This window comes from Mustela nigripes, chromosome 14 (assembly GCF_022355385.1).
Source record: "Mustela nigripes isolate SB6536 chromosome 14, MUSNIG.SB6536, whole genome shotgun sequence".
Taxonomy (NCBI): domain Eukaryota; kingdom Metazoa; phylum Chordata; class Mammalia; order Carnivora; family Mustelidae; genus Mustela; species Mustela nigripes.
The window spans coordinates 108,098,627-108,155,729 of NC_081570.1; the positions used below are offsets into that span (position 1 = coordinate 108,098,627).

Below are 57,103 nucleotides of genomic sequence, written 5' to 3' on the forward strand. Positions count from 1 at the left end.
AGAAAAGAAAAGAAAACAACCTGTAAACAGTTCATCAAGACTTATGGCTGGAAGAGTAGAGCACTTGTACAGAGAGAAATGAAGGTGGGTTGATGGGAGGGATGAGACTAGAAGCCTTCCCCAGGGTCCAGAGTGTGAAGCCCCTTTGAAATCATGTCAACAACTGTATACTTTCTCCTGAGGTCTGTGGGAAATCACCAAAGGGTTTGGGCACGGAGTGGCTTAATTACTATGGATGTGAAGTATTGTCCCACCACTTCCCTCTACTGAGGATGTGGAAGGTGAACCACAGCTCAGGCTGGCAGCTCAGAGCTCTGTGAGCCCTGGTCCTAGCTTGGAATGTCAGGCATCACCGGCACTGTCTGAGCTGAGGCCGGCAGCCCTTGTTTGCTGCCTTCTGCGGCCATTTCCTCAAGGGCATCAACGGATAAACTGGCCAACTTGTGGTATCTGCTAATTTGTCTGTTTGGTTTGGTTCTCTATCTCAGCCACCATCACAGAGGTCCTTTCTCTGGCCCGAGGAATAATTTGAGCCCCAGCTCCTTGCTCCCAGGGACCAAGTCTCAGGGAAAAATCAGGTTCCTCAGTGGGCAGTGCCATAAATGGAAATGTCTTTTTGCCCCAACCACCTCCTGCGAGGAAGAGAGCTACTGTTCCACCATGGTTGCCTCTCTCTGGGTTTTGCTTGAGGTTGTGTCCAGTAAGCTCAGCTGACCAGGAATGTAAAGCACAGTGAACGCCTCAGTGATACAAAGCAAACAAATTAAGAGATGACTGTCCAACTCATATGTTACATTCCTTAGGAACTCCTATCTAAAGCATGATTTTTGTTCTATACCATTAGCCTATGTCCCAAAGGGAAACCCCCTTTGTTATACTATACCAAGATTTGTCTTTCAGATTAGCCATCAGACAACCCATCAGCCAAATGATCAGGAAATCAACTAGTCAAATACTCAACCAGACAACTAGTCAATTGTTTAGTGAACTAGGCGGGCAGTCAGCTAGTTTGTCAGATCATTATTCACCTTCCTTCTTTCACTCACTTCCCAACTCACTCAGCATCCTTTAGTAATTGGACCACCCACTCACCAACTATATAGTGTACCCACTGGCCAACACCAGTTCTTACCAGAGTAGAAGTGATACACACACACACACACACACACACACACACATACATGCACCCATAGGTACCTGGACCTCTTACAGGTGTGGGTGATGTCAGCACAGGTCTTCAAAGATAATTCATATGCTTGGATAAACAGAAAGAGCTACTTAGAGAAGGCAGGCATCAACCTGACCTTGAAAAGAAGGACTAGTTCATAAAGCATCTTGAGACTTCATTGACTCTGACTGTTAAGCCAAAATGTCTAACAGTGGGTTTATCATTCAGTTGAACTCATTCATTGATAAAACATTCATTTTTCCACATTCATAGAGTGGGTATAACATGCATTTGGCTAGTACAGGGGATAGATGATAAACACATGGATATATGATGAGAGTGAAACAGCTCTTTCCATCAGAGAATGTACATGTGATGCTGAGATTAGTATATAATTTAGTATATAATTTACATATTCAAGTTGAAATATTACATAAAAAGTGATCATGGTACATATAAATAAAAAGATGTGAGTGCCGAGCAGAAGAGGAAAGATTTAGGAAAGCAGTCACAGAGAAAGTAATATTTAAAATCCTGCCTAAAGATTACCTTGAGTTTCATTAGGAGACTTGAAAATGGTGTGTCATTACAGATCAAATGATTTGAGGCAAGAAAGCATGAGGTGAGTTTTGGCAACAGCAATAGCCTTGTCTGGGGCTGAGTTAAGGGAAGCTGGGAGCCAAGGTAGGAATTATACGTGGTGTCAGCTTGTACAGGATTTTTGAACAGTTCATACCCTCTCTCCTTCCTCAAGTCTATTAGCCATTCTTACACATAAGTGTTAACATCTCTCCCCCTGCTTCAGGCTAACTAGGATTACCTGCCTGTATCCCTTGGTCACTTATCCCTCCCCCAGTAGATGCCTCTGATCAAGACAGCACTCTTCATCTGAGTCCAAATGCAGCATCAGTGTACTCCATTCATGATTAGTCCCCCAAGGAGGAACTCAGCTGCCTTCCCAGACTTTCCCAAACCCATACACTTATAGAATGGAGGCTCCCTGGGGCCCTTGAGGGAGTTGTAGCCAAACTCCTTATATTGGAAAACAGGAAAATCGAATCTGGGAAACATTAAGGGCCATGTCTAAGACCTCACAGCCAGTAAGGGGTAAGTATCAATAGAGCAGTTTCTTAACCCTCTTGGCTCCTTCTCTTGCCTCTAACCACACCATGTCATGTCCAAGGACAGGGTGACCAGTGCTTCAGCTCCACTCAACTTCCAAGAGGCTAACCCTGGCCATCTTTCCAGAGGTGTGCACTTTTCCCACACACCTCTCCTCTTCCACAGACAGTCTTCAGCTTCTTCAGGTGACAGTGTGCAGATGTTGTGTCAGAACCAGACTCTCACCATCCAGGACTACTTTTACACCTTTATCAAACTCCTAGAACTGTTGGGGATCTTAGAGAAATAAAGCAAGGAGGGGTGGAAGGGGAGATAACTGGATCACGTATTTCTGGAGCCTTATCCTTTCCTTCTTCTCTCTCCATAGGACTGATTTCAATATTACTTCACGCAATACCCAACACCAGTAACTGAGCATCTTATCTGCAAATAGAAAAATTAGAGGCTGAACTAATCCATGCTGCAAATGGATTTCCCACATTTATAAAGGTCACAAAGTCTCTCTAAGAAGCATGTTCTGAAATTTTTGTTGACAGATCATCAACTAATTAATGGAGAAAGGAATTCCAAACAGAAATGTCCTGAACAGTGACTGCTGGTTAAGTATGTACCAGAACTCTAGACAAAACACGTATGACATGATTATAATTTTCTTTAATGAAATGTAATTTGCTCAGTTTTAAATGTTCATTTCACTGAACAGGCAGCTGAAATACAGGAATGCTGGCAGGCCCAAACTCCGCTGTCCTCCCTGCCAAGCACAGTCCTCCCATTATAAAGTCCTCTCATGAGTAAACTAGAGCTCTTCTTTTTTTTTTTTTTCCTTTTCTTGCTTCCTCCTTACAGATAGCATAATAAATATGTTCTATTTTTGTCCAGATGGAGCCATCAACAATCCTTCTTTCCCCAAAAGTACCCTGGTAGAAATGTGTTTGGATTGATAGCTAAGTGATTAGCAGTGTCTCTGAGAGGGTCCTCTCCCAGGATCAGGTCTCTCTGTCCCAGTCATCTCACTGTTTGTCCACAGGGTGGGTTTGGGTTTTCTCAAGCCTTGACTCACCTTCAGAAATGAGTCTTGCCTGTGCCTTCCCCTCCCTGATGGAGTCATGGCACACACCTATTCTCAGGTGTCTGCTCCCTGGGGAGGCAAGTTGCAGAACCTGGCTTCCTGGTTTGAGTCCAACATGGCCTTTGAGGATGAAAGAGCAGATGCAGGACTCAGAACTTGCCAGGTGACAGAGCCAAGGCCAGACTGGATGGCGGGAGAGGAGTCCCTGGTCCACTGAGTTTCTCAGGGCACACCTTCCCTAGACAGTTGCTTGTATAGGCTGGTTTGAGGGTGCCAGCAAGCCTCCCTCCTCCTTTGAAAGAATGATCCACTCCCTAGCCAGCCAGGGTGTCTGGAAATCAACCATTTTAGATGTAAGAGACTTGGGACAACCCTATTTTCTAGATTTAAGATTCATCCACCATTGGAGCCAGCTTTCTTATTTATAAATCTATTATACAATTAGCTTTCTTCATAGACTATTGTGAAAACTTTTATATGGAAGTGTCTCTAAGTTGAGCAGCTAATCAAACTGCACCCGGGCCTAGCAGTGTGGTGGCAAGGGACTGGTTGGGGTCTGTTAGAGGAGAGAGGAAACAGGCTCATGGGAAGGATGACACTGAGAGCCAGGGAGGAAAGAAAAGAGGTCGGACAGGAGGAGGGAGAGAACCAGCTTCCTAGTTCTGTCTTTAACAGAGCCTTTGCCAGAAGCCGCCTCGTAGTTCAGGCACTTCAGCTGACTGACAAGATCTGTAAGTCAGGAGCTCTGTGATCTAGCCCTGCATTCCGCATGAGCCACTGTGTGACCCTGGACCAAGACTCAGTTTCCCTCTCTGTAAAATGGAGATAACATGGCTAATGGAAAAGTTGAGTTCCAGGGTTTCAGGAAACTTGTTTTGGACGCTATGAGGTTGACTGCTCACATACATAAACAGGACCTAGAGCTCACAGCTTTTTTAAGGCCAGCTATGTCTGGCTGTCTATCCCAGCCACTCGTGGAGCATCCTCAGAGATGACAGTGTGATACACATACACTGTGATACAATGATAGTTGTTCTATACACTCAGTTGCATAACTAGAGAGAGCTCCCAGAACTAAGCAGGAGTTGGTTATGAACCAAGCAGGAGGCCAGAGAGCAGATTGGGGAAAATGAGGAGTCCACGGAGAAGCTATGTGTGTGCCTGATGAAAGGAGGGCGTCATTGCTCCATTTATAGGTAGCACACATACACTGATGCCTTCCAGGTGCAGGCACATGAGAATGCCATGCCAAATCTGTTTTACTGTCTCTTTCCTCCTCTCTCACGTTGAGGTTTTTTATCCATTTTGAGTTTATCTTGTCTAGGTCTTTCACCTAGACAAGCAGAGTGGAGTGGGAGCCAGGAAGAGAGGCGTGGAGGTGGCAAAAGTGGAAGGCAAAACGTGGAATCTAGAACCCAGAATGTTACTTTACTTCTTTAGAATGTTATATTCTTTTTTATTATTAATTAATTTTTTTCAGCATAACAGTATTCACTATTTTTTCACCACACCCAGTGCTCCTTGCAATCCGTGCCCTCTATAATACCCATCACCTGGTACCCCAACCTCCCACACCCCCGCCCCTTCAAACCACTCAGATTGTTTTTCAGAGTTCATAGTCTCTCATGATTCACCTCCCCTTCCAATTTACCCCAACTTCCTTCTCCTCTCTAACACCACTTGTCCTCCATGCTATTTGTTACGCTCCACAAATAAGTGAAACCATATGACAATTGACTCTCTCTGCTTGAGTTATTTCACTCAACATCATCTCTTCCAGTCCCGTCCATGTTGCTACAAAAGTTGGGTATTCATCCTTTCTGGTGGAGGCATAATACTCCATAGTATATATGGACCACATCTTCCTTATCCATTCGTCCGTTGAAGGACATCTTGGTTCTTTCCACAGTTTGGCGACTGTGGCCATTGCTGCTATAAACATTGGGGTACAGATGGCCTTTCTTTTCACGACATCTATATTTTGGGGGTAAATACCCAGGAGTGCAATGGAGGGGCATAGGGAAGTTCTATTTTTAATTTCTTGAGGAATCTCCACACTGTTCTCCAAAGAGGCTGCACCAACCTGCATTCCCACCAACAGTGTAAGAGGGTTCCCCTTTCTCCACATCCCCTCCAACACATGTTATTTCCTGTCTTGTTAATTTTGGCCATTCTAACTGGTGTAAGGTGATATCTCTATGTGGTTTTAATATAAATCTCCCTGAGGGCTAGTGATGATAAACAGTTTTTCATGTGTCTGATAACCATTTGTATGTCTTCATCGGAGAAGTTTCTGTTCATATCTTCTGCCCATTTTTTTTTTTATATGATCGCCAGTTTTGTGTGTGTTGAGTTTGAGGAGTTCATTATAGATCCTGGATATCAACCTTTTGTCTTTACTGTCATTTGCAAATATCTTCTCCCATTCCGTGGGTTGCCTCTTTGTTTTCTTGACTGTTTCCTTTTCTATGCAGAAGCTTTTGATTTCGATGAAGTCCCAAAAGTTTATTTTCACTTTTGTTTCCTTTGCCTTTGGAGACATATCTTGAAAGAAGTTGTTGTGGCTGATATCGAAGAGATTACTGCTTATGTTCTCCTCTAGGATTCTGATCGATTCCTCTCTCAAGTTGAGGTCTTCATCCATTTTGAGTTTATCTTTGTGTACAGTGTAAGAGAATGGTCGAATTTCATTCTTCTACATATAGCTGTCCAGTTTTCCCAGCACCATTTATTGAAGAGACTGTCTTTTTTCCACTGTTTTGTCGAAGATTAATTGACCATAGAGTTGAGGGTCCATATCTGGGCACTCTACTCTGTTCCCCTGGTCTATGTGTCTATTTTTATGCCAATACCATGCTGTCTTGGTGACCACAGCTTTGTAATAAAGCTTGAAATCAGGAAACGTGATGCCCCCAGTTTTATTTTTGTTTTTCAAAATTTCCTTAGCAATTCGGGGTCTCTTCTGATTCCATACAAATTTCTGAATTGTTTGCTCCAGCTCCTTGAAGAATACTGGTGGGATTTTTATCAAAATGGCATTAAAAGTATAGATTGCTCTAGGCAGTATAGACATTTTTTTTCAATTTTTTTCCCTTTATTTCCTATATTCTTCAGATGTAAAATATTCTATAACATATATTTTTATCCCCAGGGGTACAGGTCTGTGAATCACCAGGTTTACACACTTCACAGCACTCACCAAAGCACATACCCTCCCCAATGTCCATAATCCCAACCCCTTCTCCCAAACCCCCTCCCCCCAGCAACCCTCAGTTTGTTTTGTGAGATTAAGAGTCACTTATGGTTTGTCTCCCTCCCAATCCCATCTTGTTTCATTGATTGGTGGGAAACTTAAGCCCCCATGTTGCATCACCACTTCCTCATATCAGGGAGATCATATGATAGTTGTCTTTCTCTGCTTGACTTATTTCGCTAAGCATGATACGCTCTAGTTCAATCCATGTTGTCGCAAATGGCAAGATTTCATTTCTTTTGATGGCTGCATAGTATTCCATTGTGTATATATACCACATCTTCTTGATCCATTCATCTGTTGATGGACATCTAGGTTCTTTCCATAGTTTGGCTATTGTGGACATTGCTGCTATAAACATTCGAGTACACATGCCTTTTTGGATCACTACGTTTGTATCTTTAGGGTAAATACCCAATAGTGCAAATGCTGGGTCATAGGGCAGTTCTATTTTCAACATTTTGAGGAACCTCCATGCTGTTTTCCAGAGTGGCTACACCAGCTTGCATTCCCACCAACAGTGTAGGAGGGTTCCCCTTTCTCCGCATCCTCGCCAGCATCTGTCATTTCCTGACTTGTTAATTTTAGCCATTCTGACTGGTGTGATGTGATATCGCATTGTGGTTTTGATTTGTATTTCCCTGATGCCGAGTGATATGGAGCACTTTTTCATGTGTCTGTTGGCCATCTGGATATCTTCTTTGCAGAAATGTCTGTTCATGTCCTCTGCCCATTTCTTGATTGGATTATTTGTTCTTTGGGTGTTGAGTTTGCTAAGTTCTTTATAGATTCTGGACACTAGTCCTTTATCTGATATGTCGTTTGCAAATATCTTCTCCCATTCTGTCAGTTGTCTTTTGATTTTGTTAACTGTTTCCTTTGCTGTGCAAAAGCTTTTGATCTTGATGAAATCCCAATAGTTCATTTTTGCCCTTGCTTCCCTTGCCTTTGGCATTGTTCCTAGGAAGATGTTGCTGCGGCTGAGGTCGAAGAGGTTGCAGCCTGTGTTCTCCTCAAGGATTTTGATGGATTCCTTTCGCACATTGAGGTCCTTCATCCATTTTGAGTCTATTTTTGTGTGTGGTGTAAGGAAATGGTCCAATTTCATTTTTCTGCATGTGGCTGTCCAATTTTCACAGCACCATTTATTGAAGAGGCTGTCTTTTTTCCAATGGACATTCTTTCCTGCTTTGTCGAAGATTAGTTGACCATAGAGTTGAAGGTCTATTTCTGGGCTCTCTATTCTGTTCCATTGATCTATGGGTCTGTTTTTGTGCCAGTACCATGCTGTCTTGATGATGACAGCTTTGTAATAGAGCTTGAAGTCCGGAATTGTGATGCCACCAACGTTGGCTTTCTTTTTCAATATCCCTTTGGCTATTCGAGGTCTTTTCTGGTTCCATACAAATTTTGGAATTATTTGTTCCATTTCTTTGAAAAAGATGGATGGTACTTTGATAGGAATTGCATTAAATGTGTAGATTGCTTTAGGTAGCATAGACATTTTCACAGTATTTATTCTTCCAATCCAGGAGCATGGAACATTTTTCCATTTCTTTTTGTCTTCCTCAATTTCTTTCATGAGTACTTTATAGTTTTCTGAGTATAGATTCTGTGTCTCTTTGGTTAGGTTTATTCCTAGGTATCTTATGGTTTTGGGTGCAATTGTAAATGGGATTGACTCCTTAATTTCCCTTTCTTCTGTCTTGCTGTTGGTGTAGAGAAATGCAACTGATTTCTGTGCATTGATTTTATATCCTGACACTTTACTGAATTCCTGTATAAGTTCTAGCAGTTTTGGAGTGGAGTCTTTTGGGTTTTCCACATATAGTATCATATCATCTGCGAAGAGTGATAATTTGACTTCTTCTTTGCCGATTTGGATGCCTTTAATTTCCTTTTGTTGTCTGATTGCTGAGGCTAGGACCTCTAGTACGATGTTGAATAGCAGTGGAGATAATGGACATCCCTGCCGTGTTCCTGACCTTAGCGGAAAAGCTTTCAGTTTTTCTCCATTGAGAATGATATTTGCGGTGGGTTTTTCATAGATGGCTTTGATGATATTGAGGTATGTGCCCTCTATCCCTATACTTTGAAGAGTTTTGATCAGGAAGGGATGCTGTGCTTTGTCAAATGCTTTTTCAGCATCTATTGAGAGTATCATATGGTTCTTGTTCTTTCTTTTATTGATGTGTTGTATCACATTGACTGATTTGCAGATGTTGAACCAACCTTGCAGCCCTGGAATAAATCCCACTTGGTCATGGTGAATTATCTTTTTAATGTACTGTTGAATCCTATTGGCTAGTATTTTGTTGAGTATTTTCGCATCTCTGTTCATCAAGGATATTGGTCTATAGCTCTCTTTTTTGGTGGGATACTTGTCTGGTTTTGGAATCAAGGTGATACTGGCCTCATAAAATGAGTTTGGAAGTTTTCCTTCCATTTCTATTTTTTGGAACAGTTTCAGGAGAATAGGAATTAGTTCTTCTTTAAATGTTTGGTAGAATTCCCCCGGGAAGCCGTCTGGCCCTGGGCTTTTGTTTGTTTGGAGATTTTTAATGACTGTTTCAATCTCCTTACTGGTTATGGGTCGGTTCAGGCTTCCTATTTCTTTCTGGTTCAGTTGTGGTAGTTTATATGTTTCTAGGAATGCATCCATTTCTTCCAGATTGTCAAATTTATTGCCGTAGAGTTGCTCATAGTATGTTCTTATAATAGTTTGTATTTCTTTGGTGTTAGTTGTGATCTCTCCTCTTTCATTCATGATTTTATTTATTTGGGTCCTTTCCTTTTTCTTTTTGATAAGTCTGCCCAGGGGTTTATCAATTTTATTAATTCTTTCAAAGAACCAGCTCCTAGTTTCGTTGATTTGTTCTATTGTTTTTTGGTTTCTATTTCATTGATTTCTGCTCTGATCTTTATGATTTCTCTTCTCCTGCTGGGCTTAGGGTTTCTTTCTTGTTCTTTCTCCAGCTCCTTTAGGTGTAGGGTTAGGTTGTGTACCTGAGACCTTTCTTGTTTCTTGAGAAAGGCTTGTACCGCTATATATTTTCCTCTCAGGACTGCCTTTGTTGTGTCCCACAGATTTTGAACCGTTGTATTTTCATTATCATTTGTTTCCATGATTTTTTTCAATTCTTCTTTAATTTCCCGGTTGACCCATTCATTCTTTAGAAGTATGCTGCTTAGTCTCCATGTATTTTGGTTCTTTTCAAACTTCCTTTTGTGGTTGAGTTCTAGCTTTAGAGCATTGTGGTCTGAAAATATGCAGGCAATGATCCCAATCTTTTGATACCGGTTGAGTCCTGATTTAGGACCGAGGATGTGATCTATTCTGGAGAATATTCCATGTGCACTAGAGAAGAATGTGTATTTTGTTCCTTTCGGATGAAATGTTCTGAATATATCTGTGATGTCCATCTGGTCCAGTGTGTCGTTTAAGGCCTTTATTTTCTTGCTGATCTTTTGCTTGGATGACCTGTCCATTTCAGTGAGGGGAGTGTTAAAGACCCCTACTATTATTGTATTATTGTTGATGTGTTTCTTTGATTTTGTTATTAATTGGTTTATATAGTTGGCTGCTCCCACGTTGGGGGCATAGATATTTAAAATTGTTAAATCTTCTTGTTGGACAGACCCTTTGAGTATGATATAGTGTCCTTCCTCATCTCTTATTATAGTCTTTGGCTTAAAATCTAATTGATCTGATATAAGGATTGCCACTCCTGCTTTCTTCTGATGTCCATTAGCATGGTAAATTCTTTTCCACCCCCTCACTTTAAATCTGGAGGTGTCTTCGGGCTTAAAATGAGTTTCTTGGAGGCAACATATAGATGGGTTTTGTTTTTTTTTATCCATTCTGATACTCTGTGTCTTTTGACAGGGGCATTTAGCCCATTAACATTCAGGGTAACTATTGAGTGATATGAATTTAGGGCCATTGTATTGCTTGTAAGATGACTGTTACTGTATATGGTCTCTGTTCCTTTCTGATCTACCACTTGTAGGCTCTCTCTTTGCTTAGAGGACCCCTTTCAAGATTTCCTGTAGAGCTGGTTTGGTGTTTGCAAATTCTTTCAGTTTTTGTTTGTCCTGGAAGCTTTTAATCTCTCCTTCTATTTTCAATGATAGCCTCGCTGGATATAGTATTCTTGGCTGCATGTTTTTCTCGTTTAGTGCTCTGAAATATCATGCCAGCTTTTCTGGCCTGCCAGGTCTCTGTGGATAAGTCAGCTGTCAATCTAATATTTTTACCATTGTATGTTACAGACTTCTTTTCCCGGGCTGCTTTCAGGATTTTCTCTTTGTCACTGAGACTTGTAAATTTTACTATTAGGTGACGGGGTGTGAGCCTATTCTTATTGATTTTGAGGGGCATTCTCTGAACCTCCTGAATTTTGATGCTCGTTCCCTTTGCCATATTGGGGAAATTCTCCCCAATAATTCTCTCCAGTATACCTTCTGCTCCCCTCTCTCTTTCTTCTTCTTCTGGAATCCCAATTATTCTAATGTTGTTTCGTCTTATGGTGTCACTTATCTCTCGAATTCTCCCCTCGTGGTCCAGTAGCTGTTTGTCCCTCTTTTGCTCAGCTTCTTTATTCTCTGTTATTTGGTCTTCTATATCACTAATTCTTTCTTCTGCCTCATTTATCCTAGCAGTGAGAGCCTCCATTTTTGATTGCACCTCATTAATAGCTTTTTTTATTTCAACTTGGTTAGATTTTAGTTCTTTTATTTCTCCAGAAAGGGCTTTTATATCTCTCGAGAGGGTTTCTCTCATATCTTCCATGCCTTTTTCGAGCCCGGCTAGAACCTTGAGAATTCTCCTTCTGAACTCTAGATCTGACATATTACCAATGTCTGTATTGATTAGGTCCCTAGCCTTCAGTACTGCCTCTTGTTCTTTTTTTTTTTTGTGTTGAATTTTTCCGTCTTGTCATTTTGTCCAGATAAGAGTTTATGAAGGGGCAAGTAAAATACTAAAAGGGTGGCAACAACCCCAGGATAATATGCTTTAACCAAATTAGAAGAGATCCAAAATCGTGAGGGGGGAGAAAGGGGATAAAAAAAGGTTCAAAAAGGAAGAAAGAAAGAAAAAAAAAAGAAAAAAAAATTTTAAAAAAGAAAACACCTTTCAGAAAGTGGTTGTTTTTCTGTTTCCAGAATTGCTGTTCTTCTTCTCTTCGATCTGCCGATGGATTTTCAGTTGTTTGAAATCTTTAGATAAGCTATCTAGCTGATCTCCGGCTAGCTGAGTAGTCTCAGCCTGCTACTTCTCCGCCATCTTGACTCCTCCTCCGGCAGTATAGACATTTTAACAAAGTTTATTCTTCCAGTCCAAGAGCATGGAATGCTCTTCCATCTTTTTGTGTCTTCTTCAATTTACTTCATGAGTTTTCTGTAGTTCCTCAAGTACCGATCCTTTACCTCTTTGGTTAGTGTTTTCCTAGGTATCTTATGGTTCTTGGTGCTATAGTAAATGGAATCGATTCTCTAATTTCCCTTTCTGCATTTTCATTGTTAGTGAATAAGAAATCCACTGATTTCTGGACATTGACTTTGTATCCTGTCACATTGCTGAAATGCTGTATGATATCTAGTAGTTTGGGAGTGGAGTCTTTTGGGTTTTCCATATAAAGAATCATGTCATCTGCGAAGAGAGAGAGTTTGACTTCTTCATTGCCAATTTGGATACCTTTTATTTCTCTTTGTTGTCTGATTGCTGTTGCTAGGACTTCTAATACTATGTTGAACAAGAGTGGTGAAAGTGGGCATCCTTGTCTTGTTCCTGATCTCAATGGGAAGGCTGCAAGCTTTTTCCCATTCAGGATGATATTTGCTGTGGGTCTGTGAGGAGACTTTTGACTTCTCCATCTGATGTTTGAATCCCCTGAATTATCCAGACCTGAGTCCCAGTCTCATTTCTGCTGTGTGTTAGCCACATGATCTTTCCCAGCCTTACTTTCCTCATCTACAAAATGGTAACAATGACACTTGCCTTGTGGGAGCTACAAATTTACAGTGGAACGGTGGGTGTGAAGAGTAATCTCGGCACTAGGCAGTGCTCAGGGCAGTGCCAGATCTTAGAACTCAACAAATGGAAGTAAGAGCAGGGAAGGGATTCTCATTATTTTTACCAGAAGTGGCTCAAATCCATATTTTCTCTCTTCCTCTTATTTCTTCAATGGTTTTTACAACTCAAAGTCAGTGAAAAGCACCTCAGATTTGTTCTATTTTTTAAAGATTTTGAGTCCTTGAGTTTGAGAAAACACCTGAGGTAGGTGAAGTCCACTGAGCTAGATAGGGACCTGGAAGGCTGGAATCTCTGGGGGTGTTTTCCCTCAATACAGGCCAGTACAAAATTAACAAGACAGGAAACAACATGTGTTGGAGGGGATGTGGAGAAAGGGGAACCCTCTTACACTGTTGGTGGGAATGCAAGTTGGTGCAGCCTCTTTGGAGAACAGTGTGGATGGAGATTCCTCAGGAAATTAAAAATAGAACTTCCCTATGACCCTGCCATTGCACTCCTGGGTATTTACCCCAAAGATATAGATGTCGTGAAAAGAAGGGCCATCTGTACCCCAATGTCTATAGCAGCAATGGCCATGGTCACCAAACTGTGGAAAGAACCAAGATGCCCTTCAACGGACGAATGGATAAGGAAGATGTGGTCCATATACACTATGGAGTATTATGCCTCCATCAGAAAGGATGAATACCCAACTTTTGTAGCAACATGGATGGAACTGGAAGAGATGATGCTGAGTGAAATAAGTCAAGCAGAGAGAGTCAATTATCATATGTTTTCACTTATTTATGGAGCATAACAAATAGCATGCAGGACATGGGGAGTTAGGAGTTGGGAGTTGGGGTAAATTGGAAGGGGAGGTGAATTATGAGAGACCATGGACTCTGAAAAACAATCTGAGGGGTTTGAAGTGACGGGGTGGGGTGGGAGGTTGGGGTACCAGGTGGTGGGTATTATAGAGGGCAAGGATTGCATGGAACACTGGGTGTGATGAAAAAATAATGAATACTGTTATGCTGAAAATAAATAAATGAACTTAAAAAAAAAAAAAAAAACAGGCCAGTAAAGCAAGTCCTTGAAGGAAGTGCATGGGGGAGAAGTGGGTGAGGAATTCCCTGGAAGGAAGTAATCAGAACCATGCCAAGTGCCTGAGATTGGCTGGAGACCTTGTAAGGTTTCCAGCAGAGGCTGCCGTCCAACTGTGTTCAGCCTTCTTTCCTGGAGTCCTGCTTGAGCCTCTGGTAAGTGGGAATGAATTCCTCCTGCTGAGACCTGAGAGGCCCTTCCTCCTTCTCCAACAGTCTCCAGACACTTGGCAGGCTCCTGTCCTATTCTTGGGTAATCAGAGAAGTGACTTAAACCTTATTACAATTAAAGAAATGTCACACTAATTGTTACTTAGGAAATTCAGTCTCCATCCCTCACCATTGGTGGGTATGGCTAATTACCTGATTCTGGGTCTCACTCCCTGGCAAGAGTATTTTGCTCATTGAGGGGAGATATTTAGAACTGGAACTGGAGTGTGTTGTAGCAATTCTGAGTTTCCTCCAAATGTTCTCATTCTTAAAAAGCTACCTTTTCAGCCTTATGAGCAAGCCTTTTCAACCACTGCTTTTAGGTTTGCAGAAGCAGGTATGTTATATATTGCATTTTACACTGTGGTGTTCCCATGCCTCACTATCATGATGACCACCCAAAACCTATGCTTCCCTTTATAATCATGAATTTAGAAGAGAGGAAGGCTGCTTACAAACAAAACCAGAGATACATACTGGAACTGGGAAGACCTCAGAGACCTTTCCAGGTCAGCATCTTCCAAATAAGGTCATAGATGTTCAGAAAAGGCAGATTGTCCACAAGTACGCCTGGCCAGTGTGCGGCTGGTTTCGTTCTAGAATTCATGGCTTGTGCCTTCTTGACCCAGTGCTCCTACTCTGAACAAGGCCACTTCTTGTAACATCCTTCTCTTGTCCCAGACCCCTAGTGGTCTATGCGACGTTTAGTTCCCCAATTCTTCATGGAGGGCTAGAACCTCTATCCTATGGCTACAATAAATTACTAGCCTTAGCATCCCAAGGCGCGTCAGCCATGGAGTGGGGACTACAACTCAGACCTCTGAGATCTTGGAACAGGCTTTTTCCCCAACACTTACGTATCACGACACTTCCCTCTAGAACAGGGACTGCTCCTGGCCTCTACCACATGCGCTCCCATCCTTGCCAGCACCATCCACACTACTCAAGGTGGCCAGTTGACATCGTAGACCCAATGCAAGTCAACCAAGACTTCATGCCTCAATCTTATAAAATATTTGCATTACCTTTTAATCCTCAACTTAACACCTCACCTTGTTTTCTGGGAATACTGAGAAATCAATTATGTATTTAGTTAAGGCAGGAGTCTATGGGAGGATGAAGTAAGATAGGAAATCAGAATAGCAGAGCAGAAAAATGAAAGGGAGAGGATCACAATGGGCACCTGTGAATCAATCCATTGACCAATTTGAGGCTATCATTCACTTGTCATGTCCTTGGCCATTGTAAGAAAACTGCTCTAGGTGTCAGAAGAGGTGGGTGGCAGAAGGAGCCCTTTTCACGGTGTCCATTGCCTGGGTTTCTTTCAAGCCTCCCGGTTCTTGTGACAATGTCTTCTCAGTGGCAGCAGCTGAGGCAAGGCCTGCCCTGGAAGGCCCAGCAGCAGCAGCAGGTGAAGCAGCCCTGTCAGTCACCTGCTATCAGATGTCAAGAAACATGTGTACCACAAACCAAGGATCCATGTGCTCTGCAGCCCAAGAAACAATGCCCATCCAAGGGCACAGCGATCCTCACCCAGCACAAGTGTCCTGTGGCCCAGCAAGCCCCCAAGAATAAACAGAAGTAAGGGAAGACTGCCTGCCTGACATTCAGGCTACCATATGGAGCCTTCTCTTCCTCCTGTTCCTCTTCCCTCCATACCCAAGAGCTGCCTTCCTCTCCCACCACCTCCTGCCAGGGGTCCAGTGAAACATTGTCAGGATTTCTCCCCATTTAGCTTTTCCCACCCTGATTTTTCTCCCAAGTAGATATAAGTAAGCCTTATCCTTTCCAGCTTCCTGCCTGGCCACAACTAGGGCCCCATCCATGCTCCCAAAGCAAGGGAAGCATCTGAACTTCTTCTGAGGTTCTACTCTGAGTAGTGGGGACTCCAGAAGCTGAGGCGCAGCTTCTGTCTTACTGCTACCTCCAACTCCCCTACCATGCACTTTTTTCATTTACTTCCCCCCTAATAAAACTGTGCTTTGTATAATGGTGTCTTACTCCCCGTCTATGATCCATTCATTGGTTCAGAGGGGCATTTTGGGGAAATGAGTGTGCAAACACATATGTGTGGGGAATATATCCTCATGGGCATCATGGCTCATATAATTAATGATGGGGTAAAGTCAGATCCTGACACATCTTACTTAAAGGAGAGACAGAAAGTGCAGGGGCTATTTGACAAGAGTCTAAGAGACCCTTTCTAAGTAATCTTATCTACAGAAGGGCAAAGGGAAGAACAGTTTAGCTCCTACCATTAGAGGCCCCTAGGCCAACTGACAAATGTGGTTTTGGTCTCTTGGAAGTTGTCATTCTCAAAAGAAGAACTAACATATATACATGATGTTAAAGTACCTCAAAGCTCATCTATGAATATGTGCAAATGACTTTTTCATATATTTATGTGTTTTCCATTCATTTATTCATTAATTCACAATCACTCAGCCATCTAATATTTTGCAAATTCCGCTATGAGTTTGATTCTCCACTCTGCCATGCTGGTTTTCCAGAGCTCTCCCAAAAATATCTATCCTGAGTTTCAGTCTGCTCTGGAGTCACAGTCATTCCCTTACACAGGGAAAGGTTGTTGCAGGGATAGTCATGTAGAGAGTATGTGCAGTTTTACAACTGGCCTTGTCAGTTGGATTTTATGTGCCTTATAAAAGTAGTCCTATTTTTACAGCTGGCTTCCTCACTCTGGTGCAAGACTGGCTACTTATATTAGAAAGAAGCTGTTTTCTCTGTATGTAAAGAGATGAGCTGTAAAAGCAAGGTCCTGGGTGGGCAGGAACAGTCAACACACACAGCCAGAATTTCTCACTTGAGCTTTATTCTTTCTTTTTGATTTGCTCATGGAATTCTAGCTGCCACCACAGGCAAGGGAAATAATAAATTGCTTCATTTCACACGCTGGACTAAAAAGGAATTAATAACCACATTCTCTGTGTCCCTTTAAAGTTACCATTCACGGCTGATATTTCCAAGTAGTAATTACTTAACACAGTGGGTGCAGGCATTAACCAGGAATGTCAAAGTGTGGTAAAAAGAGTTAAGATTCAGAAGGGAATGTTTCTAACCCAGAGGGTACTCTGACAGTGCTCTGAGCCCCAATCTTTATATTCTGAACTCCTGTCAGGCTGGTATATCTTGGCAGACCCCTAGCCTGGTTCTTTCCTTCTAAGCGCCAACCAGATAATTGTGTGGGTTGGTTGTGTTGGTTTTTAATGCCTTCTTGAAGGCTCTGGTGAGTCCTCCCACAGACACTTAGGGTCCAGGGTTAGCAGACGGGCATAGAGCAGCTAATGTGTGGGACAGGAACTACTGAAACAAGGAGTTCCTCTACTGCAGTCTGAGTCTCAGGTTATCAGCTCGGTGGGGAAGGAGACACATCCATGCCTTCCGCACCAATGGCCAAAGACAAAGCCGTACTTCTCTGTGAATATGTGAGAACCCATTCCCTGCACAAGAAAATTTCCCCTTCTTCTTTTTCCTTTTGACTCCCTTCACTCATCTCCCCACCCCACTCTACCTTTCTCCCAGCTCTAGGAACCACCAATCTGTTTTATGCATCTATGAGCTTGGTTTGTTTGTGTTTGTATATATCATACATAGATTAAAAGATTATATGATGTTTGTTTTTGTCTGTCTGATTTATTTCACTTAACATAATGCCCTCAAGATCCATCCATGTTGTTGCAAATGGCCGGATTTCATTCTTTTCCATGGCTGAATAGTATTCTACTATGAGTGTATATATACCACAATCTCTTTATCCATTCATCTTTTAGTGGATACTTAGGTTATCTTGTAAATATCTTGTAAATTGTAAATAATGCAAGTTAGTTGTAAATAATACTGCAATAAACATGGGGATGTATATAACTTTTCAAGTTAGTGTTTTTATTTTCTTTTGATAAATACCTATAAGTGGAATTTCTGGATCATATGGTAGTTCTATTTTTAATTTTTTGAGGAAACCTCATTTTCCCATTTTGAGGAGACCCCCAATTTCCACATTGGCTGCACCAGTTTCCATTCCTACCAACAGGGTGCAAATGTTTTCCTTTTCTTTACATACTTGCCAACACTATTTTTTGTGTTGTCTTTTTTTTTTTAAAAGATTTTATTTAATTGTCAGAGAGAGAGAGAGAGACAGACACAGAGCACAAGCAGGCAGAGTGGAAGGCAGAGGCAGAGAGAGAAACAGGCTCCCCGCTGAACAAGGAGCCCAATGTGGGACTCAATCCCGGGATCCTGGGATCATGACCTGAGCTGAAGGCAGACGCTTAACCGACTGAGCCACCCAGGCATCCATTGTCTTTTCAATAATAGTTCTTCTAACAGGTATGAGGTGATATCTCATTGTGGTTTGACTTGCATGTCCTGATGATTAATTATGTTGAGAATCTTTTCATGTGCCTGTTGGCCACCTGGATGTCTTCTTTGGAAAAATATCTATTCATATCTTCCCATTTTGCAATCAAATTGTTTTTGCTATTGAGTTATAGGACTTCTTTTTATATTTTGGATATTATCACTTATCAGATACATGATTTGTAAATATCCTCTCCTATTCAGTGGGTTGACTTTTTATTTTGTTGATGGCTCCCATTGTTGTGCCGATGTCTTTTAGTCTGATATAGCCTCACTCATTTATTTTTTACTTTGTTGCCTATGCTTTTGGTGTCAGATTTTAAAAATTATTGCCAACAGCAATGTCAAGGAGCTTACTCCCCATGTTTTCTCCGAGGAGTTTTATGATTTCAGATCTTCATTCAAATCCTTAATTCATTTTATGAAATTAGACACAGACTCCCCTCACAAACATATCCCTGTGGAAAAGAAAGACAGTAAGAGAACATACAGAATGACCCCACTGATAGTTGAAGAAGGTCTCTGGACATAGTCACATTCTGTGGTTCTCTCTGTGTGCTAGATAGATGGGTGTGGCCACTTTATGAAAATTCATTGAGTTGTGTGTATTTTCCTATTTAATATTGCACTTCCAAATGTTTTCAAAGTGAATTTTAAAAGTACTCAGACAATGTTTCTATACTGACTGGTCAATGACTTTTCTCACTATTCTTGACTGATTTTCCACCCCATTCTGTCTTCAAACCCCATCCTCAACAAATCATTGAGATTGAAATAGGATTTCTGTTCTTATGAGGAAAGGAAAGTATACTTAGAAAACCTCTAAATGTGGCAGTAGGGGAGGAAGCTCACCACTCTTTCTTTGCTCTATTCCAACTCCTTATCATTCTGTTTGCCCAGAAAATCTCTCCACCTCAGAACAATGTCCCATTTGATCCCCCAAATATGCCTCTTTGGCCTAAGAATAATTTTGAGCTGGAGACAATTGGGACATAGCAAACATAGAAAAAGTCACCCATTTTCTGCAGGAGGCAGGCTATAAATTCTCCTTCTACTGGAGACAGACTCCAATGAGACCAGAGAGGGCATCAGAGGAATCTGCAAACAAACATTCCTCTTTAGTTCCCTCTTAGATATTTGCCTTCCCACAGTTTGGTGCCCTGGGAAGCCTATCCTGTCATTTCTCTACAAATGCATTGTTCTTTGTTAAAGAAGCTATACAACCCACAGTCCTGAGGTTATTTGGCTTATTCTTTGTCTTAAGTTTCTCCCTGGAGATGTGCACTGTACATATTACTAAACGGTTTTTTTTAAATCTTTTTAGTCTTTCCTTTTATTTTTTAAAGTTTCTGAGCTAAAAACCTAGAATGGCTAGAAGTACAAGTTTCCCCTACCACCCAAAAGTAAAATACTCCTGTGAAAACTTTAGTAAACTGAAATGGTATGAAGCAAAGAAGCAATGGCCACTAATTTAATATGGGATTTTTGTTTTTTTAGCATTCCCAGACCCAGAAAAATATCCTCTCTTAGGCTTTTCTGATACCTTAGGACACATCTTGCTAAAGGATGCATAAACTAAAGGGAGATGGAACACAGATACTCATGGACACAGTTTTGCAAGAACTTTAATATCCCACAAGAATTTTTCACAAGAAAATTATGGAATGTTCTGAGTCACTGCAGATGACTTGCCAATAGTTAATGTACTTCAGATCCTGGTGGCTGGATGATGAGACACTGAGTGCATTCCCAGGCAATGAGCTTGGCAGGGCTACTCAGAGTGTGCACTGCCTCTATAAGGGCTTAATACTTTAACAAAAGCTTAACACTGTTTTCGCCTTTTTCCCTTTTTTCATAAACATAACAATATTCTTCCAATTTATTTTGGTTAGTAAAAATGGAGACTGATGTAGGTCTTTGTTTAAAAAAAAATGGTAGAATGAGAACTTTTGAGAAGTGAGTGATACTTATAACTTTGCCTCACTCCTACACCAGCATAAAGTCTCCATACCATGGGCATGATGGTCTCCAGACAGGTGACATGGGACAGTCTATTGACTGACTCCAAGCCACTGGCTCTAGGACCTGCCCAGCCAAGCCAACCAGAGCCTGTCCTTTGATGATTATTTGGAGAGAGGGTTGGGTTGAAGTGTGTGTGGAAGTACTTAGCCTTCTTTAGATGGGGCATAATTGCTTCCCAAGGCTCCCAGTGACCTCAGGCTAAATACCCATATCTATCAGCATCTAGTTGCATCAACATCCATATGTGCCCAGTACTCCCCTCACCTCCTTTCCACAAAGAGGCATTCAGGGTACTGGAGCTCTCTGGTTCCAGAGAACAGGAGTTCACTTATTCTGTTAGAGAAAATGGGCAGTGTCGAAGGACTTGTTAAAAATCCACTGGTTAGAACTAAGGGTAGCTCAGATAGGGACTTTTTTTTTTTTTTTTTTTAATACCAGATGAAGTCCATTGTAATCAAGGGAGAAAAGCCATTGGGTTGAGAACCTAGTGTTCCCCGTTATTTGAAACACAGATCCCCAGGCCTTCCCTTGTTATTTCCATGCCTTTAAGACAAAAAAAAAAATGATAGTGGTACTTTTAATAAGCATAATTCTTATGCTTAGGTCAGTTGGGGAAACACCTTTCACCAATGGGTATTGGGTCTTGAACACCAGAAGGATGTTTATTTGTCCACCAGACTTCATAAAGGATGGGACTTCTACTTGACATTTGATTGTGGGTCAGAAAATATGTGTTTGATAAATGGCTAACTGACTACTTCAAAACCAAAAAAATTATAGTATGTTCTAAATCACTGGAGATGAGTTTCCAATAATGAATTTACTTCAGACCCTAGGGGGAAGAAATACACCTGATAGCTAGTATCCATCTACTATGTTGTAGTCATTAAAGGAGTTGCTTTGCATATGTAATCTCATCTAATAGCAGCTCTGGAGGCAAATATTATCATTCCTAACTTATAGGTAAGATCAACTAAGATTCATAAAGGCCTCAGTGTATCTTGTCCCTGCCACTTATTTGCCATGTAAATGTGACAGATGACTTATTCTTTTTGCTTCAGCTTTACATCTGTAGAATAGATTGAATAACTTGGTCCTAGCACTGCTATTGTGAGGATTGATGTCAAGTGCCTAAGCCAAAACCCTGTAAGTACCAATCAAACTGGAGCTATCATTATTAAGAAATGTTCCCAATATCATCCACAAATACCTAGTTAGGAGCAGAGTCAGAATTTGAAGCCAGAATTTTTATTTTCTCTGACCTATTGGTATAGATCTTCATATATACTCTGCAAACAGGAGGTGCTTTGTTTGAGAAGTGCATGGGGAACAAAGCAGGCATAGCTGAACAAATGGAAGAGAAGCCAGCAAGTACAAACAGCAGTCAACTCCAATGGGTTTTGAACTCTGTGCAGAAAATATTAAGCCATGAAGTTGTCACTGTGTCCCTTCAACAATGAAAGATGGCAAGGCAAGATGGGCATGTAGCATACCTAGGACATTAGTCTGAACCATCCAAGGTTCCATTTTAAAACTTGATACCCTCAACAAGAAAGCATCTGTGTCTTTGATCATCCATACCCAGAGAAATTATCTCAAATAGAGTCCTTTTTTATAAAAAAAATTAAGCTTTATTTTTTTTTCAGTCTTCCAAGATTCACTGTTTGTGCATCATACCCAGTGCTCCATGCAATATATGGCCTCCATAATACCCACCACCAGGCTCACCCAATCCCCTACCCCTCTCCTCTCCAAAACCCTCAATTAGTTTCTTAGAGTCCACAGTTTCTCATGGTTCATCTCCCCCTCCAATTTCCCCCATCTCCATTCTCCTCTCCTTCTCCCCATGTCCTCTGTGTTATTCCTTAATCTCCACAAGTAATTATCAACATGGATGGGACTGGAGGAGATTATGCTGAGTGAAATAAGTCAAACAGAGAGAGTCAATTATCATATGGTTTTACTTACTCATGCATCATAAGGAAATTATCTCAAATAGACAAGAGATGGCAATTGATCAGTTCAGCTATGCAAGAACATCAGGTTCCAGTTGGTGTTTGGCCTGAGAGCAGCTTATAGAATGACCAACTAGTGTTGAAAAGCCATATGGCAGAATTGTTAAGGGACTATATCCTGGTATCTCCTACCTTTTGACCTCTGGGAGAGCTTCTTAATGTTTTTCTGCCTCAATTTCCTTGTCTAGGGCATGTCTAGGCCACTGCATGATCTCCAACACCTTTAGCCACCCCCTTCACCCCAGCTTATATAATGCATGAACTGTGCACTCAGACAATATGTACACTTCAAATTTTAGTGGAAAAAAACAAGGGAGAGATAAAAGAATTGGAAAGCGCTCGCATGGTGCTCCACTGGCAAGGGGTACCCTGCACCTGGGTCCTCACACACACACACCCACACAGAGCAGAAAAAGGGAAACACACAGACAATAGGAAGAAGTTTTCATTTGATTTCTAGTGGAAAGAAAGGAAAGAATGAGAAAAAGAAGCAGAACACAGTTTTAGTCCATTCTTCCTAAGAGAGTTTGAAGCATCATTCCATTTCAACTTTACAACATTATTGCAAAGTACACATTAATATTCCCATTTTAAAGATGGGATTATCCTGGAATGTCCAGGTGGCTCAATTGGTTAAGCTTCTGACTTTGGTTCAGGTCATAATCCCAGAGTCCCCAGATTGAGTCTCACGTTGGGCTCTTTGCTCAACAAGGAGCCTGCTTCTCCCTCTGCCTGCCATTCCCCCTGCTTTCTCTCTCTCTCTCTCTCTCTCTCTCTTTCTCTCTCTCTTCTCTGACAAATAAATAAATTAAATCTTAAAAAAAGAAGACAGGAACAACAAAGGGCAAAAGGTTAGATAATCCTAGGTCTTTTCTTTTCTACCTGCCCTAAGCAAGAAAAGCCAGATGTAACTTTTTATCCCTTCATTGAGGGACTGAGAGGGGAAAAGAGGGAAGCTGAGGGGGATATGCTCTGTTCTTAGAGAGACATTGGTTTGGAGAGGCAATTGGGCATCCCAGGCTGTGGCCTGATTCTATTGCTAAACCAGCTATGAGGCCTGGGATGAGTCCCTTCCCTCCCCAGATGTCCTTTCCCCTATCTGGGACCAGGACCATGACAAGGGGAGAGGCTCTCTTGTGCTAGGACTACTGTCCGTCTCCACTTTGGCATCCATCTCTGAAAACTTCACATCTTCTGCCTGTAGGACCCAAGTGTTCAAGAGGCTTCAAAATGCTTGGTATCTGGTTTCTCTTCCCCTTATTTCACCCTCCTTTTTCAGATGGAGGGCCCCATATGCTATGGAGACTTCTTTAAAATCATCATAGCCAGAAATGAGCCACTTCTCTCAGATCCATAGCTCCTCAAGCTGACTGGGGAAGGGCATCTTACTATTGCTTGCTTCAGTGTGTTAGCGTATTTTAAACATAGCTCCCTTGATAAAATGACTAGAATTCCAATTCTACATGACAGTCTGTGCTTGCTTTGGGTCTCAGGGAAGCACAGGAGGGGGTGATGTAAGCAGGGAAGAGCCTGATCACTGAAGAACTCAGGGCTACCACCTTCCCCACTCTGCAAATGCATGGTGAGCCAGAGGCACACACTAAACTGAAGGACATTCTTGCAGCTGGTCCAGAGGGGAGCCAGGTTTTGACATGTGAAAAGCATTAGCTTCCTGTGTGCTAAAGAGGGGCTCCTATGAAATCATAGGAGATGTACTTCCCATTTTAAGACACCCCATTTCCCTCCTTTCTTAATGTGGGATATTTGTGGGGCCAGATTCACCCACTAACCCCACACGGATAGTGAAAAGGAGCTTCTCTGAAAGAGAGAACAGACTTAACACCTACCACTGAGTGAGGCTCAGATGAAGAAACAAGAATAATGTTGGGAGTCATGGAAAGTTCCAGAGGCCAGAGCCAGAGCAGCACTGGGTGGAACCAAGGGAACGCAGGTCAAGGAAGGCAGGAAATTCCAGCCAGGGCAGGGTGTCAGGTGACAGGGAAATTCCTTTGAATCTACAGCCAGGGCCCTGGGAGGGCACAGGGTACTCCACCTGCAGAGCTGGGTTTAGATCCTTCAGAGCCGAAAGGCAAGCTGGGTGACTATACAGGACAGAGGAGCAGGAAGTAGGATCCTCCAGCTAAGAATCCTACCACGTAAAGTAGCAGGTTCTGCCTGCAGCTCCTTTTGTTAGGGCAGGTTCAGGCAAAGAGAAGGAACAATCCAAGCCTGGAAGAGAGACAGAGTGAGAAGAGAGGCTTGGAGCTCAATCATGGTTATGGCATTGGCATCAGCCCAGAGGGAGGTGGTGACTAGACCGACTGACAGTGTGTGGGGGGAAGGCAGTGCCATCTGTCCTTTGTTGAGCCCTTCCTCTTCTTCCCAGCTCACCCCAAAAGATGAGGAACTCTGGGCCTCTCTTTACAAATAGTGCCATTCATTCATTCATTCATTCATTCATTCATCCATTCAGTCAGTTAGTCAATCATTCTATAATTGCCAGCTTGCTGAGCAGCTACTACCCACCAGGCACCATGTAAGGATGTAGATGAGCTAATGGCCATAAGCACAGAGGGAGAGGCTGATCCAGGACTCAAGTTCACAGGAGGTGACCCAGCTGAAGCCAACATGTGCTCCACAAACACTTAGGAGTATGTTTGAGGCCAGGGGAGGGGAATGAGGAGGAGGAGCTATCCACACATCTGGGTTCTAAACATGATTTGGATTTTCCAAAGGCCACACCTAGTAACATGTGTTTTGAGGACATCACTGAACCAGTGACTTCAGTTTCATGTTATGTCGATCACAAGAAGTTACTGGTTTATAAAGACTCAGGGGATCCCTGTTCTTACGTTCTCAGGAAAGAAAAGTCTCTGACAAGGAGAATCTTGAGGATCAGACCATCATGGAGGGAAGACCTACCTGGGCAGGAGCTTTGGAGGCTGCTCACCTCCTGCCAATCTCAGTGTCATTACTAATCAAGGAACTCTGTCACTATGTCATCCTGGGGCTTCCTCCAAAGTAAAAGCAACTCTGGCTCAAAATAGGCATTTTAGCCTTTCCTTTCCCTTCTCAGACTCTGGTCCAGTGGATGATGATATGCTGAATGAGTCTCTTATTTCCACCTATGCTAATTCATGGCCCTCCTACTTTCAACAGAGATGGAAATACTTACTGTTAATCCCAAGGCCACTTGAAGCATTAAGTGGCTTTATTCCTACCTAAGAAGATTCATCTTAGCAAAGATTAAGGATTGACCCAAAAGGGAAGGCTTTTTTCTTCTAACTTTGTCCATCATACAAAGCTCTCCCGGGACTGAGTGGACCCAACTGCAAGCCAGGAAGTCTGAATTCCTCTTTCCACCTGTCATTATTTTCCTGCCTTGGCTTAATTTCTTCTATGGGCATTAAGAGTAGGGAGGCATTAAAAAAAGAAGGACATAGGGCTTCCCTGTAAACTTCATTTTTTCACAGGGATTGTTATTTGACCTTGAGGGAGTTATTTCACCTCTTCAAAGCCTCAAATTCCTCAGCCGTTACATGAAGAGTATGGACTGAGGCACTCTGAGAGCCATTAAACTAGTGACTTTTAAGTAGGATGTGGTTCTGGTGCTAGGTAGTTTCCAGTCTGTTGAGGGAAGTGGCCTTTACACTTAGATAGCTCCCAGAATGAAACATGCCTGGCACGTACTAGGGCCTCTCTTAATGTTGAATGAATGTGGAAACAAATATCACCATGCAAGTGCTACTTTTTTGAGCAGGCATGGCTCTGATGTTTAGAGCCCTAGGAGATACAGAGGCAAGAGAGGATGAAAACACTGCAGTCAACAAGACCTCCAGGACTCAGGGCTGGGACTGGAAGTGGCCAAGGAAGGGTTGGGAGTGGGCTCAACATGGGGGTCCATGGATGGGCTTGGGCAAGGGACTGAAATAGAAGTTTTCCAGGTTTTTCAGAGGTGTGTAGGTAGTATATAGTTGGATTAGGAAGGAAGGGCTAGAGCAAGAAGGCTGGGTGGAGTGGAGGGACATGTTATCCCAAAAAAGGAATTAGCCCTTGAAAATTTCTGAAGTAGGAAAGGGGTGAAGGTGTGGTTGGTGAGGGCAAAGCAGGTTTACCCAGATTAACAACCAGTCAGGGCAGGGTGGAGTTGGGGGGTGGTTAATTAAGTAATCTGAATGTGTACAGTTCAGTGGAGTTAGGAGAAGATGGAGGAAATGGATTGGATCCCCAGACAAGAAGTCTAATCAGTCACTTGATGACCTCTAACATCTACCTTTATAGGCAGACAACTGTTGTCCATCTCGGGTCCTCTATACACCTCTCCTACTTGTTAATGTGCCGAAATGTATTTTAACCTACAAAACAAGAGTAACAATACCCTCAAGAGAAGAGAGAGCAAGAAGATAGCCAGGTGGAAAAAGGACTCAGATATTCCTCCAAGTTTAACTCATTAATCCCTTCAGGAAACCTGTGGCTCACACCTCCCCCAACACAAGCCCTATGCCTAGTCTAAGGGGGAGGGTGGCACTAGAAATTAGACATTGGTGACATCATCGTCACACAGCCAGTGCCAAAAAATATCAAGTGGGTGGTTTTCATCATAAAAGCTGATCCAACTGGTAATTGAGGGGAGTAAGGTGACTCATGTTTGATGGGTAAGGAATGAAAACAGAGGGGGCCTGGGGTGATTCTGTTTCCTTGAGGCAGGGCTCATTCATCCTATAAAAAGCCAGCTGCCCGCTGACTTCACATAAGACCAGAGCAACCAGACACCCCATTCTCGGTGTACAGGTAAGTCTCTGATTGGAACCAATTTGAAATTCATGTTTGCTTTTTTCATTATTAGAAACTGGACAAAGGAAAACATGTGTAAGAGGGCTGATGAGGATATTAATTAGAGACACAACACTGGGCATTTTAGATTAAAGCACAGTTTGGGTGTGAGGGGAGTTAGTGGCAGGTAAGTCTGCCACTTTAATGAACAGCTGTGGGACTGGGGACCAGGGTGGGGACAGGTTTATACAAGTACCAACAGTGAGTTAGTGGCAGGGTTGTGACTAGGACTCTCAGGCCTGGGCACTTTCAACAACACCACTATTTTCTCTGTTTATGACATTTAATAAAAATGTTAATTCATGAGATGGGTTGCTACTATGCACTTGTTATGTTTCAGGCACCGTGTTAGGTATTTTAGGTAAATCAGACCGTTATGGATCTCATTCTGCAAGCTCACAGCCTATCAGGGAAGATAATGCATGCTCATACACAGATGAAATGCAAAGCAGATAGTGATTGATATGGGAACAGAGAGATAGGCAAGGACTATTTGGGGGAACCATGTCCAGTATCTCCTGCTGATCATGCAAGATGTGAGCTACAATGGAGGCATATTTGAATAAGCAGAAATGGGAAGGAGAGTACTTCAGAGCAGACAGTATAAGCAAAGGCAGAGTGAGATCACAGGAGCTGAGATTCACAGAGGCATTTTTGTAAGCCATAGGTGGGCTGCACGGTCCTGGGGGTGGGTAGACTTGTTGTTTCTATAACGTCATTTTCCAAAAGACCTCAGTATGGTCCTGGGTACTTGTCAATGAGGGCTATGACATGCCTGGGGAAGAAAGGTTGCTGGGGAATAAGCCCCTCTGAAATGGAGCTGAACAAATTGACTTTAATTCCTCCTCCTGAACGGGCCCAGAAATTATCAAAGCATATTTTACTTTTCAAGTGTGTGTAGGGGTGGTCAGCCAGAGGAGGTGAGTGGCTGTAAAGAAACATTTGGCATTGAACTGCCTTCCATCCTAGATAATCCCTGGTCATATTATCTGTTCTTTGTGTAGGTCCAGCCTCCTGTGAAGCATGAGTTCCCACCAGCAGAAGCAGCCCTGTACCCCTCCCCCCCAGCCTCAGCAGCAGCAGGTGAAACAGCCCTGCCAGCCTCCACCCCAGGAACCATGTGCCCCCAAAACCAAGGAGCCATGCCACACCAAGGTTCCAGAGCCCAGCCACACCAAGGCTCCAGAGCCCTGCCACACCAAGGTTCCAGAGCCCTGCCACCCCAAGGCTCCAGAGCCCTGCCACCCCAAAGCTTCAGAGCCATGCCATCCCAAAGTTCCTGAACCCTGCCATCCCAATGTTCCTGAGCCATGTCCCTCAACGGTCACGCCAGCACCAGCTCAGCAGAAGACCAAGCAGAAGTAATGGAGTCCACAGTCAAGCAAGCCCTGGGGAGCCAAACACCGAATGCTGAATCCCCTCTCCCATTCTGCTTCTGTGTCTTACTTACAATTAGCATGCTGTCACCCTGAGTCATACCCTCCCTCTTCACATCCTCTACAAAGATTTCCCTCCCATTGCTCTGCAGTGCTCTGAGCCTCTGAATGAAGCTAAGAGTCTCACTGGCGAGCTACTCTTTTAACTGCTTAGGGCTTACCCAAAGAGAGGCCTGGGGATCAAGTGGATCTTTTCTGCCCTGTCCCCATTAAATCACTTTTAACTCCATAGCTGGCTGTGCTTGTCATTGGCTGACTCAACTTTTTCATTGTTCTCTCATCAGGAAGCAGTAAAGGGCCTGGCACAGGCACTGAGAGCATGGGTGCATGTGTGTGTGTGTGTGGTGGGGGGTTTGGCGCTGGCAATGGGTCAAGGACACCCAGAGCCTGTTACTTTGGGCAGCCTTAGCTAGAGCAGGGTTTCTTTTGCACCTGATTGAGTCTTATCTGAGTATAGATGGTACCTGTCTCAAACATCTCTGACTCAATCCTGGACCCCAAGTTGCCCTTTTTCTGTTTGGTTTATTTCTTTATTATTTTTTATCCCAAAGAAATAGCGCTTGTAAAAATTCCAATATGATTATTCCTGCATCTTCCCTTGCTGGTGGCCCAACACATGGAGCCAAACCCTGAATCACTCATAGCCACAGATACACACACACACGCATACACACACACGCACTCACAGACTTCTCCACACACTAACACCACAAATCACATGACACCCACACACACATACATGATGATTTGATCACACTAGTCTGTGTTTATCTTTCACTGAGTCCCCTATGCTATAGCAGTACAAAGGAGTGTAAAATCCACAGTGCCTGCCTAGGAGCCTAAGGGGCTGATCTTCACCCCTTTTCATGTAAATAAACACTCATGGAAATATGCATTGACGCCAAAGCACGCACACACCTCTCCCTGCTCACTTGTGCCTCCCTCTTTCCCCAGCCTCCTTCCCCACATATACAAGGTACCTCTCCAAAGAGAACATCAAAATAAATACATCAAAGAAGAAAAAGAAAAGTTGGGTAGGTTTCAGAAGGAAGACTGTTTAATGCAGATAAGACAGCATGAAATTAAGGTGATGAACAGGTCATCACCAGGCAAAACATTAGGTTGAAAGGACACTTTAAAACACTAGCAATCCTATTCAGCTTCCATCTAAAAATGATATCCTTTCCCAGAAAAGGTAAGATAATTCAAGACCACCCAGAAATATTTCTAAGCCATATTTAGAGCTCAGTCCTTCAGATTCCCACTATCTGCTCTCTCCTTCAAGAAGATAGTCATGTCTTCTTGACTTTGCTGGTGACCAACAAAAAGTCTGGAAGCTGAGAGATCAACAGGATTTCCACAGGGCCTGCAGTGGTTACTGGGGAATGAACTCTAAAACTTATAAAATAACAGCAGGCAGATGTGAGGCAGCAACAGGTGACAGGTGTGTTACCCATCACCTGCCTCATACCTGTAGGACTTGCAAGCACTTCAGATATGTCTGGAAATAACTCCAGAGAAATTTAGAGACTATAAGACAAAAATTATCCAGCAAAGCTTTGCAAGTTGTTGAGTAATCATCAGACTGGGAGGAGAGAATGATGTCACTTGGATATGCAAGGTTTGTGCATGTTCAGGGGATTTCAGATTGCTGCTTGTTGGCATGATGGGTAATGTCAGCAATAACTCTATAGGCAGTCACAATTGTAGAGGCAGACTGTGACTGGAGACATGGTTGGTGACACACTGCTATAAGGGGCAGAAAGTAAAAATCTTTACACTCCTGCATGCTTTCTGCATTCCACTGGGAAATATGCATTCAGACACACAATGATTTATTTATAAGTATCATCACTTCAACATTATCTATAATAGCAAAGTTAGGAGGAAAACAACATAAATTATCCCAAAGGAAAACTAATGGAACAAAGCATTTTATATCTGTCATGAAATACATCACGATCATAAAATAATATTTAGTCATATGGAAAAATGCTCAGAAAATTTCAAGATCATTTAAAATTTGGCATATGACACAACATCTTTGTTAAAAATGTGTGGAGATATGTATAAATTTTTAAAAATCTGGCATAAAATACAGCAAAACTTAATCAGTGACTATAGTGGGATGGAGAATAAAAGATATTGATTATTTTATTCTTTGAATGACTCTATATTTATTTAATTAATTAAGAATACAGTGGTGGCAGGGGCAGAGGGAAAGAGAGAATCTTAAGCAGTCTCCAGGCTTAGCACAGAGACCCACACAGGGCTTGATCCCACGACCCTGAGATCATGAATTGAGCTGAATTCAAGGGTCATATTCTAACCAGGTGAGCCAATCAGGCACCAATAAATGTCTCTATATTTTAAACATATTCTACATCATAGATTGGAATTGCATTTATTTATAACACTTCTTTCACGTGTTTAAAAAAAGGCAAAGCTGTCCAAGATGTTGATGAGCTAGAGAAAATATGTTTTCCAGAATCTTCTCGAAGCCCTACAGCGATTTCCAGGCAAGCTGCTCACAAGGAAAAGAGGAGGGTACATTTAAGGGCTTTTTGTTTGTTTGTTTGTTTGTTTGTTTTTAATGACATTCTATACAAACCCCACCACCGAGGGTTAAATAAGGTTATGGGGTAGGTGTGAGCTGCTCTTCCATCTGCTCCTCTCTTCAGTAATACAATGCTATTCTCCCAGCCAACAATAGAGGGCAGAGTACTGCTTTCTGATGAGGAATTTAAGGGATAAACTGTACACAGGTTAGGGATTGTAGGTGCATATGCGGTTGCAATCCCACCTGTGCAGATAAAAGAATGCACATTTGATTCTCTTCATGGATATATCTTGGTTTCTTCACGGTCACGTGAAGGAGCACCTCCATTTCCATGTGTGCTGAAGGGAAAAGAAGATAGTACCTATTTTAGATGAGGACTGTTCAGAGAGACTGTGGGCTGTTTTCTCCTGTGTCTGACTCAATAGAGCCTCTTCTCCAGGAGTTTATGCCAATCTGTTTTCCAGCTAGCTTCCTGTGTCTGCCTTTGTAATGTCCTTGACTCCCCACCAGGTTGCCCCTCCTGTTTCCCTTCTCCTCCTGTCTCTTTTCTACTATATGTTCAACACCCCCACTCCAGGCACCCCACATCTCTGTAGAACCAGGTGTCTGTCAAATGGTAGGAGTTTATTTGATGTCTGCTGGGACATTGAATAGTCTGTACCTTCACCAGAAGATGGTGTGGATTTGAGGGGAATTCTGAACCTCGCTCCGTGAAAGCTCAGTGCCTGTGTCATTCAAACTGCCAGATGAAGTGGGGTCTCCAGTCCTGAGTCTTTGCCTGACATAGTATCATGGCTGCCCAATCCTGTTAGGATTTTCACAGGGCTTGTGTGTTAACCCAGCTGTTCTGCTTCCCCGTGACAGGGGCCTCCTGACTTTGAACATGGCTCTTCCTCATAATTGTCACTCTTTTAAAATCTGATTCTCAATCTGTATTAGAGAATCAATCAGGTGAGTTGGAATTCTTGATATTCATGATTTTTTTTTCAAAAAAACACATGACAGATATGAGGGTATGATCTCTTGGAACATCTGCATCATTTTCTAAAAACCTTTAGTTTCATTGTGCATAATAATGATTACTTCTTATAAAATACAATTTAGAATTTGAATCCTGGAGCTTTTGTTGAATCCAACCAACATTTGCTGTTTCACAAAAGAATTTTCTTTGATGACATAAGAATGGAGGATCTATATAAGATAGAATGAATTGCTGAAGAGGAAAAAAAAAAATAATAAGGCAGCCACTCATTAAAATCATAGATTTAGGTGATGAAAAAATACTCTCACAGATTAGAGAATTTCCCAGCTCGTAATATAATAATATAATAAATAAATAATAATTTTAATCAGATTTGAGTTTAATTACATTTATGTGTTAAATATTCAAATATTTGTTAATTCATTAAAAATACCAAATATAAATCCATGGCAAATTCACATATAAACAACTATATTTTCCTAAACAAAAGAATTGGTTATAAGAATAGCACTGTTTTAAAAATACTTTTAATGTCTGTATTAGTGGAATATAGTTGGTCTCTCATATCTGCTTCTGCATTCAATCTGTTGTGATGTGGTTTTTTTTGGTTGAAAAATATGAAGAAAATACAGCTTCACACAGATATGTAGTTGGGAAACAGAGGAGTATTTTAGTGACTTTCATATAATTAATTATGGATATCCTCTGACACTATACCAAAACTCAACAGATAGTAGTTTCCTAAAGATTAGTTGTGGAGAGAAGGAAAAACTCTTCTCAACTTTCAAGGTCTTTCAAATGAACTAAAAATTAAATATTTAATTTAAGATTAAATAGATGAGGTAGATTAGCAGGAGGGAAAAAAAAAAAAACTCACAAAGTTTTATTCCACACACGTGGAAGCCCAATAAGGAAATTGAGAACCAAAGAAATGACCAAGACAGGCAGTTTTTATAACTTTTAGAAAGAAAAACAATAAAATCTGTGAGGAATTCACAAGACAAGGAAAACTTAACTTTCAGAGTTTATTTAATAAGGGATTCTAAACAGAGTTTGGACCTGTGGTGCTAAATTAGTAAAAAGTATACAGTCTTCTCTACTCTAAATTTCCCACCTCTGGTGACAATGGTGTCTCTTTATCCCTGCTACAGGGAGGGTACATTTCACATGGGGAGATTTAATGCCTGCTTTTGGGGGAACAGAGGAAGATCTGACTGTCCTTATTTTTTTTTTTTCTCTCTCTTAAGTAACTTTTCTTTAAAATGACCAATAAGATGGAACTAGGGGGTTTTATGCTGAGGAAGATAAGTCAATCAGAGAAAAATAATTATCATATGACCTCTCTGATATGAGGAATTTGAGAGGCAGGGTGGGGGGCTGTGTGCATTAGGGAAGGAAAAAATGAAACAAGATGGATCAGGAGGGAGACAAACCATAAGAGACTCTTTATCTCACAAAACAAACTGAAGGTTGCTGGGAGGTTTGGGGGTTAGGGAGAGGGTGGTTGGGTTATGGATTTTGGGGAGAGTACGTGCTATGGTGAAATGTGTATGCCTGATGATTCACACACCTGTACCCCTGAGGCAAATAACATTATATGTTAATAAAAATAATTTAAAGTAAATAAAATAAAATAACCAGTAAGTCAAAGTGGAATCTTAAACCATTTTAACTAATGACTTATATTTTGATACATTAAAATCCATCGGTCTGTAAAGAAGAAGTAAAATGGTCTTTATATGCAGATATTACTATGTAGAAAATACCAATGAATTTTCTTTTGAATCTACAACTAATAAGTGAGATTAGCATGTTTGCAGGATTGCAAACCAAAGTTAAGATTAACTTTTTTTTCTACTCAGCATTTTCCTTGAGATTTTTTAAAGCTGTTGTGGTGTGCATATCTATATTCCACTCCTTATTGCTAAATAGTATTCCATAGTAATAAAATATCATAGCTTTTTTAATCCTTCCTTCTTTGAAGAACACTTAGGTAGGTTCTAGTTTGGGGCTATTTCTTTTTTATTATTATTAATAAATATATATATAAATATATACCATTAATCTCAGGAAACAAACTGAATATATATATTCAGGATATAGGTAGATAGATAGATAGATATATCCTGAAGGCAGAAACTGTTGTGAGAATCCATCCAACATTAAAGAAATCATTCTTTCCCCATATGTGTTCTTACCACCATTGTCAAAAATCAGTTGACTGTGTATGTGTAGATTTATTTCTGGGCTCTCTATTCTGTTCTGTTGATCTATGTGCCTGTCTTTATGCCAGTACCATACCATTTTAATTATTGTAGCTTTGAAATATAGTTCAGAATCAGGAAGTGTGATGATTTTAGCTTTGTTCTTTTTTCTAAAGATCATTTTGCCTCTTCAAAGTCCTCTGTGGATCTATATGGCTATTATTTTAAAAGCAAAATATAAGTTTTAATGAGGTTATGGAGAAATTGAAACCTTTAAGCATTGTTGATGGAAATGTAAAATGGTGCAGCAGTTAGGAAAAAAATTAAAAATATAACTCCCATATGATTCAGACTTCCAAATCCTGGGTGTTTATCCAAAAGAATTGAGGTCAACATTTCTGGCCTCCCAGATATCCCAGAGATATCCCAGAGATATCTGCACTCCCATACTCTTTGCAGCACTATTCATAATAGCCAAGATGTAGAAAGCCAATATGTAGAAGATGTAGAATAGCCAAGATGTAGAAAGACCATAGCTTCTCCCTGACAGATGAACGGATAAAGAAAATGTGGCATGGGGCACCTGGGTGGCTCAGTGGGTTGAGCCTCTGCCTTTGCTTGGGTCATGGTCTCAGGGTCCTGGGGTCAAGCCCCGCATCGGGCTCTCTGCTCAGCAGGGAGCTGGTTTACCTCTCTATGGCCTGCTGCTCTGCCTACTTGTGATCTCTGTCTGTCAAATAAATAAATAGAATCTTAAAAAAAGAAAGAAAGAAAGAAAGAAAATGTGGTATAGACTCAAAATGGAACACTATTTGGACTTCAAAAAGAGTGAAATCCTGACATTTGTGACAACATGAATGAACCTAAAGAACAGTATGCTAAAGGAAAATTAGCCAGTCACAGAATGACAAATAATGTATGATTCCATTTATATGGGGCATCTAAAATAATCAAATTCTTAGAAGCAGAGAATACAATAGTAGTTTAAATAGGGAAGTGGTATGGTAAATGGGGAGTTTCCATTCCTTCTGAATGCAGAAGCAGATATGAGTATTATTGGATAAAAGCTTCAGTTAGGAGGGGACAAAATGGCAGGGAAGGAGGAGGAGGCACCTTTTAAATCTGTACCCTAAAGTGAGCTGATTACCTACCAAAGAACTCCGATCACCCATGAAATCAGCCTGAGATCAGAATTATACACGTCTGGATCTCTACAGGGGCAGAAGACTCCAGTGGGCAGGTAAAGCGGAGTGGGGACGATGGACTGATATCTGAAGATAAGCAAAAGGGGGAGGGAGCCACCAGAGGCGACTGGTTGGAAAGTAATACCCCTAATAGGAGCAAGAGTGCCCTGCATCCAGGGACCAGCATTAACTTGGAGACTGGTTGAAAGCACTCCAAAAGAGCAAAGGATCACAGGCGGGGAGGAGGGTGTGAGGGGGAATTATGGGAATAGGGGCAGCTAGGGACAGGGGCTTAAGTTCCTGGACCCAGGACAGCCTCCCCTGGCCCTGAGCCAGAGAGAGTGCGGCGGAGAAACCATGTCTTGGCCCCTGAGCCGCCAGTGCACCTGAGATTGCTTGGGGTCCGGCTCCTGTGAGGGGATGGGAGCCACGCCAGATGGCAGAATGCGAGAGTCCTGCTATAGAACCTGAGATGCACGCACCCTTCATCTTCCCCTGAGAGAGGTACACAAAGGCTCAGCTGGCATTCTTTGACCCGCGCCATTGTTTCAGAGCCTAAGATGCGTGCGCCCCAAACTCTCACCTGAGAGAGGTGTGTGAAGGCCCAGCCTGGTGCTTTTGGACCTGCGCCCCATTCTCAGAGCCCAAAACGTGCGCGACTCACAGCCTCCCCTGAAAGAGGTGCTCACAAGCCATGCGCTCCCAGCCCAGGCCAGCGGGAAAATCTCAGGGCGCGATCCCTGCTTGGAACCTCTCTGGCAGTCTGGGGCTGCCCAGACAGCCGCCCCTGCCCTGGTTTTGGGTACAAGCAGAAGATCCTGCATCCCCAGGGACCGCAACTCAGAACCTGCTCTGCCAGTGGCCAAGGGGAAATTTATATGGGCTCTGTAGCCAGACTGAGCCTTCTCTCTGAAAGGGAGGTCAGGGTGCAGTTTGCTTTCCTCTAAACCTACAAAAACCATCAAAAGCAGTCAAGGTGAGAGGGAAAAAAAAAAGTAAACAAACATAAAAACCTCCAGAGAACAAAAGCCTGAAAAAAATCGGTTTCCTCAGAGCCCACCCCATTGAGGGGGACTGGAGGACTTAACTCAGGCAACATCATTGACTGAACCCACGTGGAAGGCCCCTCCCCCAGAAAACCAACCAGGAAAGGAAAAAAAAAAAAAAAAAAAGAAGACTAAAAGAGAACCACCACCACTACTTCATAGGACAACTTTTATTTTTAATTTGTTCCCACTATTCTGGCTCATTTTTTATATATATAGATAATTTTTAACCTATTTACCATCACAGTGAGCTGTCCAGTACATCAAATTCCATAATAACCTTCTAACCTGAACTTTTGATAAATAGACCTGTGTTTTTCTTTTGCATTTCTATTTTTTGAGTTTCTTTCTTTTTTAATTTTAGTTTAGTTTGGTCTAGTTTATTCCTTTTTTATTTTTATTTTCTAATATTCATATAAAGTCAAACTTCAAAGTAATCCCTTTTCCCCAATCAATACTACCCCTATAGGTAAACCAATTTTTAATCCCCCTTTATCTTCGGAAAGTTGAGTCCTTTAACAAAGATATCAAGATATATCCAGGAAGAATCAAAACAACCTTCCTCATCCACACTGAGAATTTATAACCACTCTTCCATATTTTTCTTCCACCAATGTTTCTGTTTGTTCTGAGAGTATATAAATCTAACACTTGGGGTTCTTTTTGATGAGGTTCTTCCTTTATTTGCATATATATATATTTTTCTCTTGTCATATACTTTTATCAGTCTTTTTTTGTTTTTGTTTGTCTACTTCATAAATCTTACCTTGGGGCCCATTTGGGCTGAACCTTCTCTTTCAACTTCCCTTTCTTTCCTGTCTCTCTTTTTCTCTCTCTTTTTTCTTTTTCTTTTAATTTTCTCGCATTTGGGTGGGGAATCCTGATTGATCAGAAGGGTTCCAGGGTGCACCTTGACTGCATCATGGTCGATACATCCATCTACATTCGTTCAGTCATCTCTCACCAAAATGACTAGGAGGAGGAATGCCCAAAAGAAGAAAAAAACAGAGGATGGACCTTCTGCAACAGAGCTAATGGCTATCAACATAGACAATATGTCGAAAAGAGAATTCAGGCTAACAATTGTTCAGGCAATAGCTAGGTTGGAGAAAGCCATGGATAACCAAACGGAATTGATTAGGGCCAAGCTGGAAGCAACCAGAGAAGATGCTCACAATGTTAAGAAAGAGCTAAAATCTACCAGGTTCACAATACTCTCAATGAATTCCAATCTAATCTAAATTCTCTCAAAGCTAGGGTAACTAAGACAGAAGATAGAATTAGTGATCTGGAGGACAGATAGAGAGAAAGGATCAGGAGGAAGTCTGGAACAAATAACTTAGAAACCACGACAACAGAATCAGGGAAATAAATGATGCCATGAAAAGTTCCAATGTCAGAATTATTGGAATTCCTGAAGTGGGGGGAGAAAGAAAGAAGTCTAGAAGATATAGTGGAACAAGTTCTTCATGAAAATTTTCCCAATCTCATGAATGGAATGAGCGTTCATGTACTAGAGGCTGAATTGACTTCAACCAAGATTACAGATTCCAAAAAAAAAAAATCACGACACCTGATAGTCAAATTGAGGAATCATAATTGTAGGTATAATCTCTTGAAAGCTGCTAGGACAAAGAGGCTCCCTACTTAAAGAGGAAAGCCCATCAGAATAACATCAGACCTGTCCACAGAGACCTGGCAAGCCAGAAAGGGCTGGCAAGATATATTCAGGGCACTAAATGAGAAGAACATGCAGCCAAGAAAACTTTATCCATCAAGACTGACATTCAAAATGGATGGAGAGATAAAGAGTTTCCAAGACCGGCAAGGCTTAAAAGACTATGCAACCACTAAGCTGGCACTGCAGGAATTATTAAGGGGGGTTCTATAAAAGAGGAAAAGTATTAGGAATAGCATTGAACAGAAATATAGAGACAATCTACAGAAAGAAAGACTTCAAAGGTAACACAATGTCAATAAAAACTTATCTATCGATAATCACTCTCAATGTGAATGGCCTAAATGTGCCCATAAAATGGCACAGGGTTGCATATTGGATAAAACGACAGGACCCATCCATATTTTGTCTACAAGAGACCTATTTTGAACCTAAAGGTACACCCACTGAAAGTGAAGGGATGGAGAAGCATCTTTCATGCCAATGGGTCTCAAAAGAGGCCGGGGTAGCAATTCTCATATCAGATAAATTAGATTTTAAACTAAAGACTGTAGTCAGAGATACAGAAGGTCACTACATAATTCTTAAAGGGAATATCGACCAGAATGATCTAACAATTGTAAATATCTATGCCCCCAATATGGGAGCAGCCAATTACATAAGAAAACTATTAATCAAGATAAAGAGTCATATTGATATGAATACATTAATAGCAGGAGATCTTAACACATCTCTCTCAGATATAGTCAGATCATCAAAGCAGAAAATCAATAAGAAACTAGAGCATTGAATGACACATTCTACCAGAAGGACCTCATAGATATATACAGAACGTTCCACCCTAAAACAACAGAATACTCATTCTTCTCAAGTGCACATGGAACCTTCTCAAGAATAAACCACATACTGGGTCACAAATCAGGACTCAACCAATACCAAAAGTCTGAGATAACTACCTGCATATTCTCAGATCAAAATGCTTTGAAACTGGAGCTCAATCACAAGGAAAAGTTCTGAAGGAACTCAAACACTTGGAAGCTAAAGACCACCTTGCTTAAGATGCTTGGATCAAGGGCGCCTGGGTGGCTCAGTGGGTTAAAGCCTCTGCCTTTGGCTCAGGTCATGACCTCAGGGTCCTGAGATTTAGCCCCACATCAGGATCTCTGCTCTGCAGGGAGCCTGCTTCATCCTCTCTCTCTCTCTCTCTTTCTCTCTCTCTCTCTCTCTCTGCCTACCTCTCTGCCTACTCTGTCTGTCAAATAAATCAATAAAACTTAAAAAAAAAAAAAAGAATGCTTAGATCAACCAGGTGATCAAAAAGAACTGAAACAATTTATGGAAACCAATGAAAATGAAGACACTTTGGTCCAAAACCTAAGGGTTACAGCAAAGGCCATCCTAAGGGAGAAATACATAGCCATCCAAGCCTCACTCAAAAAAAATTGAAAAATCCAGAACACACCAGCTGTCTCTACACCTTAAAGAACTGGATAATCAACAATAAATCAAACCAACTCCACACATAAGAAGGGAAATCATCAAGATTAGAGCTGAGATCAATGAGGTAGAAACCAGAGATACAGTAGAACGTATCAATGAAGCTAGAAGCTGGTTTTTTGAAAGAATCAATAAGATCGATAAACCATTGGCCACACTAATCCAAAAGAAAAGAAAGAAATCCAAAATTCATAAAATTATGAATGAAAAGGGAGAGATCACAACTAACACCAAGGAAGTAGGAACAATCATCAGAAGTTATTAGCAACAGTTATATGCCAATAAACTAAGCAACCTAGATGAAATGGATGCATTCCTGGAAAACTATAAACTCCCAAAATTGAACCAGGAAGAAATTGACAACCTGAATAGACCGATATCTAGTAACAAGATTGAAGCAGTGATCAAAAACCTCCTAAAAAACAAAATCCCAGGACCTGACAGATTCCCTGGGGAATTCTACCAAACTTTCAAAGAAGAAATAACAACTATTCTCCTGAAGCTCTTTCAAAAAATTGAAGCAGAAGGAGAACTTCCAGACTCTTTTTATGAAGCCAGCATTACCTTGATCCCCAAACCAGGCAAAGACCCTAACAAAAAGGAGAATTTCAGACCAATATCACTGATGAATATGGGTTCTTAGATTCTCAACAAGATCCTAGCAAACAGGATCCAACAGCACATTCAAAATATTATCCACCACGACCAGGTGTTATTCATTCCTGGGCTACAAGGATGGTTCAACATTCACAAATCAATCAATGTGATACAACAAATTAATATGAGAAGAGAGAAGAACCACATGATCCTCTCAATTGATACAGAAAAAGCATTTGACAAAATCCAGCATCCATTCCTGATTAAAACCCTTCAAAGTATAGGGATAGAGGGAACATTTCTGAACTTCATCAAATCTATCTATGAACGACCCACAGCAAATACCATCCTCAATGGGAAAAAGCTTACAGCTTTCCGGTTGAGATCAGGAATACGACAAGGATGCTCACTCTCACCACTCTTGTTCAACATAGTATTAGAAATCCTAGCAACAGCAATCAGACAACAAAGAGAAATAAAAGGTATCCAAATTGGCAATGAAAAAGTCAAACTCTCTTCACAGATGACATGATTCTTTATATGGAAAACCCAAAAGACTCCACCCCCAAACTACTAGAACTCATACAGCAATTCAGCAACGTGGCAGGATACAAAGTCAATGTACAGAAATCAGTGGCTTTCTTATTCACTAACAATGAAAATACAGAAAGGGAAATTAGAGAATAGATTCCATTTACTATAGCACTAAGAACCATAAGATACCTGGGAATAAACCTAAACAAAGTGATAAAGGATCTGTGCTCAAGGAACTACAGAATGCTCATGAAAGAAATTGAAGAAGACACAAGAAGATGGTAGACCTTTCCATGCTCTTGGATTGGAAGAATAAACATTGTTAAAATGTCTATACTGCCTAGAGCAATCTATACTTTTAATGCCATTCTGATCGAAATTCCACCAGTATCCTTCAACGAGCTGGAGCAAATAATTCAGAAATTTGTATGGAATCAGAAGAGACCCCGAATCGCTAAGGAAATGTTGAAAAACAAAAATAAAACTGGGGGCATCACGTTACCTGATTTCAAGCTTTATTACAAAGCTGTGGTCACCAAGACAGCATGGTACTGGCATCAAAACAGACACATAGACCAGGGGAACAGAGTAGAGTGCCCAGATATGGACCCTCAACTCTATGGTCAATTAATCTTCGACAAAACAGGAAAAAATATACAGTGGAAAAAAGACAGTCTCTTCAATAAATGGTGCTGGGAAAACTGGACAGCTATATGTAGAAGAATGAAACTCGACCATTCTCTTACACCATACACAAAGATAAACTCAAAGTGGATAAAAGACCTCAACGTGAGAGAGGAATCCATCAGAATCCTAGAGAAGAACATAGGCAGTAATCTCTTCGATATAAGACACAGCAACTTCTTTCAAGATATGTCTCCAAAGCAAAGGAAACAAAAGTGAAAATAAACTTTTGGGACTTCATCAAAATCAAAAGCTTCCGCACAGCAAAGGAAACAGTCAAGAAAACAAAGAGGCAACCCACGGAATGGGAGAAGATATTTGCAAATGACAGTATAGACCAAAGGTTGATATCCAGGATCTATAATGAACTCCTCAAACTCAACACACACAAAACATACAATCATATTTAAAAAATGGCCAGAAGATATGAACAGAGACTTCTCCAATGAAGACATACAAATGGCTATCAGACACATGAAAAACTGTTCATCATCACTAGCCCTCAAGGAGATTCAAATTAAAACCACATTGGGATATCACCTTACACCAGTTAGAATGGACAAAATTAGCAAGACAGGAAACAACATGTGTTGGATGGGATGTGGAGAAAGGGGAACCCTCTTACACTGTTGGTGGGAATGCAAGTTGTTGTAGCCTCTTTGGAGAACTTCCCTATGACCCTGCAATTGCACTACTGGGCATTTACCCTAAGGATACAGATGTAGTGAAAGAAAGGGCCATCTGTACCCCAATGTTTATAGCAGCAATCGCCAAACAGTGGAGAGAACCACCCTTCAACGGACGAATGGATAAGGAAGATGTGGTCCATATACACTATGGAGTATTATGCCTCCATCAGAAAGGATGAATACCCAACTTTTGTAGCAACATGGATCGGACTGGAAGAGATGATGCTGAGTGAAATAAGTCAAGCAGAGAGAGTCAATTATCATATGGTTTCACTTATCTGTGGAGCATAACAAATAACATGGAGGACATGGGGAGATGAAGAAGAGAAGGGAGTTGAGGGAAATTGGAAGGGGAGGTGAATTATGAGACACTATGGACTCCAAAAAAAAAAATCTGAGGGTTGTGTAGGGATGGGGGGCAGGTTGGGAGAACCAGGTGGTGGGTATTAGAGAGGGCATGAATTGCATGGAGCACTGGGTGTGGTGCAAAAATAATGAATACCGTTATACTGAAAATAAATAAAAATAAAGAAATAAAATAAAATGTTTCTGTTATACTGAATCAATAAATTCTAGGTATCTGCTCTTCAATGTAATGCCTATAGTTAAGAATAAGGTACAGTGTATCTAAAACTTAAAAGAGTAAGTTTCATGCCAGTGTTCTCACCACACCAAAATGAGAGACTGAGACAGAGATAGAGACAGAGAGAAAGAGAGAGAAGAAAACAATGGGAGGTGCTGAATATGCCTATGTTCTTGATTGTGGTGATGGTATCACAGGTGTTTGCAATGTCCAAATTAATTTAACTGTACTTATTAAATATGAAAAAAAATTTTCTCAGAGGGGTTTTCTCTGGGTTTGAAAGAGAGAAGAATTAACTATCAGTTATGGGGAAATGTAGCCATGATGCATTAACTCTTCAAGCCTGCACTTCTCAAATGCTTTGAAAATTCCCACAAACATCTCATGCTGTGGCATCCTGGAATACAAGATCAGGAGAGGACCGAATCCAAGAGAATGTGTGGGAATGGTCAATGAAGACATGACTGGCAAAGGAGCAAGATCCAAACTGAAAGTGTTTAAAGGTACCCAATGCCACCCACATACATATCGGTCCAAACCAAGGCCCAGGTAACTGATGTGGGGAGAGTAGCCTCTTCTGCTACAGGAAAAGGGGCCTAGATCAAGGTACCTCAAGAAGTGGGACTCACCATTAGAAGTAATGTGATTCATACTCTCTACAGTAGAGTATATTTCCTTAGTAGAAGTAGCACTAGTGAAGAAATCAGCTTCTGTCAAGAGTAGAAGGAGCCTTATCACCCAGCCACTGACTGCTTGTCCAAACAAATAGGAATACTAGGGTTCTAAGCTCTTAGTTCTAGAGGCTGATCTCAGAAAGGTCTTTGTTATTTAGAATGAATAAGACATGGTTAGGACAATGGAGGAGAGAACCCACCCAAGAAAGAAAGGCAAGAAATAAAAGATTTCTTCTAGAACCAAGGTCCATAATCAATATAGCACACAAGAAAGATCCAGATTCATAAAGAGGTCAATAAAGAGATTTTTTTCTGGAGCTAAGAATTCTAGCTGGAGCAGCAAATTTGCCAAGAAGTGGTTTGGTTGAGGAGAGGGATAGAGACTCACCCTAGGGGATGGCTAATGTGATACTAGAGACTAGGGCCTAGGTGTGACAGTAACACTGGCACCAGCCTAGAGGCAGCTGGCTGGTTAAACACTAGTAGAGAAGGAAGAACATGGGTAGGAAGAAAGCAGGAAGCAAAGATGATGAGCCATGCCATGAGGCTTGGCATAAGATAAATCATTTTCAAGAAGTCACTTTATGGTTGTCAAAGCAATATATAGACATCTCTCTAAAGTAATCCACTTTTCTCTCTCTCTTCTTATTTTTCCTTCCTTTCCTCCCTTCCTTTCACCCTTCTGTAAACCTGCACATCAATCAGGGAAAACAATAGTTGTCCACTGCCTGGGTTTTCTCAGTATTTGCTCTATCTTCCAAACAGCATATGAAAATAAAGTACAAGTAGGGTTTTGGGAACTGGTGGAAGGAGCTCATGGTGGAGGCTATGCCTGAGGGCCCAGGTTCATGGAAGATAGTACAGAGACAGAACAATGGGAAGGGAGGAGCTATCCACATACCTGAGTTGTAAGGATGTTTGGATTTTCCAAGGGTCATGCCTAACAAAAGATTTTTGCTTTGAGATCAGCTCTGGATTAGTGACCTCCATTTCATCTTATCCTGATTAGAGGATATAGATGGTGTATGAATTCAGACAATCAGAGCTCTCTTGTTCCTGTGTTGCCTCCAGAGCAGGGAGATCCCATATTCAAGGTTATGCCCCATGGTGGACAGATCCAGTCAATCCTGACTGCCCAACCCCAGTGACATCTACTACCTGTGGCCAACATGGCATCTGAAGAGTCTCGCAGAGTGAAGCATTTCTGTTTTAACCTTTCCGGTCCTGTCCCAGAGCTGGATTAACTGAGAGAGGAAGAACATGAGATGATTCACTTATTGCCACCCTTCATGGTTTCCCAGAAGAACCAGTAGTGCCTGCTATTCATTTCAACATTAATTTAGAACAAGATTAAAATGCACAACAGAATTAATCTGAGCTAAATATCAAGGTCCTGCCCAAGAGACCTGGTTATTTCTGTTCTCAGAAGCCTAGAACTTTCACCTGATTTAACTCATCTCCACCCAAGAATCCTGTTACCCATAACAACCTCACCACAAAGGGTGGACAGTGAGGACAGGCTCAAGTGACATCATTGTCAAACAATAGGTGCCAAAAAAATGTTAAGCTAGAGATTTTTATTACAAAAGCTGGAATGAAGATAGAGTAGGCCTAAAAAAAATCTCACTTCCCTGAGGTAAGGATCATATTCTGTATAAAGAGCCAGCTGTCCAGAGACTCCCCATCCCCACCAGACTTAAGAAGACTGTCAGCTCAAACTTCTCTGCATGGCTGGTGAGTCTCTCTACTTGGATTTTCTCATTATTTGCTTGATGGTATTTTATTTTTATTGGGATCTCTTTGCCATGCTAGGATATATACTTTAAATATAATGCATTTTGTGTTTAAGATGACTTGATAGATCTTTTTTGACTTCTCATTCAGACCACTGTGGAACTTGGGGTTGGAAAGAAGAGTGGATTCTGTTTAACATATGTTCAATTAGCAGGTGGATATGAACTACAACCCATGCCCAGGCACTTGTAGTGACATTTTAATACTCCCTTTAGTAACTCTTGAAAATTTGCAATATTAAAGGCAATTTAGATATTTAAAAGATATGATTTTATTTACTCCATGAACCTACAATCCATCAGAGAGCATAATACACAGGCATAATTTGCAAACATAGTGCATGGAAATAATTAGCAGGTATTGTAGTGTGGCAAAATGAAGAAGATGATTTGGCAGAGAGTGTCTAGGAGGAGAGCTGTAATGGGTGAGCATGTGTGGACAAGCAGAGATAGAATGGAAAACCTCCCAGAAACCAGGCATGATGAAGATTATGTGAACAAAGGATCATAGATGGGATCATGTGGGCTTGAGGAGATTTGTAGAGAATTTTTCTATGATAGCTAAGGCACCCTATGTAGACATGAAAGCAGACTCCAGACCTTTGACTTTATTACCTTTTCGTATTATTCAAAACCTGGGACCTCCTTTCAATCCTAGGTGCTGGCCATTGTGTTGTGTTGCTAATGTAGATTTTCAGGATTAACAGGAGAAAAGGAAGCATAGAGAAAAACTACTTCCATGGAGCAACGTAAATTACCTGTAAACTTCTCCTGAAAGAGCATAAGAACCACCAAAGTTTCCTTCAATCTCAAAAGCAGGGAAACTGAAAGAAAGAGAGACTCTTGTTTCTGAAGGGGCATGAAATAAGATATATTCTCATTGAACTTGGCTTCTTTGTTTTTACCAAACAACCGAGTTGGTTTTCTGTCTATAGGTCCAGACTCCTGTGAAGCATGAGTTCCCAGCAGCAGAAGCAGCCCTGCACCCCTCCTCCTCCACCCCAACAGAAGCAGGTGAAACAGCCCTGCCAGGTTCCACCCCACGATCCATTTGTTCCCATTACCAAGGAGCCATGCAACACCAAGTTACCACAACCTGGGAATACCAAACTTCCTGAACCAAGCTGCTCCAAGTATCCTGAACCAGGCCATCCCACAGTTCCTGAGCCAGGTCACACCAAGTTCCCTGAGCCAGCCCACACTAAGGTCCCTCAGCCTGGCCAAACCAAGGTAAAAGAGCCTAGTCCCTCAACCATTATTCCAGGCTCAAGCCAGAAGACCAAGCAGAACTGATGTGGTTCACAGCCATGTTCTTGAGGAACCATGCCCTTGAGGCGATATCCCCTTGAGTTGCTGACCGCTGGATGATGACTACCTTCTCCCCTTCTGCTTTTGTGTCTTCATTGCATAGATTTTATAATCAGTATATTCTCACCCTGACTCATAGTTTCTCTCTTATTTGCATCATAAAAATATATGATATGACACTTTCCTTTATGTACTCTGAGAAATCCTCTGTACCCCTGAATTATGCAGAAGGCCTTTGTGGCTTTGCTAATCCTCAGTTGCTCAGGATTCATCTGAAGAGGCAATCTGGATTGGAAGAATGCATGTTTCCTTCTCTGCTCCCATTAAATAACTTTTTTTTAAATTTTTTATTTTTTATAAACATATATTTTTATCCCCAGGGGTACAGGTCTGTGAATCGCCAGGTTTACACACTTCACAGCACTCACCAAAGCACATACCCTCCCCATTAAATAACTTTTAATTTCACTCTTGACTGTTTGTATCATTGGCTAAATCTGTCCTTTCTTCATTCTACCATTGTGAGTAGGACCTATAGACAAAGAAGTTAGTGTAGACATCATCTATCTAATTGTGGTAATGTGTCCTGCTATGAGCGTGCATGTGGTTATATTTAAGGGCATCCCTGCAATGACAATAGATGTTTCATAATGGAACCCAAAGGCTATCATTCTGGGCAGCCACACCTGGAACAGGGCTCTCTTCTGGTACTGGACTGTCATGCCTTAGTTCCAATGGAGCCTTCTTCAAGCTACCTCTCATCCTGAATACCCTACCCTAAGGCTTCTGTTTATTCTCCCCAAATTACTCCTACATATATGAACCTGATACTCTGGTTTTCTTCACACATTTTACCTTCCACATACCTAGCACATGCAGACACAGTCAAAATGAGGTACATTCATTATAAATAACCACACATTCACAGAATCACCCACACAGTTTCCAGCCTTATTAGCTCAGATAAGGTTATCTTTTGCTGGGGACCCACTGTGTATAGCCAGGCCTGAACCTATACCAGGAAAAGGGATGGGAGGAAACACAGCCTTGGAGAATTTGCATTCTTCTTAAGGTGGGGAAGTATTCACGCCGTTCTCATATAAATACACCTAAAACTACATGCACATGCCCAAGCACACATACACTTTATACCCGCAATAGTATCTCTCCCAAAAATAACCCAGAGGAAGCTATTCATTAAGTGATTAGGAAAAGAGGGGATTAATTAATATAGGATTACAAGTAGGTATCCATGATCCAAGTGAGATAGATAATCAGCCATGAACTGGCAGAGCAAGGTCATTAAGCTATAAAATGTCAGAAGTGAAAAAAGACCTAAATGTTACCTGCCATGTCCCCTGCATTTCAAGATAAAGAAATTGGCATCCAGAAAGGAGAAGATTAATTAAGATCAACCAGAAACTATTTCTGAAGCACACAGAGTCTTGTTCTCCGGATTTCTAGGTCTTATCTCTCCTTCTTCTTAGTCTTGATTTCAAGGTTTACATGTCTTTGTTGAGTGGGTCTGGGATATTAGGGATCTATTTTTTCAATGAGTGTAGTTAGCATATATTTTCATTGTCATTGATATTGGTCACTGGGGAGTGAATCTCATTTTTCAAATTTTTTAAAAGATTTTTTCAATTTATTTAAGAGAGAGAGATAGTGAGAGAGAGCATGAGTGGGGAGGAGGGGTAGGAGACTCCTGCTAAGCAGGGAGCCCAACACTGGACTTAATCCCAGGACCCTGAGATCATGAACTGAGCCAAAGGCAGATACTTAACCGACTGAACCACCCAGGCACCCCATGAATCCAATGTATTGACAAAGCAGGTGTAAGGCAGGTGACAATGGAATCTGAGTGGTGCACAAGGGCTCCAGGTAGAGTTGGCATGGACTCAGAAATATTTGAGAATGTAAGACAGAAGTTGTCCCAATATGTCATTACAAGGTGACAAGTAGTTGTCAAACTGGTAGCAGTGAATGATGTTACTTAGGTCTGTAAGGTTTGCATCTTTGAGGTGGCTTCATGTCACTGCTGATTTAAGTGGTGGAAGTGCTCAGGGCCACTCATAATTAAACAAGCTAATCCCAAGTAGGGAAATGGGCTCTACAACACACAACCTTTATGAATATAGTTGAAACATCCTAAAGAAAAGTTCAGTAGGGAAGAATCAAAAGGTTTGAAGATCACCTGACTCTTGAGCCACTGATTTTATTCCAAGAATTCATGTTTAGGAAATATTTATGCATGTACACAAAGATTTTGTACATTAGGATACTCACTTCAGCATTGTATCTAATAGAAAAATGTTGATAACTATTAATAGGTAATAATTTCAATAATCGATGAGTGTCTATGTATTGGGATTGTACAGCAGCCATTAAAAAGAATTGTTGTAGAAGAATGGTTAGACTTTTTTTTTTTAAGATTTTATTTATTTATTTGACAGAGAGAAAGAGAGAGAGAGAGATCACAAGTAGGCAGAGCAGCAGGTAGGGTGGGGGGAAGCAGGCTCTCTGGTGAGTAGAGAGCCCAATGTGGGGCTTAATTCCAGTACCCTGAGACCATGACCTGAGCTGAAGGCAGAGGCTTAACCCACTGAGCCACCCAGGTGCCCCGAAGAATGGTTAGTCTTATTGGAAAATATTCAGATTATACTAATAATGCAAGCAGACCCCAAACAATAGAAACAAAAGAAGAGTCTTTTAATAATGTATATATGTGTGGATTTATAGAAAAAAAATACTTTAGCACTAAATACAGTAACATATAACTTGTTATTTCTGGTTGCTTGTATGAGTGTTTCTTCTTTCTTTCTTTTTCTTTCTCTCTCTCTCTCTTTCTCTTTCTCCTTTTTTGAATAGCTCTGTTTTTTCTACACTATACATTATATAATGTTATTTTATTGTTTTTAAAGCTTTCTGCCATGATATTAAAAAATATAGGAGTCAGTTAAAATGTTGCTTACTAGAGAAACTGTATGTCCTGCCCATCCAGAACATTCCTGAGGCACTGCAGCCCAAGGGCGGAGGTTCCTTGTTGGAGTAGCCATGGTATCTCTTCTCCCTACCTCAGTTCCCCATCTTCTGGTAGGGAGCCTGGGTACTCCAATAACCCCCCTCACACTCACAGCCCCCGTCAGCCCCATCTGACTTACACAGATGATGCCAGTCAAGTGTTAAAGGAGGATTTGTCCCCTTCCTATTGCACATTCTTGTCTTCCCTCAGTTGTTCTTCTCTTGTTCTGGCAAAATTGTTCCCCATTGGACTATTTCAGTGTAAAGAAATTGAGGTCCAAACTATGCATAGTTTGGCAAACTTCAGGCCTATAGCTTGGTTGCTCATGTTGACTGTGCAGATAAAAAAATGCATATTTGATTTCTTTTTGTGGTTCTTCCTTGTTTTTCTCACCTTCACTTCCCTTTGTTCTACCAGAACTATGCTCTTCATAACTTTTTTTTTTCATTTATTTATTTTCAGCATAACAGTATCATTATTTTTTTCACCACACCCAGTGTTCCATGCAATCCTTGCCCTCTATAATACCCACCACCTGGTACCCCGACCTCCCCCCCCCCCCGCCACTTCAAACCCCTCAGATTGTTTTTCAGAGTTCATAGTCTCTCATGATTCACCTCCCCTTCCAATTTACCCCAACTCCCTTCTCCTCTATAACTCCCCACGCACTCCATGCTTTGTGTTATGTTCCACAAATAAGGGAAACCATACGATAATTGACTCTCTCTGCTTGACTGATTTCACTCAGCATCATCTCTTCCAGTCCCATCCATGTTGCTACAAAAGTTGGGTATTCGTCCTTTCTGATGGAGGCATAATACTCCATAGTGTATATGGATCGCATCTTCCTTATCCATTCATCCATTGAAGAGCATCTTGGTTCTTTCCAGACCTGTCCACAGAGACCTGGCAAGCCAGAAAGGGCTGACAAGATATATTCAGGGCATTGCCCTCCATAACTTTTAAAAATATATTCTTCCAAAAAAAAAAAAATAGATTCTTCCTGGCTCAGATAGAAAGTGGTGATTGAACAAGTTCTCTGTACTTATACATCTCTGATTCAAAAAAGAATCATTTCTGGGTTTTTAGGTCAACCACTTTTTAATTTATTCTTTACTGAACCCTAGCTTAATTTTCTCAATTTCCCCCTCTTCTGTCTATTCTATTTTGTGTTTTTATATTGGGCACCCCTCCCATCCCTACTACCCCTACTCCCCCCGAACCAAGCAGCCTGTCTAGGCTTTGGGGTTTATTGTGCTCATTTGACCCTTGACATGTTTTCAGGCACAGCTGTCAGGGCCAAACTACCCTAATTGTCTCCTCTAAGGCTCTTATCACATCCTGAACTCTGGATTACACCTGACCTCTCTTCACTGTGAGTATTTTAAGGGCAGGAACACTCTGCCCTGTTTAGGGCTGTCAACTCAGGGCCCAGCCTGCCACCTGCCAAATAGTGGGATCATATCTAATATCTGGTGAGATGGTGAATGGCTTATATTTTCACCAAATGATGATGTGAATTTGCAGGGAACCTTATAAACCTTGATCCTGGATAACTCCTGTCCTCCGGTAAGGGCTTGAGTCTGAACTATGCCAACCCCATTCTGCTCCTACATCTAAAACAGCAAGACTCAGAACTACAAACCACCCACTCTTTCCCATCTGTACCTACAATACTTTTGGAAAAATGGATTCGGTATCTTCTAGAACACTGGGAGCAACCTGTGGGCAAGCTTGTCTCCCCCAAATCTCCTTAGAGGTCCCCTCTCCATTAGAGTCAGTCCACTTCCCATGTAAATTTCATAAGGACAATAGGGGTTTAAGAATAAAAGACCTGAGGGCACCTGGGTGGCTCAGTGAGTTAAGCCTCTGCTTTTGGCTCAGGTCATGATCTCAGCTTTCTGGGATCGAGCCCTACATCAGGCTCTCTGCTCAGCGGGAAGACTGCTTCTCCCTCTCTCTTTGCCTACCTCTCTGCCTACTTGTGATCTCTCTCTCTGTGTCAAATAAATAAATAAAATTTTAAAAAATAGAAGACCCAGACCACTACCCCCATGAAGAATTATGAGAAATATGGTAGAATTTTCTAAAGGTATGGCACATAAGATATAATGATTTTATATAGTACATTAACTCATTTTTATGAAATGTAAGTTGTAGTTTTATTTTTCTATGACTTTTCAAATATTTATCCATTTTCATTAAGATTAATAAATTTTAAAGAGATCTATGAACATTTTGTTATAAATCAGCCAATGATGATACTTTTCTCATGCCCCTTCTACCTGGATCTATTACTTAAAAATGAAAAAAATCAATTTGAAAATCCTTAAAGCTATAGTCCTTATAATAATTCTTATTTAGTTAATATCTCTTACTATATCCTAGTAGGCCATGTGTCTACCACTGAAACAAAGAAACAAATAATAATTTATTTTAAAAGAGCATTTAACAAATAAAATTTATTATCTCCATGTTATTTGTCAGGGTAGGCTTTCCTCTATGACAAAAAACCAAACCAAAACAAAACAAAAACACCAAAACGTCCATGACTTCATATAATGGTATTTTGTTTTTCATAAATTACTCTAAAAAACCCTACCATCCTTCAAATAATATGCAATTAAAGAGCAATAATCAAAACAAAAATTATAAATAAAAATATTTGTGTAACTATTGTAAATAAATAAATAAATAAATAAATGTGGATAGGAAGAATGTCATACTCCTTCCCTTCCATGTCTCAAAACCTCAGGGTCATTTCTTCCAACGTATTCTACAAAGCAAACAGTAAGTGCCATCACCATGCGTCACCACACAACATTATTGCAATGTAATTGACTATACCCCTATGCTGTACTTTTCATCTCCATGGCTTATTTATTCTATAACTGGAAGTTTGTACTTCATAATCCCCTCCATATATTTCACCCATCCCCCACCTATATAGTTAACTTTTTGAAAAATCAAATTTCTATACTGTAATGATTCTTTTTATTTCTACTTTTGCAAGTTGGCCATTTCCTTCATGAACTCATTAATATTTTGCCAAATGAAGTCAGTAATAATTGAGACTAGCCAAATCTCTCCATCTTTCCAGTCTTTTTTTATTAACTGTAAACTTATTGGGCAAATAATTTGCTTTTCAAGTAGCAGGTAACAATTTTACTGACTTAATGTTTTCACACAGGGTAATACTTGGGGTGGTGCTGGGGAAAGATAGAGCAGAAGACATCCCAATTTCCAGTAATGCAGAGAGCCCTCTATTCCAAAGACACATAAAGCCAATATTACTTAAACATTTAAAAAGGGGCACCTGGGTGACTCAGTCAGTTAAGCATCTGTTTTTGGGTCAGGTCATACATGATCTTAGGCTCCTGGGATCCAGCCTAGTATCAGGCTCCCTGCTTATTGGGGAGTCTGCTTCTCCCTCTGCCCCTCCCTCTCTTGTGCTTTCTCTCAAATAAATAAATAAAATCTTAAAAAAATAAACATTAAAAAAATCCACAGTACAGGGGTTGATGGGATTAGGTTGGGGGAATAATTGTTTTATAGGTTGACACTAAAGAAAAGGACTATGGTGACTTCTGGGCCCGGGTTTAAGGTAGGAAACCACAAAGGGCCAAGAAGACCAGAGGGGTGTCATTTGGATTGTAGTAAAGGATATATGAGGGAATATTTTCCCAAAATTCAGTTATTCATACCAGAATTCCTTTTACCACAATCTTATTGGGCAAATAATTTGCTTTTCAAGTATCAGGTAACAATTTTACTGACTTAATGTTTTCACACAGGGTAATACTTGGGGTGGTGCTGGGGAAAGATAGAGCAGAAGACATCCCAATTTCCAGTAATGCAGAGAGCCCTCTATTCCAAAGATACATAAAGCCATAATCATATGCCTGTACTGTAAATTTGCTCAATATATCTCTAACATTATCTAATAACAAAGGATATATTTTCAAAAATCACAATTATGTATTTACCAAATGAGAGTGACTCAGTGGTATTTCCATCATACGAGAGAAACTGAAGCCCACTAAAAGAGCATTTCCTTGGTAATTAAATTTTCTGTCCTTGAAAGGCTTTATATATGATTTAAGTCCACTCTTACAGGTTACCCTACCTCTATAGAGTAGAAGCTTTCAAAACCAAAAGAGCCCAGAGGATATATGTGATATGTGTGGAGGAAATATTCCTCCATGCCTTTGACTCTGAGCTGACTATTTCTATGGACCAAGGAGGTGCTGTGGAAAAAGGAAGGATCATAATGTTCTAAGGATGGCTAATGGCAGACAATAAAGGCAGCAGATAAACTTGCTTCCCTTTGGCCCCTGCCTCTCTTCCACTTAATATTTCCAGTCCAGCCACAGTGCCACCTGAACATGCCAGGAAGGCTCTAGCCTTAGACAGTTTGGAAGTGTATTCTCTTTCCACAGATACTCTAGTATCTAACTCCATCGTCTGCAAGTCTGTTTGAACACCAGCTTCTCAAAGGGAACACAAAACCCAATCCCATCACTTCGGTGCTCCCAATTGCTTATACTACTATCCTTTTTCCTTGGCATTTAACACATAATTTCCACAGTCTTCATGTTTCTTTATTGATTACTCCCACCCTGCCCTATAACATGTGAATTCCACAAGATCAGAGATCTTTGTTAGTGTTCACTGTTGCATCCCAATAATCTAGGACCCAACCTAAAAATCTATAAATACTTACAGTTGAATTAATGAGTTGGAGGAATTTCTTTGATTTAGAGTTGGAGAATCCTCATAGTTTTCCATTGCCTCCAGCAGTTTGCTGTTAACTGCAGAGTTAGACAGGGCCTGCAGTGCTGAGCACATATTCCAATGGGGAGGTTCCAGGGCATGTCATCACCTGACATTCCATACATGTACTTTCAGGTAACTTGTACTTGAGCTTGAGAAATAACCAAACCTGCTCAGCCTCGGGATGTTCTGCTTCTCTCACTGTGAGGATACAATCTCCCACATGGCTGAGCTGAGTTCTTGAGATTTCACATCTTTTTTTTTTTTTTTTTTGAACAATCAGATTTTATTTTAAATCTGAAAAAAAAAGTTTAATGATTTGCTTTTTCTCATGTGCTTTTAGTATGTTGAGGAGAAGATGCAGATAATGTATAGTATGACTTTGTTTTGTTTTATGATTTGTTATCTTGAAGTCTTCATGGACAAGAAAGTTAGGCAGATGACATTGAAAAGGGAATAGGAACAAGAGAGTGTCCATTTAAGAAAGAATTCCTCCCTGTTGATTTCAGAAAAGAGTGGACTAAATGCCATTCTCCTCAAATAACACATGACTCATTCCTAGAGGCTATTTAGTTAAAATGAATTTCAGGGTAGATAAGGAAAAGGAAAAATTCTTGAATCACAATTGCAAAAATTTGCTCAGTCAACCTTAATTTATCTAATGCTTTTACTGCATAAATAAAAGAGCATTTTCTTTGAATAATGTCAGATAGAGGGAGAATCTTCATAGTAAAACACAAATTTCTCGTAAGGAACAATGCTAAATAGGAAGGGAGGGTAAACAATCCAATGTTAAAATGATGACTTTAGGGCTGAATAAATATCTTCACAGGATAGACAAATACTGCCCTAGCTCATCAGATGAACTTTGCTATACTTCAATGCAGGAGAGACCCTCTGTTAACTCAGTCACCTATTTCTTTAAGATACTGCTAAGTAACGAGAAAGAAAGTTGACTTATTAGCCACATCCTGCAACCACACCTGCTTATCCTGTGACATCCTACCTCAGTTCTGGAGGCATGGTCTTCAAATGTCCATCACCTTCCATAATTCTGGAAAGCCCACCTTGCCACTGTGCATCACCACAGGATGTCTCCCAGTGTCCACCTCTCCAGTAACCACCTACATAGTGTCTGACCAAACCTTCTCCTTTGAAGGCCTCTTTACATTTCCTAAAGCTAACAGAGTCTTAGCAACTGGCAGAGCCAAACACCACAATGACAAATGGATCCTCCATTTCATGATACTGCAGAAAATACTCTCTGTCATGGTACTCTGTCATGATAAGAGGCAGCACCTTCACCAAACATCAGGACTTGATCTCTTTGGGATGACACTTAACAGAACAAGATTTATAGCCTGAGCTTATTACCATACAATGTTCAGGATGCCTGAAAATTCTCCTGGGTCTGACTACCACTTGTTCTTGGGGATGTGCAAAAAAGATAATGCTTCTTCGAATGTATGTTCTTTCCTTCTCAGTTATCCCCTTGTTCATTATTCCTTTTCTCTGGGATCTCATTCTCAAATAAAATGGAGCATGAGACTGTCTTAACTTAGCTATTCCAGAAAATTGTGCCTGGTGCTAAAGTCTCGACTTTTCAAGGATTCTTAGGAAATGGTCTCAGAACTCTTCATCCTGGAGATGAAGGCAGGAGAATTCATCCATAGCCTCTGGTTAATCCCCTTCACCACCATTTGTCCAAGCTGGTTCTGTGTGCAATAACTCCATCATACTTCCAGACCAAGCACACAAGCTTGCACTGTGTTCTACAAACACCCTGCACTGTAGTATCATGGAATCCTTGAATCAGGAAGGAGGAGGGGGAATCCTGCAAAAAGCCCATCCAAACCTACATGAATAGAGCCATATAACAGTTTGTGGATAAGAGATAAAGTAGAGAAAATTTATAGGGATGCTTGAGAGGTGTTAGAAGAGTTAAAACAGTAAAAGCAAGATGAAAGAATATGAGTATCCTATGATCCTGAGGGTACATTAGTATAAAAGTCAGAGGCATATGGGGAGATACTATTGCAATCAGAAATCATGTGGCTTTCCAGCAAATTCATTGGTTAATCCATGACAGACAGTGAAGGAATTGAGCTTCTCTAAATAGTAGAAAAAGCCTTTATCCCCAGCTATTCAGTACATGAACAAAGAAAGGGAGAGGGTAAAAGACAAATTTCAGGAGCTAAAAAGGAAAAGATACTGCTGGGGGAAAGGAGACACAAGTCAGGCAGATGCATCATATCAAAGTCTAGAGAATATCAAATGACAGCCCTTTTTTTGCACTCAGGGATGTGGGTCCAGGAAAGGCATAAGAAGCAGTAACCTATCCATTCGTCCGTTGAAGGACATCTTGGTTCTTTCCATAGTTTGGCGACCGTGGCCATTGCTGCTATAAACATTGGGGTACAGATGGCCTTTCTTTTGACGACATCTGTATTTTTGGGGTAAATACCCAGGAGTGCAATTGCAGGGTCATAGGGAAGTTCTATTTTTAATTTCTTTTTTTTTTGAATTACTAATTTTTTATTTTTTATAAACATATATTTTTATCCCCAGGGGTCTTAAGGAACCTCCTCGCTGCTCTCAAAAGAGGCTGCACCAACTTGCATTCCCACCAACAGTGGAAGAGGGTTCCCCTTTCTCCACATCCCCTCCAACACAC

General features: G+C 41.1%; 3 protein-coding genes across 3 annotated transcripts; all 3 read left to right on the forward strand.

Moving 5' to 3' along the window:
* Positions 1 to 15,289: 15,289 nt before the first annotated feature.
* SPRR4 (small proline rich protein 4) lies at positions 15,290 to 15,526 on the forward strand. Its single transcript, XM_059375787.1, has one exon. It carries the CDS (start codon positions 15,290 to 15,292, stop codon positions 15,524 to 15,526), a length of 237 nt encoding a protein of 78 aa, XP_059231770.1.
* A 12,682-nt stretch (positions 15,527 to 28,208) lies between these two features.
* Positions 28,209 to 28,550, forward strand: LOC132000784 (cornifin-A). The gene is made up of 2 exons (XM_059374560.1): positions 28,209 to 28,340; positions 28,413 to 28,550. Exons 1-2 carry the CDS (start codon positions 28,209 to 28,211, stop codon positions 28,548 to 28,550), a joined length of 270 nt encoding a protein of 89 aa, XP_059230543.1.
* Positions 28,551 to 46,280: 17,730 nt separating this feature from the next.
* Positions 46,281 to 46,619, forward strand: LOC132002134 (cornifin-A-like). Its single transcript, XM_059377128.1, has 2 exons — positions 46,281 to 46,401; positions 46,474 to 46,619. The coding sequence occupies exons 1-2, from the start codon at positions 46,281 to 46,283 to the stop codon at positions 46,617 to 46,619; spliced, it is 267 nt and encodes an 88-aa protein (XP_059233111.1).
* Positions 46,620 to 57,103: the final 10,484 nt, after the last annotated feature.

What these genes read in the sequence shown, in the direction of transcription:
- SPRR4 (XM_059375787.1), top strand. Translation starts at nt 15,290, where the DNA reads ATGTCTTCTCAGTGGCAGCAGCTGAGGCAAGGCCTGCCCTGGAAGGCC.
- LOC132000784 (XM_059374560.1), top strand. Translation starts at nt 28,209, where the DNA reads ATGAGTTCCCACCAGCAGAAGCAGCCCTGTACCCCTCCCCCCCAGCCT. An exon ending in AGGAGCCATGCCACACCAAG is followed by an intron (nt 28,341 to 28,412) that starts GTTCCAGAGCCC and finishes TGCCACCCCAAG; the next exon opens with GCTCCAGAGCCCTGCCACCC.
- LOC132002134 (XM_059377128.1), top strand. Translation starts at nt 46,281, where the DNA reads ATGAGTTCCCAGCAGCAGAAGCAGCCCTGCACCCCTCCTCCTCCACCC. An exon ending in TCCCATTACCAAGGAGCCAT is followed by an intron (nt 46,402 to 46,473) that starts GCAACACCAAGT and finishes ATCCTGAACCAG; the next exon opens with GCCATCCCACAGTTCCTGAG.